Source organism: Gossypium arboreum, chromosome 8 (genome assembly GCF_025698485.1).
Source record: "Gossypium arboreum isolate Shixiya-1 chromosome 8, ASM2569848v2, whole genome shotgun sequence".
NCBI lineage: Eukaryota > Viridiplantae > Streptophyta > Magnoliopsida > Malvales > Malvaceae > Gossypium > Gossypium arboreum.
The window spans coordinates 132,570,518-132,642,606 of record NC_069077.1 but is presented as its reverse complement, the minus strand read 5'-3'; the positions used below and the strand labels follow the sequence as shown (position 1 = coordinate 132,642,606).

At 34.6% G+C, this 72,089-nt stretch overlaps 4 protein-coding genes across 6 annotated transcripts; 1 reads left to right on the top strand and 3 right to left on the bottom strand.

Moving 5' to 3' along the window:
* Positions 1-22,746: 22,746 nt before the first annotated feature.
* Positions 22,747-24,523, top strand: LOC128296277 (ankyrin repeat-containing protein BDA1-like). Its single transcript, XM_053031408.1, has 2 exons — positions 22,747-23,446; positions 23,559-24,523. The coding sequence occupies exons 1-2, from the start codon at positions 22,874-22,876 to the stop codon at positions 24,333-24,335; spliced, it is 1,350 nt and encodes a 449-aa protein (XP_052887368.1). The 5' UTR covers positions 22,747-22,873; the 3' UTR covers positions 24,336-24,523.
* Positions 24,524-42,546: 18,023 nt separating this feature from the next.
* LOC108452161 (cyclin-U4-1-like) lies at positions 42,547-44,353 on the bottom strand. Its single transcript, XM_017749921.2, has 2 exons — positions 43,620-44,353; positions 42,547-43,102 (listed from the first exon to the last, which is right to left on the bottom strand). Exons 1-2 carry the CDS (start codon positions 43,952-43,954, stop codon positions 42,820-42,822), a joined length of 618 nt encoding a protein of 205 aa, XP_017605410.1. The 5' UTR covers positions 43,955-44,353; the 3' UTR covers positions 42,547-42,819.
* Positions 44,354-45,275: 922 nt separating this feature from the next.
* Positions 45,276-49,041, bottom strand: LOC108453450 (pentatricopeptide repeat-containing protein At1g02150). 2 transcript variants are annotated; one of them, XR_001866558.2, is made up of 3 exons: positions 48,545-49,041; positions 46,216-47,606; positions 45,276-45,565 (listed from the first exon to the last, which is right to left on the bottom strand). XR_001866558.2 is itself a non-coding variant. In XM_017751555.2 (2 exons), exons 1-2 carry the CDS (start codon positions 48,908-48,910, stop codon positions 46,371-46,373), a joined length of 1,602 nt encoding a protein of 533 aa, XP_017607044.1. In that variant the 5' UTR covers positions 48,911-49,041; the 3' UTR covers positions 46,036-46,370. The 2 variants fall into 2 exon arrangements, 1 of the variants encoding a protein (XP_017607044.1); XM_017751555.2 differs by lacking the exon at positions 45,276-45,565 and having other exon boundaries at positions 46,036-47,606.
* Positions 49,042-51,462: 2,421 nt separating this feature from the next.
* On the bottom strand, positions 51,463-55,147 carry LOC108450876 (probable WRKY transcription factor 12). Of its 2 annotated transcripts, none has more exons than XM_017748643.2 (4): positions 54,491-55,147; positions 54,333-54,412; positions 53,738-53,905; positions 51,463-51,812 (listed from the first exon to the last, which is right to left on the bottom strand). In XM_017748643.2, exons 1-4 carry the CDS (start codon positions 54,716-54,718, stop codon positions 51,650-51,652), a joined length of 639 nt encoding a protein of 212 aa, XP_017604132.1. In that variant the 5' UTR covers positions 54,719-55,147; the 3' UTR covers positions 51,463-51,649. The 2 variants fall into 2 exon arrangements, with proteins under 2 accessions (XP_017604132.1, XP_052874185.1); XM_053018225.1 differs by having other exon boundaries at positions 51,650-51,819; positions 54,491-55,146.
* Positions 55,148-72,089: the final 16,942 nt, after the last annotated feature.

Genomic DNA, 72,089 nt, shown 5'->3' with positions numbered 1-72,089 from the left:
AAAATTAACTAAAATTGTCGGGTTCTATCTTAAGCTTGGGCCTTCCAGAGGCCCACTAACATAATTAAACCTATGCCAACATTCACAGAATTCCCGAAAATTGGGGCGTTACAACTCTACCCTCGTTAAAGAAATTTCGTCCTCGAAATTTACATGATCCAACTAGTTGAGGGTATTGTTGACGCATAGTCTCTTCTGATTCCCAAGTAGCTTCTTCCCTTCCATGATTACGCCAAAGCACTTTCACTAACGGGACAGATTTCCTTCTGAGAACCTTAACATCTCGAGCCAATATTTACACAGGCTCCTCCTCAAAGGTCAAATCAGTCCGAACTTCAATTTACAATCGGCGGGACATGAGCAGGTCGAACGATAACGCCTTAACATGGAGACGTGAAAACATCATGAATCTGTCTAACTCGAGGCAATTCCAATCGATAAGCCACCGGGCCTACTCGCTTCAAAACTGATAAGGCCCAATGAACCGCGGATTCAACTTGCCCTTCTTATCAACCTTAATATCTTCTTCCAAGGAGAAACCTTTAAGAAGACCATATCACCTACTGAGTACTCAATCTCCTTACGCTTCAAATCTGCATACGACTTTTGCCTATCAGATGCTTCTTTTAACCGGTCCCTAATTATTCTGACCTTATCCTCAGTATCAGCTACCAACTCTGGTCCAAGAATTTGTCGCTCTCCTAGTTCAGTCCAACAACTAGGTGTACGACACCTTCGTCCATATAGTGCTTCATACGGTGCCATTCGAATACTCGCCTGGTAACTGTTATTGTACACAAATTCTGCCAACGGCAAGTAATCCTTCCAACTACCTCGAAAGTCAATCACATATCCCCTCAACATGTCCTCCAAAATCTGAATAACCCTCTCTGACTAACCATCAATTTGGGGATAGAAAGCCGTACTAAAGTTTAATCGCGTCCCTAACGCCTCATGCAACTTTTGCCAAAACCGAGATGTGAATCTGGGATCCCGGTCAGAGACAATCGAAACTGGGACCCTATGAAGTCATACAATCTCCGCCACATATAGCTTGGCTAACTTTTGAAGCCAAAAGTCAGTACGTACAGGTATGAAATGGGCCGATTTGGTAAACCTATCCACAATCACCCACACCGAGTCTTTCTTTGATGGTGTCAAAGGCAACCACTCACAAAGTCCATGGTTACCCTCTCCCACTTCCAAAGTGGTATCTTCACCTACCGTATAGATTCGAAGGTAATTGATGCTCACTTTCACTTGTTGGCATGTCGACATTTTCCTACAAACTCAGTTACTTCTCGCTAAGTCCGTGCCACCAAGACAATTCTTGCAAGTCGTGATACAACTTATTCCCTCTAGGATGCATGGCACATAGTCCCCCATGAGCTTCCTTCAATATTGTCTACCTTAAATCAGAGTCCCTTGGAACATAAATTCTTCCTCGGAAACAAAGAACTCCATCACCATTTAAACCGAACTCAGAAGTTTCCCCTTCCTTAACTTGTTGAAAACGAGCAACCAAAGACTCATCTTCTAACTGCTTTTCCTTAATCAGGTCCACCCAGGTTGGCCTTACTTGCAATTTAGCCAACAAACTGCCATTATCATACAGACACAAACGAGCAAACATTGCTCTTAGATCAGATACGGTTCTACGACTTAAAGCATCGGCTACTACATTAGCCTTGCCTGGGTGATACTCGATCGAACAGTCATAATCCTTAAGCAACTCAATCCATCTCCTTTGCCTAAGGTTCAGCTCCTTCTGAGTCAACAAATACTTAAGACTCTTGTGGTCTGTGTATATAATACACCTCTCCCGCACAAGTAATGTCTCCAAATCTTAAGTGCAAATATCACCCGCCAACTCCAAATCATGAGTAGGATAGTTCCTTCGTGAGGTTTAAGTCATCGTGATGCATATGCAACCACCTTACCTCCTACATTAACACGCAGCCCAAACCCACGTGTGATGCGTCATCGCACACAAAAAATCCTTCCTGACTCGGTTGAATCAACACAGGTACTTCAGTCAGAACTTTCTTTAACTTCTCAAAAGTTTCCTGCTGCTTCTCAGTCCATACAAACGGTACTCCTTTACTTATGAGTTTTGTCAGAGGTGCTGCCATCATAGAAAAACCTTCCATAAACCTTCTGTAGTATCCTGCCAGTCTTAGGAAACTTCGTATTTCCGACACTGACCTAGGCGGCTTCCACTCCAAAATCGCTTCAATTTTTCGAGGGTCCACCTTAATCCCCTCAGCAGAGACCGCATGCCCTAAGAAAGTTACCTCCCTCAACCAAAGTTCAGACTTGCTGAACTTCACAAAGAGTTCCTTCTCCCTTAACACTTGCAGCACTATACGGAGATGGTCATCATGTTTCACTTCAGTTTCAGAATATACCAGGATATCGTTAATAAAGACGACTACGAACTGATCAAAAAATGGTTGGAACACACGATTTATCAGATCCATAAATGCTGCAGGAGCGTTCGTCAATCCAAATGGCATAACCAGAAACTCGTAATGACCATACCGAGTCCTGAATGCCGTCTTATGGATATCTGCCTCCTTGACTCTTAATTGATGATATCCAGATCGAAGGTCGATCTTGGAAAATACAGAAGCTCCTCTAAGCTGGTCGAACAGATCGTCAATCCTTAGCAGAGGATACTTATTCTTAATCGTCAGTTTGTTCAACTGGAGATAATCAATGCACATCCGCATCGTACCATCCTTCTTTTTCACGAATAGCACCAGTGCTCCCCATGGAGACACGCTTGGCCTAACGAAGCCCCTATCCAACAACTCTTGAATTTGTGCCTTTAGCTCCACCAACTTCTTCGGTGTCATTCTATACGGTGTGATAGACACTGGTACCGTTCCAAGCAATAAGTCGATTCCAAACTCCACTTCTCGGTTCAGAGGCAATCCTGGAAGCTCCTCCGAAAAAACATCTTAGAACTCCTTTACAGTCCTAACCTTATCCACTGACAATCCCTCCCCTTCCGACTGACTTACAAATGCCAAATAGGTCTTATAACCTTTCCGAATCCACTTTTCGACTCTTAATTCTGACACCACATTGGACAAATAATCCCTTCGCTCGCCTATCATCATAACCTCCTCACCCTCCGTGATCCTTAACACCATTCGTTTTGCAGCACAATCCAAAGTCGCCCTATGCTTAACAAGCCAGTCCATTCCCAGAATGAGGTCAAACTCTCCGAACGGTAACTCCATCAGATCTCCAGGAAAAACCTTGCCTTGAGTTTCTAAAGGTACGTCCCTATATAGTTTGTCTACCCTAACCGAATGACCTAAAGGACTTAACACAGATACCCCACTCACCATATTCTCAGAGTGCACACCCAACAACTCAGATATGGCACATGCAACATAGGAATGAGTAGATCCAATATCCACCAAAGTAGTATATGGCATGCCAGAAACCAAGAACGTACCAGTTATAACGTCAGGTGCGTCGCCCTCCTCTCGACGACAAGCTGCATACACCAAAGCTGGTTGTCGAGCTTCAGCATTTCTGACACCCCTGCTAGGTGCCCCCCGACCTCGACCGTTTCCATTTCCACCCCTACCTTGTCCACGTCCTCTCAGTGGTTGGGGTCTACCTCTTACGGGTTGAGCAATCCTCTGTTCAGCAACTTGAACCTGATCAGCTTTCTAAGGGCAGTCCCGTACTTTATGCTCCATAGATCCATATCGGAAACAAGCACCAGAGCGTTTCCTACACTTGCCCAAATGTACCTTACCACAGTCTCCACAGATTGATGGTCTGACCACATTCATCGGCACTGCTCTAACTGGTTCCTCCACTCTTGCTCTCTTAATAATCTTATTTGCACCACCTGAGGGTCTTGAATCCCTCCAGAAATGGTTCCGATCCTTCTCCCAATTTTACTTTTCAGCATGCTTAACCTCCTCAGCGATCCTTGCCTTCTACACCAAGACCGCGAAGTCTCGCTCCCTCTGCCGAGCGATCAACACCCTGAGGTCATCTCTAAGACCATCCTCGAAGCTCACACTTTGCTCATACTCCGTAGCAACTATGCCCACGGTATACCGGCTCAACCTCAGAAACTCGGCCTCGTACTCGGCAACTGTTTTACCTTCTTGCACCAGATTCAGGAATTCCTTCCTGCGGGCGTCCACATAACTCGCTCCAACATACTTCCCTTTAAATTCCGTCTTAAACAGTTCCCAAGTTACCCTATCAGTTGGGGTTCCTTCTCTCACAGTGAGCCACCACTGGTAAGCCTCGTCCCGTAGCAACGATACGGTTCCCTTCAGCTTCTGCTCCACAGAGCAATCCAAGTCATCTGTAATTCGTTCTGTGGCCTCCAACCAATATTTTGCCACATTCGAGGCAATACCAGACACACTCCTAAAGATCTCCGCTCCGTTGGCCCGGATTCGTTTAGAAATCGATCCTCGAATTCCATTGCCCGAACTTGCCCTGGCAACCCTTTCCAGAACACGAAGCATTGCCTGCGACAGAGCGTCATCCCCAGCACCAAGATCATGAGACTCCACTTCTGTTGCTGATGGTACCGGTGCATCTGCCGCCGGTATATGTCCCGAAGACGAAGATACCGCTCGAGCCCTTCCTCGGTCATATCCACGGCCTCTTCCACGAGTAGCTCTTGTACTCATATCGTATTATCTGTTTACGAATTTTATGCATTAACTTAGTATTCCAGTGATTATTACATATGTTTTATGAATCGACGATAATTCAAAGTTTGTTTTCGCAGAATCAAGTCTAGCTACGCTTTCAATCTCTTATCGTGTTTTTTATGGTTTCAGATCATCCTATCTAGAGTGTCCTAGTAGGGTTTCAAAGACAGATAATTCAGAAAATATTCGAAATATTCGTAATACTTACGATTTGAGCCGAGATTCTAATGCCACCTTCTAAAGATCTAAATTTTGAAAATCGAGTTTTTCGCATTCTTTATAAAATTTTCGTTTTCAAAAATCTTTGTTTTGGTAAACCCATTTCACAGCCGAGTTGTTGCAACCTAGGCTCTATTACCATTAAATGTAACACCCCAAACCTGGCCCCAATATTATGACCGGATCCGACATGCCACATCGAAGCGTTCAAAACATTTTATATTGTTGATCCAGAAAAACTTACTTAGTGTTTTAAAAGATAATTTCATTATAGGTTAAAGTGAATGGAAGCTATGCACTAGGTAGGAAACTGGAAAAGAGGTGGTGAGTTCATCGGACTGCTTAAGTACCAAGCTCCCTTCGGATCCAATCCTAGACATGCATACTGCTATTGCCACACCTTAACGTCATGGATATTTCTAGGAAACCAATTTGATTAAGTCATTTTTAGGAAAAGTGATTAATTTTGGAAAATACTTTCATTATGAAGCTTTGCTTGTTGTCGTGTTATTTTGAAATCAATTGTTGTTTTTGAAAACGCTACTAAAGCTATCCAATTTCAACAGTTAAAATAAGTAATACCTATCTTAGTAATACATATTAAAACCATCAAAAATAATTAAGCGGCCTTATTACAACTTAAAAACCCAAAACTTCAAACGTAAATAAAAGGATGTCCAGTGCACCAGAAGAAAATCAAACTTTCAAAACGGGTGGCAACTCCGAATTCCCTCACGACTCCAAGCCCACTATGGTTGGGGATTACTGCGTGGATGAAAATAAAAGGGTGAGTTTGGGGAAACTCGGTGTAAATTAACCCAACCATAGCCTATATCACTCAAACCACGAAATAGAATAAGTTGGCCTTAGCCTGAGCAATTCGAGTAAAGCCCATAGGCCCATAATAGAACGTAATGATATTATATGTTTATGCAGAAACCCAACCTGATTCATCCATAACACCCCTGCATCACCCTTACACCATGTGGGAGACCGCTCAACCCACCCAACCGCTACACACCACGAAATCACAAAGTGAGGTGCGCGATATTGTGACGAAGTCACAAGATACAGATATTGTGGCAGAACCACCAGAACAGATATATGTGGCAGAGCCACCAGATCAGATAATTGTGGCATAGCCACCAGAACAGATATATGTGGCAGAGCCACCAGATCAGATAATTGTGGCATAGCCACCAAGACGCTTCCTCCATAATATAACCCATGTCCCCATGCAACAGATATATAATCATGGCATACATCATACAGAATCAGATCGTCATGCTTTTCAGTCAAAAGTAACCCTAGGGGTATAATGGTAATTTTGCACCTAGGGGTATAACAGTAATTTTCCGTACATAGGGGTATTCAAGTAATTTAACTATTTTTAAGGTTTTCATGCATATCATAGCCATTTACATACGATCAGAAACACTTACCGCATTTTCTTACCGACTTGGGCCCGTTGGCCCATTATCCCGTTTTTGGCCCATTAAGCCCAAAAACATAGAAATGCACGGAATCGCTCACTCTGCAGTCTTATCACTTTAATTTACCATATACATCAAACTATTAATCTCACGAGCATTCGTACACTCACAAGTTCTCAAAATACCGGCTTTTCGGCTTTTGCCGATCTAGTCTATAAGAAGGTGTTAGTTACACACCTGTTTGCGACGATATGCTGACGAGATCCACACACGAACCGCCTACAATTGGATCACTAACACATTAATCTAAGTATTCAAATACGAACTACGTATTAACCCCTTACAATATTCTGTCAACCACACTTACAGATCAGAGTAAGCTTATAAGAAATCAATAAGCAACTCATTAACAAATTTTTGTCAGTATTTACCACATAATCATAATCATAACTGGAGCTACGAAACTCCAAATCAAGTGCCGTTAATTTTCCCTGAAAATAGACTCATATATCTTCTATCCGTAAAATTTTCAGAATTTTTGGTTTAGCCAATCAATACCAGATTTTTCTCAAAGTTTCGCATGTTTCACTGTTTGACTAATTTGACCATTCTTCATTACGAATCAAATTTCTCATTGTACAGAATTTAAAATATGTTCTTGTTTATTTCATTTGAAACTAGACTCAATAAGATTTAATTACATAATTTATTCAGCTTCTAATTCATCTCCCACAATTTATGGTGATTTTCCAAAGTCACGTTCTCGTCTTTGTCCCAAGCAGATTTTTACCAAATCACTCTTTCACACATACCTTACATGCATGTTATTTAAACATGTATATCACCAATCAATCATCATATATCTATGATTTTATTTAAGTATAATCTCCATTTCATCATTTTAAAGCACAACATGTTAGCCGATTTTTCCCTTTAACATCTAAGGCACATGCATGCTCATTTGTTTGGCTCAACTTCACCTATCTTCCATTTTTCATCAAAAGAACATGAAACAACAACCATTTCCTTCATTTTAATTCATGACTAAATGGTCACAACACAACTAAAAACCAAAATATGCTTCAAGAGTTAAGGTAGAATCAAGAAGAACTCATGAACCTCAAAATAGAAGCAAGGTACCAAGAACTTACCTTCAATTTTCTTCCCCAAGTGACCGAACATTCAAGAGCTTTCTTCTCTCCTTTCTCTTCTCTAACTTTAGGCTATGATGAACAAAGATGGACAAAACTTTGTTCTTTTCACCCCTTTTTTTTAATAAAATTTCATATTTCATCCATTTAATTCTTTAATATAAAAGATATGAAATTCCCATCATGGAACATTTACCTAACCCATTATCATGGAACATTTACCTAACCCATTATCATGAAACATGTACCTGACTCATTATCATGGAACATTTACCTAACCCATTATCAATTTGTATCAATTTGCACCATAAATTATGGATATCAAGTGCACATTTTGTCTACAACAACATGATGGCTGGCCACTTCATGTAAAATGGGAGGTTTGTCATGCAAATCTTCCTATTTTGCACTCCTATTTATTTGGCCACTTCAATTTAGCCTATAGCATTTTCAAACATTTTCACATAGGTCCTATTTCATAATTTCATCCCCTTTTTCTTATGGAACAAAAATTAACTAAAATTGCCGGGTTCTATCTTAAGCTTGAGCCTTCTAGAGGCCCAATAACATAATTAAACCTACGCCAACATTCACAGAATTCCCGAAAATTGAGGCGTTACAACATGGGTGGTACTAAGTGTTCACCATGTGTTCAAGAGAGCGAAATTTATGTGTACAATCGAGCTAGGTCACATGAGTGGTGCTAAGTGAAGGCCACTATGTGTACAAGAGAGCTTCGATTTTAAAGGTAGGCTATGTGCGATACCATCGCGTATCTGTTATTATTCCGAATCGTTCAAATGGGAAATTGATTAAATGAAATTGTGTATGACTTTGTAATGATAAGTGTAAGTATATACGTGTGTAACTTATGAGCAATATGTTCGATATGTGATTGGAAATTGGAAAGATTGTTATGGGAAAGTGATGAATACAATTGAAGTGTGAAAGATCAAAATTGACAATAAAACTATTTTGGATAGTTGCAGTGACGTGAATCTAAAAATTTACCAAAAATATTAGAAAGTGAATAAGAGACTGAATGAGATATCAAATTAGATCTTAATGAGTCTATTTTAATATAACAAAAACAGAGAAAGCAAAGGAATTCTATATTATGAGATATTTAAGTTTTTGAGAGACTGGTTCAGAATGACTACGTGATCCCCTGTTTTGATTTGGAAAAATCATTAAAAAGTTTACAAAAATAATTAGGGGATATAATTTATATGCTTGAAATCCTTAATGAGTCTAGTTTCAAATAAAATAAACATGAACATATTTTGAATTCTGTTCGAAGAGAAAATTGATTCGTAGTGAAGAGTGGTCAAAACAGTTGAGTAGTGAAACAGGGGTAACTTCAATGAATAAACTGTACTAATTGGCTATACCAAAAATTCTGAAAATTTTATGGTAAGAATATATGTGAATTTAGTTTCAAGGAAAATTAACGGTTTGTAATTTGGAGTTCTGTAGCTCCAGAAATAAATGATTTAGTTGCTGGTACTTTGCTAGACAGCTTATTTTGAACCTGTTTATGATTGTAATAGTGAAAGTATGTGTGTTTGTGATGGTAATATTCCGGGAACATATTGTCACTTTGTTTAAAGTATGATAATGTATTGTTTATTAATATTTACATACTTACTTACTAAGCTATAATGCTTACTCCCTTCCTTTCCTTTTTCCTAAAGTGTCGCAAATGTTAGCTCGAGTTGGAGGTCGCCGGAGGTTAAATCACCCTATCAAATATCGATATATAAAGGTTTTAAAGTATTTTAAGTCTTTGGCATGTGTGGAGACTTGTTTAATTGTTATTAAGTTGTTAGGAATTGGCTTAAAATACTGACCTATGTTATTTGAAGGTCTCTATTGTATAAAGTCATTTAATGTAGATAGTCTTGATTATGTTATTAATTAAATGATGCAATTTATGAATGTGCATGCTTGCCTATGTGTGTGGTTGAATTAAAGCATGATATGGGCCTTGTAAGCTCTTTTTAAGGGACAGCTTGAATGTGTTTGAAAAAGTTTTAAATTAGAGTGAAATTATGAATCGGTTTTTATACGATGATTAGTGATTAAGTCCGGTAATGCCTCGTACCCTACTCCGGCGTCGAACACGGGTAAGGGGTGAGAGAACCTTCCCTCTAAGTCATCAAGGGAGGGCACCTCGAATGTCGATCATTCCATAGAAAGATATATTGTATATGTTTTTCCGCCCAATATAAAGTGTCCTAACCCGAACCCTTTTTATCCATTCTGTAGACTTCTTTGATATTGACAGGAGGGTTCGGGATAGGTTGTACGCAACCGAACTGTCTTAATACCCGACCTCCATCGTGCCACTTCACCATATGAAAATGAATCAATGGAACATTTGACACGAACAACTGTTGTTGCTCAATAACCCATGATGGTATGAGTGTTGCAATCTCTTCCTCGACATATGGCATCCATAGAAACTGCATAACATAGACAACACGTTATTAGTTAATTTTTTTGTGCAATTATTATATTTTAAAAAAATTTCGAAAGCGTATTTTATGTCATCCCCGGAATGAGTCTCTATCATCATACGGTACACAAGTACGGTGAACGATCACCTCATTCTCGATACAGTTGCCCATCTAAAAAAATGAATAAATTATCAGATTATTTTTTCATGCAAAAATGAGTGTACTATACTATACAATTAAAAAATAGATGGAAAAATTGAACTATATATTTACTTGTTCACGAATGGCCACACATACGGTTGGTGGCTCACTGACGCTAGAAATGTCATTTGGTATAATGCCCAAGACTGCAGTAGAAGGTAGCAACCGCCCATTGTTTTCGTAGACGGCTTTGTCGCTCGACAAAACTCACAGTATAAGCATGCCAATACTGCAGAGCCCCAACTAAATCTTTTGGCAAGCTCGAGATCCTCTAATAAGGGGAGATACATGATGTGGACTTTATTTTGATTGACATCCGGTAATAGTATCCTACCTATAAGTTGCAGAATGAACGCTCTTGCAGCATAGATAATGTCCATCTGCGTTGGACTGCTCGGAAGATGCTGGAATTTTTCTCTTAACCAAGTAAATTTAATATAGGTTAATCGTCCTTCCTTATCGTTGGGGGGCACTCTTCCAAGTAATTGCTCGCAAGTGCCTCATGGATCGAGCACTTTTTCAAGCTCGGTCACTACTTTGCCGTTTTATAGACAGCTCCAGTTGGACTGCTACGTCTTGCAATGGAATAGTTACTTCCTTACACGGGAGGTGGAACGTATGTGTCTCTGGAAGCTATTTTTTAACTAAGGATGATATTAAATAAGCTCGCAGCTTAGATATCTAAATGTATGTGGCAACCCCAAAACCCGCGACATTCAAATATGACAAAACTCTTCGATCGAGAAAATAACCAGGATCATGCAACCGGGGTCTCACAATTTCGGTACAGATCCTGCATTTATAGTAAATATAAAATGTTATGTATCTCGTTTTCTTTTAAATGAATATTTAAAATTAAATGAGATATTTTTCTTCTCATTTACCTTATTCACATAGGCTGCAATATGGTTGTTGTCATTTAAAATAATATTAAGATTAGGATCCATGGAGTGATCGGCAGTGATAGGCGGTGGTTGACAGTTGTCAGAGGTGTTTGGAGGTGATCGGTGGTCGTCGATTGACGGGGAGCAGTAGTTATCGGCGGTGGTCGGCGGTTTTGGGTTAAACTACCCCATTTATAGTGAGAGACCATAGTGGCTGAGCAGGAGCAAAATTGGAAAAAAAAACCTTATTTTAAATTCGCCAGGCTAGTGCTAACCAATGGAAGGCTAAATCGAGCTTGGTCATTGCTGACGCAAGCCTGACACAGGCCCTATCCTTTCAATTTTCTTTTCTCATTTCATTTAAATTATCTTTCTTCCTATTTTAATTTATTTTTTTTTCTCATTTCATTTAAATTATCTTTCTTCCTATTTTAATTTATTTTTTTCTCATTTCATTTAAATTATTTTTTCCATTTAAATTTAATTTTTTTCTCATTTCATTTAAATTATCTTTCTTCCCATTTAAATTTAATTTTTTCATTTTATTTAAATTATCTTTTTTCCATTTCGATTTAAATATTTCAATTTAAATTTTTCTCATTTCATTTAAATTATCTTTCTTTCCATTTAAATTTAATTTTTTCTCATTTCATTTAAATTTTTTTCTCTTTTCATTTAAAGTATCTTTCTTTACATTTAAATTTACTTTTTCTACATATAAATTTTTCTCTCATTGTAATTTATTTCGTTTAATGTGTTTTAAATTAAATATGTATGTATATTGTATTATATTTAATCAATTGTATAATTTGAATAAAGTATATCATTTGTATAATTTTTCATATTTTTACAAGAACATGCGCTCAATAATATATCATTCATCATCTTTGAGTTCGGCATTACGAGATGATTGATCGGAAACATAGACACAAAGTGGGCAAGTTGATTGGTTGTGTCCGGATGTTCGACACACAGTGCACAGTTTGGGTTCGCCCGTCTCCTTGACATCCATGTTATTTCGAATTCTCGTCGATTATGGTCAATTTTTAAGATGTCTACGGAGATTACGGTTAGGCACCATCTCAAAAGCAGGCGGTGGAACTTCACAATTTGAGACATTGGGGATTACAAGAAATTCGTTCGCCCATATACGCAATGTGTGTTGCAACGTTTAAATCTCGTCTATGAATTGTTTAACATTTAAGTTTGCACTTGCACACGCTGTGTGAACATGCGCACACGAATATCAAAGAGTTTGAAATGTCCCGCACTCGCATCGCCTATTTCGTAGATCAACTGTGTACGACCTAGGTGGAAGACCCGAACGACAGCTAATGTACTCTTGAACTCTGAAAGTCTCCAAGTCGCGTGAATACAGTTCTGCGTTCATTGTTTGTACCCTTCGACTATTTACCACCACGGCCTTTCAGATAGCCTCAACGTACACTTGTCCAGCCTCGATCTGCTTATCTTGTTTCAATCCCATCCTAGGCATCAATGTGGCCAACCTATAAAATGTTACCGAGAAAATAGTAGAAATCGACAGATGACATGTGTCCCTCAATACAGAGTTGACCGCCTCTATTAGGTTGGTCGTCATCTGCCCATACCGAAACCGCTCATCATAACTTCGAGTCCGTTGCCAGTTCTCCATGCTACCAAACAATGTCTGGAGATCTGTTGGTAAAGATGACATTTGAGATTCAAGCCTCGCGAACCTCTGCCTGAATCTTCGTGGTTCTAATTCATGTGCTGCATATGTAATTTGGAATCAGTATTTTAAAAACTTATAGGCTGAAAAAATTTGAAAAGGAATATTTTAAATAAATACAAACAAAATTTTTTTACCCATGTTCACAAGTTCTTTTTTCCAATCTTTATTCTTATAATCTCTGTGGAAGTTTGTCGTGATGTGCCAAATGCAATAAACAAACCTCCACGGAACCCCCGATCGCCTTATCGCATGTAATGACCCGAAATTTATGGGTATCGAAAATTGAGTTTCTGGCTTACTATTTCAGAAAATTGGGTTCGTAAATATATATTAGAAATATTTACGAATGTTTAGAGGTGTACATGGGCCGGGTCGGGACCAACTAAAAATTTAGGCCCATTTGCTAGGCCCGACCCGGCCCAAAAAATAGGCCTAAAATTTTGCCCAAGCTTGGCCCGAATAAAAATGTTAAAGCCCGAACCCGACCCGGCCCGCCTATATTAATTTTTATATTATTTTTATATAATTTTAAAATATATATAAACCATCAAAAATACTAAAACATCAAAATAAATATTTCTCAACTAATTGAAAATAAATTTTAAAAATATGTATACTTAAATAACACTAAAATAGATGCAATTTAACAAGAAAATGCCTCTAAAATAATAACAAAACTAGCAAATGTCTTTAAAATAATAAAAGAATTAACAATAAAATAAGTTTTATATAATATCCAAACAATAACAACAAAATAGTAGCAATGTAATAGTAAAATAGGGAGAAAATAGGAGAAAATAATATTTTAAAAAATTCATTTAAATAATATTTTAAAAAAAATTCATTTAGTGAATTCGGGCCGGGTGCCTTACCCGAGGCTCGGCCCGTTTTTTAAACGGGCCTTATTTTTTTTCCCAAGCCCATTTTTCGGGCCTATATTTTTGCCCAAACCCTCCCACATTTCGGGCGGGCCTTCGGGCCGGGCCAGGTGGTACTTGGCTCGATCCATACACACCTCGACGAATGTTAGTTGAGTGATTAATTAGATTTTGGCTAGGTGAATTAGCTTGAATTAAGGTTAATTTAGTGGAAGGACTAGATTGAATATAGTGTAAAAGTTTAATTATAGACTAAAGAAAATTGAAGGGACTAAATTAGCAAATAACCCATAAAAGGGATAGTGCCAAATGTATGGAAAATATTATTCCATGTGTGTGTATAATATACATATATTTATACTTAATACTTAAGTGTATAATATAATAATATATTAATATAATAATTTAATAATATAATAAAACATAAAAGAAATAAAGAAACAAAATTGAAAAAGAGAACAGAGAAGTGGACGAAATTGGGGAAAGAAAGAAATAAAGAAAAAGAAAAGGGAAAATTAGGGTTTTAAAGCTTGAAGTTTAATTTGGTAAGTTAATTAAGTCTCTTTCTTTGTAATTTTGATGTTTTTGGAGTCCTAGAGACAAATATTACTTGATGTAAGTGGAAATTTTGAAAGTTAGATGATTTTTAGACATGGGTTATGTTGAACAAATTGTTGAATTAGGGATTTAATTGAATAAATTTCAAGCTAGAATTGATTAAGGGATTAAATTGTAAAAGAAGCTATATGTTTTATGTTTGAGGGACTAAATTGAAAGAAACTTCATATTAGGGTTTTACCATGAATATTTAATGGTTAAGGTGAATATGATAAGAAATTAAATAGAAATTCAATTATTTATTGTGAATTATTGTTGCATTAATAGTATGAATTGTTTAATTTCTGTAGCTAACGTAGTACTAGAGACATCTACAAAGAAAGGAAAAGATAAGGTTGAGGAGGAGTAATCCGAAAAATTTACGGTTTGTATTTCTATAAACCAAACTTAATAATTATTTTTGCATTTATTTTATATATATATGGTAAGTGGTATAGAGGTTAGTATTGTTATTATTGTATTGAATTGATTTGAGTTGTGAATAATTAAACTGAAATGTATATTGATTGTTATCTGAAAATTTAAGTGAAATGAATACCCTATTAACAATGTCGGGCTAGGTTGGATATAATTGACATGCTATAGGATTGGAAGTGTACAGGGATACTTCGACCTTGAGTTGATGAGGCACTTCGTGTGTCGTACTGTTTCTGTTACTTCGGTTTAATCCGATGAGGTACTATGTACCGTACTGCTACTGTTTACTTCAACAAAGCTGATGAGGCACAATGTGTTGTACTAGTGTGTTGGTTGGATCCGTGTATCCGCCAAAGTCCAAATTATATTAATAGGGGTAAATTACTGTGCTGGGCAACTAAACGACTATGCTACTGTACTGGAATCGACTGTTATTGATTGATATATAATTGAACTGAATGTTTCATTGAGAAAGAACTTTGAATATAATTAGTGCTATTAGATTTGAAATTAGTAGTTTAAATGTATTTTGTGTTAATAATTGTTTAAGTGTTGGTTTATAGAAATACCATTGAGTGAATACTCAACGTACAGTTTATTTTCGTGCGTAGGTTAAGTACGAAAGTGACTAACAACTTAGCATCAAAGATAAGCCCGAACTCAAATACTTGGTGATGTATCTTATTTTGAGAAATGGCATGTACCTAGGTTGTCTTTTGAAGTTACTATTAGTGAGAATGTTATTAGTGTAAAGATGATAATGGTTATTCCATATATGCACAATTGATGTTTATAACATAGTGTTTTATATAGTTTATTTTGGATTGATTTTGGATGGTGTTAAGTATAATGTTTGAAAATTCTATGTTAAATAGTTATTGAAATACATGAGTTAGATCGTTATACTGGTGGTTTTAATGTGTATTAGATGTATTTAATCATGTTTTGGATTGATTGGAAGATTGGATTTTAGGTTACTTATTATTCAAAGCTTGCAGGGTTGGTAATCTTAAGCTATAAGGTTCATTTTGAGTCTACACGGCCTGGCACACAGGCTTGTGATCAGACCGTGTGAGACACACGGCTTATACACGGGCATGTGAATAGGCCGTGTGTCCCCTACATCTTAAATAATAAAAACAGAATGCTCAGGTATGGTCATACGGGCAGAGACATGGGCGTGTGTCTCAGCCGTGTAAAGCACATGGTTACAATACACGGGCATGTACTTGGCCATGCGAAAACTGCACTAGATTCGAACTGAAATTAGTTCCAGATGGGCTAAGCACACAGGCGTGTGTCTTGGCAATGTGAAACTAGTTTGTTCATAAGTAATAAGTCAGAGAAGTACACGGGTAAAGGACACGGGCATGTCCAAGCCGTGTGAGTCACATGGTGTGACAACACGGGCATGTATTAAAAACACACGAGCATGTCCCTAAACCACATGGGTGTGTGGTACTGTTCATTAAAGAAAATTTTGTAAGCTTCTGTTTGGGTCCCGATTTGTTTCCAATATCTTCAGTGGGCTTGAATGTCCACTAAAAGGTCAATAAGATAAATTACTGAACTACATAATGATTAATTTTACATGATTAGTGTTATAAACCGTAGTGACTGGTAATGCTCCGTAATTCTATTCCGATACCGGAAAGGGTTAGGGGGTGTTACATTTAGGGGTATCAGAGCTATTCAGGTTTAGTCGATTCTAGGATTAAATTGAGTATGGAAATGAGTCTAGAGGTACATGCCATTATTGAGTTAAATTTGAGTCGGGATTGGATGCTGATATATATATATATATATATATACACTGAATTATTGTTATTTTTGTTTTATAGTTAAAGATGTCTGACGAAAATATTGAAGAAACTGATCAAGAAATGTATAGTGAAGATGATGAATCGTATGATATGAATGAATCAGAATCTGCAACACCTAGTGTAAATCCAGTAGGTAATCAACCATCAAACGTTGGAAGAAGTGATACAAGAGAAAGAGATAATATAGAAATACTCCGAGTGATAGCTGATGGTCTTCAAAGAGCAGTAGGAATTATACCTACTATAACTCCTACCCCTATTACTCAACGAGCTTCGATTAAAGAGTTGCGGAAGTATGGTGCTACCGAATTTTTGGGATCAAAGGGAGTTGACCCGTCTGTAGTTGAAAACTGGATAGAAACTACAAAGAGAATCCTGAAGCAACTTGAATGTACTGTTTCTTTATTACAAGAAGAAGCGTACGTATGGTGGGAATTAGTAACTCAACATGTATCGGAGGAATAGATAAGTTGGGAATTCTTTCTAAGATAATTTCAAAAGAAATATTTGGGAGAATTGTGTATGGAAGACAGAAAATAGGAGTTCTTAATGTTGAAACAAGGCGAGATGTCTGTAGTTGATTATGAACGAGAATTTTTGAGATTGAGTAGATATGCAACTAAATTTATACCAACTAAAGCTGATAGATGTAAACGATTTTTACGAGGACTGCGTGATGAATTACGACTACAATTGGTGTCTCTACGAATTACTGAATTTGCACATTTAATTGAAAGAGCTAAAATGGTTGAATAAGTGTTGGAGTTAGATAAAAAGCTTGAAATTTCTCGTTCACTTGGGAAGCGTCCCAGAACTACAAGCTCTAATCCACCACCTAAGAGATCAAAGGAATTTTGAAGCAGTGGAAGATTTGGTTCTAGAACAGATAGAAGTGATAGAAATCGTGGTAGACAGACGACAGTTTCCATTAGTAGCGTCAAAGGGCCATCTAGAAATACTAAAATTCCGGAATGTCAACATTATGGGAATAAACATTGGAGTGAATGCTGGAGATTAATTGGAGGTTGTTTTCGATATGGATCCACTGATCATTTTGTAAAAGACTATCCAAAGATTGATAAAGCAACACCAACAGTATCGCAGAGATCTAAATCTGCTTCCAGAGGTCGAGGGTCAGATAGAGGTGGTTCAGTTAGTAGAGGAGGTGCTAGAAGAACAAGTGAAGTTGCCACTCAACAATCGGAAGCTAGAGCCCCTGTAATATCCTAAATTAGGGCTTAATCGGAATAGTGGTTTCGTGACCACAAATCCAAGATAGAAATAATTATTTTACAATGATTTTGATGTTTATGATATGATTGCATGATTGTGTGAAAATTTCGTGATGAAATTCTATGCCTAAAGTGCTTAAATTGAAAGTAGGGACTAAATCGAATAAGTTGCAAAACTTGCATTCTAGAAGTTTTTAGTATGAAATTGTTTTGGAATATTAATGAGGAGGTCTTAAATAGAAATTTGACCAATTTTAAGTTCATGGACAAAATTAGGACATGGAAGGAATTTTGGAAAGTTTAGTAGTAAGGGTATTTTGGTCATTTAGTTATTAAAATGAATTAAAAACAAAATTAAAAGCCAATTTTGTCCATCTTCTTCATTAGGCCGAAATTTCAAGGGTTCTCCATAGCTAGGGTTTGTTTCAAGCTTCCAAGCTCCATAGTAAGTGATTCCAAGCCCGCTTTTAATGTTCTTTACGCTTTTGGAATCCGGAAGCTCGATTAAGCTTATGCTAGCAATAATTCAACCTAGGGTTTATATTTGGAAAAATACCCATATGTGAAATTTGTGTATTTTGATGTTTTATGATAGAATATGGGGTTTTAAATTATGTTAGACAACTTGTGCTACTCGGTTTTAGTGAAAACGAGTAAAAGGGCTTAATCGACAAAAATACCTAATAGTCACAAGTATATGTTAGGGAGGAATTTGATGTTGCCATAGAAGGAAAAGTGATCAGCATGTTATAAAACATAAGAATAAGGAATAAAGTTTAATTCCAGACTAGGGGCAAAAGTGTAATTATGCAAAAGTTTAGGGCAAAAGTGTAATTTTTCCAAAGTTCGTATTAAATGCTGTTTTGATGAATGTATGTATTAAATAAGATTAATTTGGCATTATAGATCAAGAGAAACGAGATTCAAGTCGCGATCGAGGAAAAGAAAAGATTGTGGACTAAATTGCAAAATCTTTATATTTTGGTACCAAGGTAAGTTCATGTGTAAATAATGTAGCATAAATGTTATTTTTAAGTTATTAATGTTAATTATATGATATGCTGATTTTTAATCATGAAATATTATGCTTTGTGGTTAATGTTGAGTAATATGTAAATTATGTTTACTACTTGATAAATATGAATTGCTACCGAGTATCGGTTCCAATATTCCATGGAAGACGGCAAATGTGAGATCGAGGGAAAAAGCCCGTTTGAACCTTAGGAATAGATTAGGATACAAGTGACATGTCACTAGGATGGTTGAGCATCCGAACTCGTTGAGTTGAGTCCAAGTTCACTTATGGATGCAAATATCTGAACTCGTTGAGTTGAGTCCGAGTTCGTGAGATGTAACTAGGCATTCGAACTCGTTGAGTTGAGTCCGAGTTCATTTATGGATGCGAATGCCTGAGCTCGTTGAGTTGAGTCCGAGTTCACTTAGGGGCGGGTTACATGATTTCTTGATTACATATGTGGCACTTATGTGCAAATTATCCATGTATCCGAGTTATATTCCGATGTGTTCAACGGGTGAAATTTCTAGTTTAATGGAAAAGCACTTAAGATATAAGTGACGTTTTGGGTAAGTGTTGTGAAATGGACACTTTGGACAGGTATGTTCTTAACCCTCGGGTTGAAAATAGATACAACAACGATAAGGTGGTAAGATGATGAATGATGTTTAAAGATGTGATATATGTTTTGGTGGTACCATGCTAAAGTTGTTTGGTATATTTGTATTGTTATGTTACTTGTTATTTACATATGAACTTACTAAGCATTTATGCTTACTCCTTCATTTTCATTCACTGTAGTTTTGAACAAGCCGGCTCAGGAATCGGGACAGGTCGAAAGTTCGATCACACTATCCAAAGGACTTTTATCTTGGTAAATGGCTTGTACAACTACTTAAGTATGGCATGTATAGCAATATACCTATTTTGTGTAAATAATTTTATGATATGGCCATGTTTGGTTGAGAAAATGTTTGATATTGATAAGTCATGGTGATGGCTAATTTAGATCATGTTTGATATCATCGAAGTTTAACAGTTATCTAGTTCATAAAAATTCATGGAAAGATGAAACTTGCCTTAAAACAGAATATTGCTGCAGCAATGACATGAATTTGAAAAATCACTAAAAATAGTATAAATAGAACTAAATGATGAGTAAGTTATGAAATTGAAGCTTAATGAGTCTATTTTCATATGGATTGAACAAAACAGGAATATAAATTATATTTTATGAGATATTTAAACTTTTTGAAACAGGGCCAGAGTGATTTCTGGATCCCTGTTCTGACTTTAAAATTCATAATAAATTTTAAAAAAATAATTAGAAGTTGTTGTTTATATGTACAGATTCCTTATTTAGTCTAGTTTTAATAACAACAAACCTTGTAGTCATTGAAATTCTGTATAGAGAGATATCTGATTCGTAATACACATATGTCAGAGCAGTCAAACCCTGAAACAGGGGAGACTTTAACTAATAAACTGTACTAATTGGCCCAATAAAAAAATTCTAGAAAAAAATTAGTAAATAGATATATGAGTCTAGATTCATGGAAAATTTACGGATCTTGATTTCGAGTTTCGTAACTCGAGATATGATTTTTCTTGTAACTGTGACGCGAGTAGCTAGAAAGCTGTGAATATAGAAACAAATGATTTGAAGTTCTTAAATTGATAAATTATGTTCGGTAACCCCTCAAGCTCGACTCCGGTGATGGTCTCGGGCGTGGGGGCGTTACAGCCCCGGCCCGAGCATATGTTGTAAGAACTCGTGAAGAAGGGGATGCACACGATGTGGTGACAGGTATATTTCTGTTATATTCATAACCTGTTTATGTTTTAATAGACCCGGGATCGTCACATTCTTATGTTAATACAAAACTAGTTAAGACGGGAAAATTAAAACTTGAACTGTCTAGAGTAACAGTAGAGGTGTCTAGTCCTCTGAGGCAAACAATGTTAGTGAATCGAATATGTCGAAGAAGTCCGTTACTGATTCAAGATAAAATTTTTCCTATTGATTTATTAATTATGCCATTTGGCGACTTTGACATTATACTAGGCATGGATTGGCTATCAGAACATGGGGTAATTTTAGATTGCTACAAAAAGTTCACTGTTCAAAATGAAAACGGTGATCAGATTGAAGTAAATGGTATTCAAACCAATGGAACAGTTCGTATAATCTTGGCCATCTACTGGCCAGCACCAAAAAAAAAAATTTTTTTTGTCTCTGGTGCCGACTATTTCATGGCCCAAACCAATTTTTTTTAAATACAGGTATTTTTGTATACCAGTATGATACAATTTAAAAAAAATACCCTAGTGCCGGCCATTGAGTTCCCAAACTCAAAAAAAAAATTATTTTTTTAAAAATCTGACACAATCATTAGGTAATGATGGGGCCAAAACACTAGGTAGTGCTGACCATTAGGTTCCAAAAACTTAAATCTACTGTTCATTTCAGGTCATTTTGGTGAATATTTTTGAACAAGGATTATTTTTGTAAATATTAATTTTTTTTAAGTTAGATGGGTAAAATAGTCTGCTTCTCCACAACGCTGATTAGGCTGGAGACTACAAAAGCATGCTTTTAAGAGGACCACTTTGCAAAAATGCATCAGCAAAATAAATATTAAAGTAGGAAGATCGTACATCTTTTGCTTTCCAACAAAATAAATTCCGGTGAAACCACAATGAACAAAAGGTAGCTACGACGCAAAACAACCAGTTCACATCTGTATGCTACAGCCACTGTTTGATAAAATTTTTATTTCTCAAATATTATGTTTAAAATTTATCTCATATTATTAATAAAATTTATTAAAAGAAATTACAATATATTTTAACATATTTTTATTGATAGGGTAAGAAAACCAAGGTAAATTTATACTTATTATAAAATCTCTCATTGAGTTGGTGTCACAAATTAATCATACACAAACTTAGTTAGGAAATCACTAATATATTATTTCTTTTAAATGATAACTAATATTATTATGATGGTGTTTTTGTCTTTTTATACTGGGATAATAATTTTTTTGGCCCACGTAATTGGTGGATAGGTCCACTTTGGTACCTGAATTTGGATTCTGTCAAGATTTGGTGATATGGACAATACTCTTAGAACATGACTGGATTGGCGGGTCAGACCAACTAGATAGAGAACCAACTAGTATACTGGTACCAACAAGAGGTTGAAACGATTGAATCGAAAAATGCTTGAGACTGGTAAAAAAAATTGGGAAAAAAATCAATAGTTGAGTAGATTGTTAATTATTTGTTTAGTTAGTATTAGTTTAGCAATTGAACTGATCAAACCGATTGAATCAAAAATTAGTGATCTAACCAGTTTAACCACTGGTCCGATTATTAGAACATTATATATGACGCTCTCATATTGTTCCACGTTATCACTTAAAATTTTATATAAATTTTTAAAATTTTATATAAATTTTTAAAATTTTATGTGATGATGTGGCACAATCTTAGAGTGTTACGTCATCGGACTTTTATATTTTTCAACTTCAGGGACCAAAATGAATTTAGTTATCAAGTTTCAATCTTAGATATTCTTTTACATAAAATGTTTGATATTATGTTCGTATTATCCGACAGACTTCGCTTCTATTTGTTTAACCATCGGTGTTGCACCTTCATCGGATTGGTTCAATGCTTCCTTGGTAGCTAGCTGCATGATCAACACATGTTTTCTGCCTTTCCTTACAGCGAGAGGAGAATCATGACGAAGATCAACGTTTTAGATTCAATCTTTCTTTTACTCAAAATACAGTAAGCCAGATCCAGTTTAAGAAAATGATTTGTTTTAAGTTTCTTTTATTCTGATTTCCAGGTATTAAAAGTAAAGTACTACTCGAAAAAGAAACAGATCCAGTTTAAGAAAATTATTTCTTTGTTGGCTTGCTTGCATTGCAAGCCAAAATATGTCCATGTTTCCAAATTCCATTTCCAGTCCAATAGGCAACAATTCACGTATTCCCATGAAGCTTCATGATTACGAATTCAATCATCTAAAATATACCGAATTGTTCCCTTGAACACGGAAAGCTGATACTGCATTTCTCAGCACTGCCAAGGGCAACAACAACAAGATCAAGTAGAAATGGAATCAAGATTGTTCGAAGCAGCTCGTTGTGGAGATATATCTGCATTTCACTCATTACTCGAGGAAGATCCATTTCTGCTCGACCGAGTTGCGTTAAACTCAGTCTATAATCCTCTACACGTATCCGCATTGGCAGGACAAGTGGAAATCACAAAGGAAATCGTGAGCAGAAAGCCGGCATTCACTAGGGAGCTAAACGAAAATGGTTTTAGTCCTATACATGTTGCTTCAGCAAATGGGCACATTGAGATAATAAGAGAGCTTATGAGGGTTGGATATGATATATGCCTTTTGAAGGGGAAAGACGGTAAAGTTCCACTCCATTGTGCGGCTATAAAAGGAAGAGTGGATGTTGTTAAGGAACTGGTGTGGGCTTGCCCCGAGTCTCTTAAACAAGTGACAGCTTGCGGCGAAACCGCCCTTCATTTGACTGTGAAAAGCAATCAGATTGAAGCTGCAAGGGTATTGATTGAAGAGATAAGGAGGTTACAAATGATGGAAATCTTGAACTGGAAAGACACCGAGGGCAACACCGTTTTACATCAGGCAACCTTCAATAGACAACATGAGGCAAGTCTAGTTACAATTACTTTCATCTTTTCTTATTCATTAATTCATTTCTCTTAGATATTTCAGTTGGGAGAATTTGGATCGGATTACTTTAAGCAGTACTGGTTTGCAGATTATAGGTCTATTAATCGGTGGAGAAGCACTTGCTTGTGGAGTTAACGTAAATACAGTAAACACCAGCGGATTCACGCCAAAGGATGTCCTGGATCTTTTGCTCCAAAATGGAAGTGATTTTTATCATCATGATATTCATATTTATCAGATGTTCCAGCAAGCTGGAGCTGTGAAAGGCCGAGAAATAACAACAGACCCTGCTTATGTCCGAACTCAAACAGAAAACCCAAACAGGCAAATAGCACAATCTGCTTGTTCATGGAACCTATGGAAGGAACTAATGAGAGAGGTAGCGGAATCATCAACTGACACTCAAAATGCACTAATGGTTGTGGCAGTCCTAATAGCAACGGTCACGTACCAAGCGGTTCTGAGCCCTCCAAGTGGTTTCTGGGAAGCTGACAAACGAAAATCTCAGACCGTTACGACGGTTCAAAAGAGAACCATGAATCCTGGAGAAGCTGTAATGGCGAGTGACCCTGAAATCTTTGCGGTGTTCATTGTGTTTAATGCCATTGGTTTCTTTGCATCGCTTGCCATGATATCTCTGCTTACAAGTGGATTCCCTCTCAGAGCAGGCTTAAGGTTGGCCATACTTTCAATGACGGCAACTTACGTAATTGCTGTAATCTATATGGGTCCAACGAAAATGAGGGAAGTGTATATAGTGGTGATTTTGATGGGTCTTCTATTTCTTGCGGAGTCGATACGGTTCACCGTGTGGTTGCTCAAGAAATGGGGAATTGTCGGTGATACGAGGAGCCGATTGCGTTAGACGAATCCACACTGTTTACAATGTGCAGCTTCTTTTTATTGCATGATGAAATGAATCAGTTCATGAGAGAGTTTAGAATTTTCATTGTTATCTTTTGAGCATGATTACTTGTTCTCTAGAAAATTGTGTCATCATTGTTCCTTGCATTACATGACAGCAAAACAAAAGAATCTTTTTTTCATTTATAAGGTTGTTAAATCCGGACATTGAAATTACTCTTAACACTAGATCATTTAGTTGTTGGCATGAATCTCTTATTCATATGATAAATTAATTAAATTATGCATTTGTTATACTAGCTCGTATAAAAAAGGTCAAAGTCACCTACCAGGTAATTGCCAAACAATTCAAAATAAGAGAGCTTTATGTTAGATTGGTACTAACATGCATACACTGAAAAGCTAGTAAACTGACCTTTGCATAACCCTACCGGTTTTATCGGGTCATGATAAAGGGATCAACCAATCTATTCTAAGGGTACCCCCATGACAACCACAAATACCAATTACGAGAGTTACACCTCCATGTTCCATCATTCTTGTTGTTATCCTACTAAGATATTCCTTTGCTTTCTCCATTACGTCACACCTTTTTGTTAACTTAAGTATTTTTGTTGATACACAATATCAATGACAGTGGAGAAAAAAGAGTGGGGGTGGTCTCGAAGAAAGCCGATTCACGCATGCTAAGGCTAAGAGCTAAAAAAGTAGGAGAATGATGAGGAGGAAAATGGAGGGGAGCCCTCTCTATGTTGTGCTTTGGGGTATTTATAGGTGGATGATAGTTCTCAGGTGGTCCTCTTGAAGAGAGTGCATGTAACAGTCTATTTTTAGTGAAATTGAAACAGTAGTTTTGGGACTACAAATTTGAGGTCGAAAGAAAATTTATTTTAATATTATTTTATGGTCTATGATATAATAGGGATGTCGTATGAAAATATTATTAAAAAATTTTATTGATTACATGTCTAATTTATTAAAAATAACTAAATTAAAAAGGTGTAAAACTTGTTAATTATAATAGTTAAGTAATTAAATACCTTAACCAATAAATAAGGGATGACTTGTCATAAATATGCCTAAAGTAAATGATTGAGGCGGCATAACATAGGAAATTAATAAAATAAAACCAATTAATGGCAAAATTGTAAATTTTGTCAAATTAAAATGAAATAAAATTGGAATTAAAAATTTTCTAGACATTTCCTTATAAAATTCAGCCAAGAACAGTAATGGGAGAGAGGGTTTAAGCTGGTTCTTCAATTTTTGTTTCATGTGAGTTAAATCCTTATCCGTTTCTTGAAATTTTTATGTTTTTGAGATTGTTACAATTAGGTCCAAGTAACCTTTACCTTAGTTTTTGATTTTATTGAAAGTTTTGGAATTACCATTGATGTGTTTATATGATTTTAGTTATTAGAAGATGAATTTGAGATGTTGTTGGGTATTTAAAAGTATTATGTTAAAGAATTTTGATGAAATTATGATTTAGGGATTAAATTGAAAAGATGTTGAATTCATAGAAAATTTTGAATTTAATGGAATTCATGGGCTGCTATTGATATAAATAAATTTTCTACGCTTGGAATAAGGATTAAATTGCATGAATTTCATTTTCCGAGCCTAGAGACGAAATCGTAATTAATTAAAAGTATAGGGGAAAAATGGTAATTTTTCCAAAGATGTATATTGGATTGAATTGAGTATGAATTGTATTAAATTGATGTTAAATTCATTCATATAGATCTGGATAGACCAAGTACGGAGTTAGATCGAGGAAAATAAAAAGTGTCAGATTAGTAAATTTTGCGTACACAAACGTTTGTCGAGGTAAATTTGTATAATTAAATTGTATGTTTAAATGTTAAATTGAATTTTATGTATGTGATTGTGTTATTGCTCTGTATACAAAAGTAATCACATATCCGACGATGATCGACAAGCATTGAGTCCCGTTTGAATAAATGAAAATCGATGGATACAAGGCCCCTGTATTGGTTGTGGTCCTACATGTGTTGCGGATACACCACATCTCGAAAGAGAGTCCCGTTATTAGCTCTCATGAGCTTCCCGTTATTAGCTCTCATGAGCTTCCCGTTAATAGCTCTTCGGAACATCCCGATTGGTTGTAATCTTGCATGTGTTGTGGACACACCGCAGCTCTTATGAGCGTCCCAATGTATGGCTTTTCGGAGCTTCCCGATTAAAGGCTCTTTCATGAGCTTCCTAATTAATTGACTCTCCAGAGCTTCCCGATATTGGCTCGCTTGAACTTCCCAATTATTGCTCGGATGAGCTTCCCGTTACATGGCTCACATGAGCTTTCCGTTATATGGCTAGCAAGAGTATAAGCATACATGTATATGAATTGACGGATTATAGTTTTGTACACCTTGTGTGTACTACCCATGTATCCATTGACATTTTAAATGATTCAATGGGAAAAATATTGACATGAGAAAATATATGAATTTGAAATGAATCATTATCCGTATATACAAGAAATAAATGAAAATTTGATATTTGATGAGCTCATACATGTTTCTTGATATTCAAGTGAAATAAATGACTAACATGTTTGATGAAGTATGTGTTTAGGCTATTAGCCAAATTGCTTTGGATGTATTTTGTATGCTTACATTAGATGTAAAAGAATGACAAGTTAATTTCCCATTATACGAACTTACTAATCTTAAAAGCTTACTATGTTTTATTTTTCATGTTTTATAGTAATTCGGAGGGTTGAATTAGTTTGAAGCTGGTCGGAGCATCATCATACTATCCGTCGGCTCATTTCGATATAAACATTAAATTACTTTTGGTTATAATGGCATGTATAGGCTAAATTTCACCAATGATGGCATATATAGATGTATGTGTTTGGTTGAAAACTGGCGATTGGTATGGTTTGTAAATGGTATGTTTTGATATGTAAAAATGACCTTAATATGTTTGATGTGTATTTGAAATGGATGAATGTACAAAATCATATAGACATGTTAGTGATTGGTTTGTGATGGTATAAATGGTAAAATATGCCAATATGTATGTATGGTTATTTTAGTAAATTGGATAGTTAAACATATGTATTGATACGTCACGCATATGACCTAGTTTTGGCTTGATTTGAATGTTTTGTATTGGCTTGTGAATGTGTTAAAGTGTTAATGTAGGTGGAAGACAAATTGGGTGAGAAATGTGGCCTTGGAAGTGGCCTAATTTCGTCCATACTAGCATGTGTCTCAGCCATGTGCGAAACACGGTTTATCCCACGGGTGTGTATCCCTTGCACCTTGGAAAATTTTGAAATTTTCTGAAAAATTTTCTAAGTTTTCAGTTTGGTCCCAATTTAATTCTAATGTGTATTTTTGGCCTCGAGGGCTCATATAAGGGATGATATGAGTGATTATGATTGTTGTCTGATATGAATGTAAAATGATATGAAATGTCTGTATTTGAGTCTATAAATTTAGGTAATGCTCTCTAACCCTGTTCCGACGACGGATATGGGTTATGGGTGTTACAGTGCACACGTTAGAAACATATGCCTTAACATAGGATCCAACCAGGTGGTTAAGGAAAAATGGACCACCCGTGAAGGGATACAAGGCACATGGGTAATTGATCATTAAGTGACCATTCAGACACTACAAAGTGAGGGCGCCGCTTGCGAGTCTCTCTGATTGGTTCTCATGTTGCCACGAGTCCCAGTCGAGGTAGGGGTATAGCAATTATAAAGTATCTTAGAGCACAAGTTCTAACATCCCTTAACTTACCTCTATCTTGTAAGAAGCATGGCAACCTCACCCCAAATCAAAATTCCAAACATTTAACCTCAAACTAATTCACCCATATAGAAAGCACAAACAACATTCGCCAATTGGCTTAATATTCAATTTAGTCTTCGAACTTTATCCATTCTCACTTTGGTACCTAAATGTTTTTGGCCCACTTTAGTTCTTAAACTATCATTTTTCCATACGGTTTAATTTAACCTTTTTAATGACATTAAAAAAAACTATTACGGTGCCTATAACCAATAAAGAAATGATATATGGCAATATGTTTGTAACACCCTTAACCCATATCCGTCGCCAGAATAGGATTACAGAGCATTATTGATAAACATATTAATTTACATGATTCTTTTGTTTAATTTGATTTATTTCTGAATCAATCCCTGCTTAATTGGTGTTTTTATGATTTAATCTTGTCAGGGATGCAATTTGTCAAAAACGAACAAAAAGAGGCCAAATTGAAAGACAAATCGTTGAATTGGGGCCAAATGAAAAGGATGGAGAAAGCCAAGTATTTATCATATATTTTGACTTTGTAAAAAGCTAAAAATAGGAAGATATTATTTTGTTTTATTATTTATTTTTATTTATTTTTATTTTATTTTATTAACTTAGGTTAGGCTATTTTTAGTAAACCCCATGTATATAAATAGGAGCTTTTAGTTCTTGGAAAAATGATCCTTTATTTGTATTCCTACTTCTATTCGGAATAGAAATACTCTCTTTTCCCCCTTTCAAATTGGCGTTAAGCATTCTGCCACTTTTCATTTTGTTTTGTTTCTTTTCTAAAATTGGGCTAATTGCCTTCCAAGTGCTTTCCCTTTCCAATTTCTATCACCTTTCATATAAATCCCATCATTTTCCACAACGTTCAAGCATGAATAAATTCATGCTTCACTAAATTTCATCTTAGCCTTAGGCCAGTGTTCTTTCCAGTCGAGGATCGTGAGATTCTTACTCGTGCTTAAAATTCATCCTATCGGTATTCATTTTTTTCCTAAATATCGAGATAGACCAATCATCCCTTAAAGTTAAATTCGATTTCAAGTCAAAGTGCACGTTGGGTTGGAGTCGTGTTTGCTTACAGTTGGAGATTCAAGTCGGCCGTGCTGTATTCAGATTTTCGAGAACAAATCGAGGAAGAAGTGATCGGTCGTTAATTTGAGTTGGGTTCTTCAGAACGCAAGGCTGTCGGAATCTTGAATCAGGAACACGTGTATCTCAGTTAGATAATCGGTACGGGTTGGTTTGCTGGTCGTACCGGAACCAGCTACTAGAGGAAAAATTGCTGGTTAGGATGTTCTTAACTGCTATAACCAGCTTATCGATTAGAGGAGAAGATTAATTTTTCGAGGATCGATTCTTGATACGAAATTTACCGAGTCTAAGGCTAAGGCTTATTTTATCTGTTGCAAAATTCTGAATTTATTTTCTAATTTATTTAATTATTTATGCTGTTTCAGTTATCTAGTTTCTAAACATTTCAAAAATCCCCCGACTTACTTTTATTTCTAATCTTTACAGGTACCATTGGAGTCGTGGGCATGACTATTGCCACGACACTTGACATGGCAAACAATCTGATCATAAGCTATACATGGAAGTAGATTATAACATCCAATCCTTATGGACTTGACCCTACTACCACTCTTACTACTAATTAGAGTTATTTTGTAGGAATTATATTTAGTGGTTTCGACGCCCATCAAATTTTAGCGCTGTTGTCGAGGATTAGAGATATTTTCTAACTTTTGTTTGTCTACCTTATGACCAGATCAAAATTGGGAAATTTAGAGTTTGAGCCAGAAATTGAAAAATTGGCCCGACAACTACGAAGAGAAGCCATAAGACGTGGTAAATGGCCAAATCCCAGATTTGAAACTATATCTTACACAGAAGAAATTTTTGACAAACCAGACGAGATGGCCGAACAGACAATACGTCAGCTCGCAGCAGCACCGAATGAACAACACCCTTATGTATAACCTATCCACTAGGAGGAACGCCGTTCGAGCTAAAGTCGAGTTTGATCCACCTACTGCCCACTTTTCGTAGAGTACAAAATGAAAATCCGCACACTCACCTTAAGGAGTTCCATATGGTGTGCACAAGCATAAAGCCTCAGGGAGTAACAGAAGACCAAATCAAACTTCCTGATTTACCGTTCTCATTAGCTAACTCTGCTAGAGAGTGGCTATTTTATTTGCCTCTGGGATCTGTCAACACATGGTCTGACATGTCTCGTTTATTATTTGACAGGTTCTTCCTTGCAACCTGAGCAGCCGAACTAAAGAGGGACATCGTAGGAATCCGTCAGAAGGACACTGAATCACTCTACGATTATTGGGAGTGATACAAAAAGTTGTGTGCGAGCTGCCCACAGCATGGACTAACTGAACAGTCACTTTTGCAGTATTTCTATGAAGGACTACTCTCGATGGAAATGAAATTGATAGATGTTGCAAGTGAAGGTGCACTAGTCAACAAGACACCTCAAAGAGCGAGAGAGTTGATTTCAACCATGGCTGCCAACTCTCAACAATTCCAACCGGTTACAGAACTCATAAGACGAGTTCATGGGTTAAGTTCTTTATCTCTAGAAGATAAGATTGATAAGCTGACTAATGTTGTCTAAAATTTGTTTTCAGATAAAACAGGCCCAGCACGATTATGCGAAATTTGTGCCAAGCCAAACCACCTGACGGACTCATGTCTGATTTTACAGTAGGATTCGGCAAAACAAGTGAATGTTGTCGGGAGCTTTCCAGGACCGCTCCAAAAACAGTATGACCCCTACTTGAACTCATATAATGTGGGGTGGAAAGATCACCTGAATCTCAGTTATAGGACAAATCCGCGGTTCAATCAACCGTTTCAACAGAAGCCACCGCAGAATCAACAGATACCACTCCCAAAGTCAACTTTGGAAGTCACAGTGGAAAGGCTAGCCAATAGTACTAAGAAGTTCCAACAAAAAACTGACATGCATTTGTAGGAGCTGGACAAGCAAGTGAGCAAACTCGCGTTTACAATTAGCCATTTGGAGTCTCAAGGTAAACTGCCATCCCAGACTGAGCCAAATCCTTGACATAATGCAAGCGCTATGACGCTAAGGAGTGGGAAGGTTTTTGAGCCCGTACCTGACACAAGTCGCGGCCATGACACTAGTCACACCCACGAAACTAGTTAAGATAGGGAGAAACTTGACACAGAGGCTCCAGTAGAGTCGGCACCACAAAAGTCATTTGCAGTACCACCTCCGTTTCCCGAAAGACTTGTTCAATGCAGGAAGGAGCGAGATGAGAAGGAGATCCTCGACACCTTCTGAAAGGTGGAAATCAACATACCTCTTCTAGATGCAATTAAGCAGATCCCACGATATGCAAAATTCTTAAAAGATTTGTGCACGAGTAAAAGGAAAATTTTGGGTAATGAAAATGTAAGTGTTGGAGAAAATGTTTTCGCTGTTCTGCAACAGAAAATACCGCCCAAATGTAAGGACCAAGGTATGTTTTTCATATCCTGTAAAATAGGTAGCATTGGTATTAAAAAAGCAATGTATGCCTTAGGCTTATCAATTAATGTTATGCCTTTGTTAATTTATAAACTACTTAACGCAGGTCCTTTAAAAGAAACAGGTGTGATTATCCAGCTTGTAGATAGATCTGTGGTACATCCAGAGGGAGTATTAGAGGACGTTCTTGTCAAGGTAAACGAGCTAATATTTTTCGCAGACTTCTACATTATCGACATAGAAGATGACAATTCGGCCAATTCATATGATATACTTCTCGGGAGACCATTTTTGAGTACCGCTCAAACAAAGATTGATGTACGAAGTGGGATACTCACTATGGAATTCGATGGAGAGGTGGTGAAATTTAATGTCTATGAGGCCATGAACCATCCTAGCCTGATTTCTAACATTTCTAACATTGATATAATTGATCTCTTAACTAAATTATGTTTAGAATATCATGACGAGGATGAATTACAAACCATTCTATACAGAAGTTTGGACTTTGATGCCATTAAGGAACTGGAGGAATGGATAAACTTTTGAAGATTCGATTCACGAAACAATGGCTCATATGGAGGTGCCACAACAATGGAGAAACCCAGATAAATTTCTTGAATTAACTCATTCACAGACTAAGCTCGTACCATCTATTTTGCAGGTTCCAGAGTTGGAACTCACTACTCCCAGGCCACTTGAAGTATGCTTTTCTCGGTGAAGGAAATACACTACCGGTGATAATTTCAAGTAAACTCTCGAGGGTAGAAGAGGAAAACTTAGTGTGAGTTCTTAGGGGCTATAAAGAGGTAATTGGATGGACGATAGTCGATATTAAGGGATTGCATGCACAAAATTCAGGTTGTCGATAATGTTGTTCCCAAAAGGGAGGCTCAAAGGCATCTCAACCCGCCTATGATGAAAGTGGTGAGAAAAGAGGTCCAAAAGCTACTTGATGCATGATCTATCCTATATCTAACAGTAATTGAGTTAGCCCAGTCCACGTAGTACCAAAAATACCAGTGTAACCGTAATTGAGAATTCGATGGGTGAGATGGTTCTCACTCGGGTCCAAAACGGGTGGAGAGTCTGCATCGATTACAGGAAGTTGAATTTCTTAACTCGGAAAGATCACTTTCCACTTCCTTTTATTGACTAAATGTTAGAATGTTTAGTTGGAAAGTCTCATTATTGTTGTTTGGATGGTTACTCAAGTTTTTTCCAGATCCTAGTGGCACCGGAAGATCAAGAAAAGATGACGTTTACGTGCTCATTTGGCATGTTCACTTACAGACGGATGCCGTTCAGAATTTGCAACGCACCAGCTACATTTCAGAGGTGCATGGTAAGTATATTTTTCGGCTACATCGAAAAAATAATCGAGGTGTTCATGGACGACTTTACTGTATATGGTGAGTCCTTCGAGGTATGTCTGACGAACCATGCAAAAATTTTGGAAAGATGCTTAGAAGTTAATCTTGTTCTAAATTATGAGAAATGTCATTTTATGGTAGACAAAGGATTAGTTCTAGGTCATATTATTTCTGCTGAGGGAAATTCTATCGATAAAGCAAAAATTAACATCATTACCTCACTACCATACCCCACAACAGTGAGGGAGATTCGGTCTTTCCTTGGTCATGCAGGTTTCTACAGGCGGTTCATTAAGGACTTTTTGAAAATTGTGCAACCTCTCTGCAACCTATTACAAAAGGACAAGGAATTCGAGTTTGACCAATCATGTAAAGAAACGTTTGACACGCTCAAACATAAGCTTATTTCGGCGCCTATTGTTCAACCATCGAATTGGAGTTATCCTTTCAAGATAATGTGCGATGCTAGTGACCATAGCGTGGGAGCAGTCCTTGGACAAAGGATCGAGAAAGAACCACATGTTATCTCCTATGCCTCTAAACTTTGGACGCTGCCCAAAGCAACTATTCAACCATTGAAAAAGAGGCTCGATTTGTAATAAATTGTAGAATAAATTTTAATGTTTGAAAAAACAACATGCTTGAGGGCAAGCATGAGCTAAGTAGGGGGAGTTGATAAACATATTAATTTACATGATTCTTGTGTTTAATTTGGTTTATTTATGAATTAATCCCTGCTTAATTGGTGTTTTTATGATTTAATCTTGTCAGGGATGCAATTGATCAAAAATGAGCAAAAAAGGGGCCAAATTAAAAGACAAATCGTTGAATTGGGGCCAAATGAAAAGGATGGAGAAAGCAAAGGATTTATCATATATTTTGACTTTATAAAAAGCTAAAAGTAGGAAGATACTATTTTGTTTTATTATTTATTTTTATTTTATTTTATTAATTTAGGTTAGGCTATTTTTAGTAAACATCATATATATAAATAGGAGCTTTTAGTTCTTAGAAAAATGATCATTTATTTGTATTCCTACTTCTATTCGAAATAGAAATACTCTCTTTTCCCCCTTTCAAATTGGTGTTAATCATTCTGCCACTTTTCATTTTGTTTTGTTTCTTTTCTAAAATTGGGCTAATTGCCTTCCAAGTGCTTTCCCTTTCCAATTTCCATCACCTTTCATATAAATCCCATCATTTTCCACAACGTTCAAGCATGAATAAATTCATACTTCACTAAATTTCATCTTAGCCTTAGGTCGGTGTTCTTTCTGGTCAAGGATCGTGAGATTTTTACTCGTGCTTAAAATTCGTCCTATCGGTATTCATTTTTTTCCTAAATATCGGGATAGACCAATCATCCCTTAAAGTTAAATTCGATTTCAAGTCAAAGTGCATGTTGGGTTGGAGTCGTGTTTGCTTACAGTTAGAGATTCGTGTCGACCGTGCTGTATTTGGATTTTCGAGAACAAATCGAGGAAGAAGTGATCGGTCGTTAATTTGAGTTGGGTTCTTCAGAATGCAAGGCCGCCGGAATCTTGAATCGGGAACACATGTATCTCAGTTAGATAATCGGTAAGGGTTGGTTTGCAGGTCGTACCGAAACCAGCTACTAGAGGAAGAATCAGTGGTTAAGACGTTCTTAACTGCTATAATCAACTTATCGATTGTAGGAGAAGATTAATTTTTCGAGGATCGATTCTTGATACGAAATTTACCGAGTCTAAGGCTAAGGCTTATTTTATATGTTGCAAAATTCTAAATTTATTTTCTAATTTATTTAATTATTTATGCTGTTTCAGTTATCTAGTTTCTAAACATTTCAAAAATCCCCAACTTACTTTTATTTCTCGCCTTTACAGGTACGATTGGAGTTGTGGGCACGACTATTGCCACGACACTTGACACAACAAACAATCTGATCATAAGCAATACACGGAAGTAGATTATAGCATCCAATCCTTGTGGACTTGACCCTACTACCACTTTTACTTCTAATTAGAGTTATTTTGTAGGAATTATATTTGGTGGTTTCGACGCCCATCAATTATCGTAAAAACGTAATTTAAAATCATCAGTTTCCAAATATTTTATAATCATAGCAAAATCCATCCAAACACATGCATATTGTCCCTTGTTCGAGCCTTCGAGGCCTTCGAAACACTTTAAAAATGATTTGGGACTAAATCAGGAACATATGAAACCTTAAGGAAAAAGTTGGAACAAGTTGGAAAAATTCACATTGCGGGGGTCACATGCCAGTGTCTCAGGCCGTGTAACATTCAAAATAGGGACACACAGCCGTGTCCCAGCCCGTGTACTTGCCCATGTAACTCTCTGACTTGGGTCACACAGCCAAGCCACACGCTCATGTGCTAGGTCGTGTAACTCTCGAAATGACATCACACGCCCATGTGGCAGCCCGTGTGTTAGGTCGTGTAACTTTTGAAAAACAACCATTAAAACCTACAAGGACACACAATCGTGTCACATAACACACGACTAAGCACACGCCCGTGTCTTAGGCCGTTTGGATAAGAAATAGGCCATATTCAAGCCATTTCTTTCACCCAATTCCTACACATACCTACAAGCCAATTGCACCTAGAATTAAGGCACCAAAACATGCATAATAAGACCATTTCAATAGACCAAATAACCATACAACCAATGTGCCAAAAGGTACCTTAATCACAATTTATCAAACCTATCTAAACATGTGCATATTTATCCATAATTCAACCATACACAACTACTGATTACCAAACCAAACTTACCATATCTGACCACATTTATGCCAACACAAATAACTCATAACTACATCAAAGCATAACCCACTTGGCCACATTATGAACATACCAAATTTGGTCACTCAAAACATACATCCACTTAGCCATATCAATACAAACCATCAAAGCATCAAAATGCCAAAAGTATACCAACCATATACCATATATACATGCCAAAAACAACAACTAAATCATTAACCCAATTCCACCTATACATGCTATTATAACCATGACCAAAACATCAAAATCTACCGATATAATTGTTGGATAGTGTGATAGGTCTCCTATGAGCTTCCAAACCGACCGAGCTTCTGATAATATAAAAAACATAAAAAAAAGAACAATATCATAAGCATATAATGCTTAGTAAGTTCGTAAATCACGAAAAAAGCTTACCATGTCAATGCATAATCTTAAAAATAGACATGAATCAATCCAACATAGCTTAGCACAAGCCTAAGCATCATCAACAATACAAGTTAGTGATTAAACACATAACTTAGCAAAATCATTTCATGATAAGATAGATTTCATGAACATAGCACATTTGAACTCATTCTTTCCATAACATAGTTAATCATACTTTGTTTATCATTAATACATACCTTTCCATAAATTCATGGTCTATTCAATCGAAACTCTTACCATTCCTTCCATTTACATGCCCATTGAACCACTTCGAATAATGTCAGATACGTGAGAAGCTTACACAAAGTGCTAACACATGGTCGAAACCATTTCCTTTCCTTTTCCTTTACATAGATGTTCACTCGAGCCATAAATGGGTCTACTCACACAAGCTGACGGTCAGAATGTAGCTATACGATGCCGCTCACACAAGTTGACAGTCGGAATGTAGCTACATGATGCCACTTACACAAGCTAACTAGTATCCGCAATAAATGTTGAAACTCAGACATCGGTAGGACATTCAGTACTAGCACCTGAAACATGGTAACCGTAATGACATGTCATTTGTATCCTATATAGAGAAAATTAGGCTGGCATATTTTGGTTAGAAAAATGGTGAATTTTCATGTCATGGGTTTAAGGACTAAATGGTATAAAGTTAAAATGTTAGGAATAATTTTGTTATTTCATATTAAAGTGAATAATAAATTAAAGTTAATGATTTTAGATTGTTTGAAATATTTAATTGAATTAAATTACTATTTAGATCAAGAAAAGAATCAATCAGACGTGTATCAAGGAAAACGGAAGTTTATCGGAATAGTTTTCGACTTTGTTAATACAGCCGTTGTAATCGGGGTAAGTTCATATGAGATATATGCTTATTAATTATTGATAGATTAATTTTTAGTTAATGTTATGTTAAAAATAATTGATTCGGCAATAATATGATGACTTGAATACTTGACGGTTTATAACCTTGTTTGAACCTAAAGAATGCTTAGGATAGAAATGACATGTCATTAGGGATTATATATTTCGATTGCTGGTCTTGGATGTCCTACCGATGACTGAGGTATTGCATTTTTCGCGGATTCTCTATAGCTCGTGTGAGTAGGCCCATTTCACAGCTCGTGTGAGCATTTTTGAAAAGGTTATGGTTCTATGGAAAGGTGTTCCTAAGTATTTAGTGTGATTCTATATCAACGGGTAAGTAAATGAATGTAAAAGCTTATATATGAAATTATGGATAACGATGATCATACGAAATGGTAAGGTGAGCTTTAATAATGCATGGAAAAAGAGCATTAATCACATATATGATGCAATATGAGTAATTATAAATAATTCATGTTGTATACCATGTTCATAAAAGATGTATTGTTAATATATATACTAACGATGTTCATAAACGATGTATTGTTAATATATATACTAACGATGTGAATTGTGGCGTTAGGAAAGGTAAGTGCTATGTGATTTAATGAGTATGATTGAATGATTTAATATTAAGGAATGGTAAGTTTAAGTTTCTTTATACGAACTTACTAAGCATTATATGTTTACGTGGTTGTTGTTCCTTTATTTTGTATATCATCGGAAAGGTCATTCTGTTGGAATCTTGTTGGAACCCTATCACACTATTCATTGATCATTTTTGTAGTTTTTAAACATTTTGGCTATGGTTATAAATGGCATGTATAAGGCTCATATGTAATAGGTGTCATAAATATGTTCCTTGGTCCATTTGGTTTGTTCATATCTTTTGGTGATTATGTTTTGGGGTGGACTTGTAAAGCTTTGTAAATAAGTGTCTTTTGGTCACTTTGAGTGACATGTAAATGTATGTTTTAGACATGTTTATATTTGTGGTTGAAATGGTTGAAATGTTTATGATTGTAGTAAAGTAAGCTTATGTTATGAAGTGAAAGTAAATTATTTTAAGTTGAGGTGCCTTTGAATAGCATATTGGTTAGAATATATAGGTTGATTGATTTGGCATGTTTGTGTGTGTCCAATGAGTGTTTGGAACCATTGAATGTATATGTAATAGGTGTATTTGTATATGTTTGGATACTTACTACAAATGTTACGTTTTAAGCTTGGTATAAGCTTAATTGTGTATGTACCTTTAATCTTGGTGTGAATATGTTCATATAAAGTTGTTTTAGTCATTTGATATAAACATTATTTAAGTGTTTGAATCATGGTATGAATGAATGTGAATGATTAGGAAGAAATGATAAGTTTGGCATGAGTTCTATATATAAACTTATGAATTTGAATGCAAATTAGTTGATGTGTCAAATGAATTGAGATTGATAATTGCATCGTGGTGTCAATGAGGACACATTGGTTAGGCACTTAGGTTAATTGTTTTGGAATATTTTAGGCTTGTTTAAATGTGTTTTTAAAGTATGGAAATGGTTGATTTTGATATGGCTTGGAATCTAAGTGTTGGATGAAAGTTTTCCTTATTTTAAAAGTTATTTAAGGTGCACACAGCCTAGGCTATTCCACACGGCCATGTGCCTTATAAATTTTTAGGTGCACAATTTTTCACACAGTCACAGTTAGTTACACGGTCTGGCCACACGGCCATGTGACCCCGATTTCTAAAATTTTTCAAATTTTTGTATATTTTTCTATTTTGATTTAAATTAGTCTTGAATTATTCCCAAACTATTTTTAGGGCCCCTAAGCTCGATTTAAGGCCCGTAAGTGTATGTTTACCCTGATTTTTATAAGCCATTGAATGTTATCATTTATTATATTTTGTTTCTATTTGATGATAAATGTCCTAATTTGTACTATAACACTCCATAATCCCAATCCGGCGACAGAGACGGGTTAGGGGTGTTACAGTATGGCCCACACAGTCAAGCACACAATCAAGCGCACGCTCGTATGGCTCATATGACTTGGCACATGGCTAGACACAAAGTTGTGTGGCATTGACTACCAATTTGGATTTCACATAATTTCACAGGTTTTTTGAGTTCAAGTCACACACCTGACTGTAACGCGATGCTGACGCTACAACAACATTTACAATTCCTACATACAACATCCAAACTAAACCAATTATCAATCAATCACAAGAATCAACCCTTACTCATACCAAAAACATATGGCCAAAAGCAACGGACATTCGACCCTTGCAACTAAGTTATCACAATTAGCCCCTAAACTCTAGTGTTTAACACTTACCCTAGAAAAGAAATATTCGAAACCAATTCGTTAGAGGGATATGCATCACACAACCTTTACCTAAATAGAATTACACAAAAGAAAACAATCAAACCTCCATAACCAAACTCAACAATATACCAAAACCTTCTTAGAAAAATCAAAATAAAATAGCACCCTTTAAAAAAACATGAACAATACTTATAAAAGAAAAGAAAATACGATGATTTTACCAACTCTCTTGCCACGCATAACTAGCAACGAATCCAGAAGAGGTGATGACACCTGTCGAAATAGTAACAGAATGAAAGACTAAAGAGACGGCGAAAGATAAATCAAAGGGACTAACATGAAGAATACAAAGAAAATTTTAGAGAGATAGAGAAGCAAAAATAAATGGTAGAAAAAAATTTCCCAATAACAAAAAGAAAAATGGAAGTGAAGGCAATAGTGGAGAAAGCGAGAAAAGAAAACAAAGGAGGATTTTTAGGAAATAATTTTATCAAATATTAAAAAAATAATCACAATACCACAACTAATCAGATTTGACTACCATCCTTATTTAATTGGTCAAAGTTTGAATTTGAGCCACACTCTGACAGCATGGGCGACACAACAAACGAGAAGTAAAAATAATTTCACTTTTGCACATAACAAGATTTGGACTTAAAACCAAAGAGTAGCTAATGCCTCACCATTAAATCAACAAGCCTGTTCTTACCAATAATTTACAAAAATTAAAGATAACCCTTACGAAACAAATCAAATATGGAATAAAAATTAATAAAGAAAATCCTAAAGGAAGGGAATCAAACACAAGACCTCAAACACATAATCAAACACCTAACCACTAAACCAGATCAATTTACTTAATACAATCCTACAACATTTATTTAAAAACAGGGTGCGTCCACGCTCTCTGTTCACTAACCCAATTTCTACTAACCAGATTTTTAGGATGTGACAAAGTATAGTAACTTAGTTTCTTCTAATTAAAAGGCTTGCTTTCAATATCGATACTTTTGTAATTAAGCCAATTAGCTTAACTATGCTCCAAAATTCTACACAATGTCATGGACTGCCTAGTTAGGATCCTAACTTACATCTCTCTAATTTCTTAGATGTATGTCAAACCTGCAAGTCTCCTAGAGTGATTGATGATCTTATTAGACTTGCATTATTTCCTTTTTCACTTAGGGACAAATCCAGATTATGGTTAAACTCTTTACTACCAGGATCCATAGATACTTGTAAAGAAGACTACCAAGCTTAAAAATGTAATAAATAACTTTATGTAGTTTGAATTTGAGTCTTTATATGAGTCTTGAGAACGTTTCAACAACTTATCACAAAAATGTTCATATTATGGTATGCTCAAATAGATAGAAGTTCAAGCATTTTATAATGGGTTGTTACATCTACTTAAGTCTATTGTAGATGTTGTAGTTGGTGGTGCATTAATGTCTAAAAAATGTGCAGAAGCTAAAACGTTGCCAAAGGAGGTGGCTTTAAATAGTTATCAGTGGCCGATAGATAGGTTATACTCCTAAACCTAAGGGAGAGCATTAGGCCTTTTCGGTTGGTGTTTTTAATAAACCGACTTAATTGATCATATTCTACAAAAATTGACTCAACTGAATTAGAGCTCAAAAACCTATATGACCAAATCAACTTTAGGTTGGCCAGTTAACCAACTTTAATTATTGGGCTTAGATAATATATATTTATTTATATATTATAAATTTTAAATATATTTTAAATAATTAAATATATATTAAATTAAGTATTTTTTTTGACCAAGTCAATTTGAAAATTTAAAAATTGATAATTGAAATAACCAACAAAATCAAACTCATAACTGAAAAATCGTTCAAACCAAAATCAACTAAACTGATTGGATCGATTTAATTGGTTTCCTTGATTTTAACCAACAATTGCTCTTCTCTACCTAAACTTAAGATAGTCAACCCAAAACCTAAATCCTTAGATACCATAACAACGTGATTTGATACATTTTTAGGTCAAAAAGTTAAGTCTTTTAAGTGTTAAAAAGAGAAGATCATAATGAAGAATACTTAAATGAATAACTTCAAGGAGTTAAAGTTTGTGGCTAATCAACAAAGGAATCTTGTATTTTCAAACTTCCTGTTTTGGCTCCACCCATTTTGAATCCAAGTTGAGGAGGTGGTGCTAACCAAATTAAAACTCTCCCAAAAACAAAACCTACAATCATATCACCAATGACAAGATAATTTGAATGAGATTTCCAAAAAGCTTAAGAATAATGTCAAGTGCCATTTTCTATTGGTTGCCGTTAACCATGCCAGCATTATTAATAATCAAATCAGTCAACTAATAATTTGCGTTAACGAAAGAGAGTCGTTGTTGCAATTATATTTTATTTTTTGTCAATTACCTTTTTCACTGGCCTAATTTTATTAAGCATTACTAAAAAAATTTAATTCATGATTTATTTTTGGAAGGATTAATTAGCAAAAGGGTATTTTGCAAAAAAAAATAATATGGAAGTGGATTTTAATCTTTTATATAAATATTTGTGATTTACTTGAAACGAAGAAGATTGAGATAACCCGATTATATCACAAAACCATTGGAAAACAAAACCTTGTGCTCTTCACTACTGGAAAGATGAGACCACCTTAGCTAAAGATTTGGAGTATTGGTGGGCCGACTGTCCCTAGACTAGCCTAGCATTAAACCCTAAGCTATGCTAAATTCGTTTCCCCATGCCACCGAAGAGAGAAGTATCCTAAGCCACTCAACCTTGCTTGTAAATGTGATTGCACATGTTATATATATATATATATATTAATTTTAACTTGAACTTGAAATTATTATTGGATTAATTTGAATATCACCCTAATAAAGTTAAAAAAATTAAATTTTAAAATAATTCCAACAATTAATTCGAAATCTAAATTCAAAATGGTAATTCTCCCAAAAGAATTTTTAAAGCAGCATATTTTTCTTTCATTCTTTGTTCAACCCAAAGTCTTAATACTTGAGAATCTTAACGTGAACAACGGCATGTGGTATCAATCAAAATTACTCCCTTACAATAACTAGAATTGGGAGGAAAATGAGGAGCATCAATGAAAATGAACCTTACAACGTGTTAAAGGAATTTACAATTTTCCTCATCATTGAAAAAAAAAGGCCACAATCATGAATCAAAACAAAGCAGGAGTAATAAATTCAGAAGAAAGAAAAAAAGACTTACATATATGTATATAGCCAGGCTGTAAAAAAGAAAGCAACTCCCAGTATCTGTACATGCATAAACAATTTGAGATCCAACCCCCCCCCCCCCAAAAAAAAAAAAAAGGAAATCCACAAGAAAACGCCAAAATTGAAACGACATTGAGAGCTAAACACTAAATTGAAGGCCTTAAACAGCTAGTTGTTCCTTTTGATGAGATGTGGATTCCTCGTCACTAAAGCACAAATGGACTTTCAATGTGGACTCTATAGAGGATTCTGGTGCAGTACTTGGTGGTGGAGGTTGCAACATCATCATCATCTGTCTTTGCAGGTAGGAATAGTAGGTGTGAAAGGTTTTGAGGTTTACATTTAAATGGAATCCCAACCCAAATAAAAAATCCACTTCAAGGAAGTTCATTTCTGTTGTACTGATTCCTCCTACTTTTGCATAGAAAGCGTTGTTGTAATACCTGCAAAGATAAATGTTCCAAAAGTCAGGTCAAACTCAATGTTTGGTACTTTGGTAGAATATTAAAAGTGTATTATCCACTTTGTCTTACTTTTTCTTTTTTTCCAGAATATTTGAAGTGTATGGTCAAAAGGAACCAAAAAAATGAACAGGTTGGCCTATCACACTGAACTTCAATTATAGGCTTCTTTGCAGAAACAACTTTGTGTGTGTATATATATTGTTTTCTGACTGTCAGAAGGACAGCCAGGATTCACATGCCTACAATTTGTTGGAACGGCAAAGAAATCATTCTTCTGGCAAATTCAATGGCTCTACAATTCCACCATGTCTAATCATTTGACTTCAACTAAGGGGGAAAAGGTCAAAAAGAAAAGAACCAAAAAAAAAAAAAGAGCTTAAATTCAGTCATAATTCAAAGAACATGGAAGAGATCAAAGTATCTAAAGACCCAAAACCCATAAATGAAATCCAATAATTCTTTGAGTGATTTATACAAACAAGTTAAGAACACTTACATATCATCCATGAACTTTGCAGCAACCATCACACTCGTAATAAGCAAGCGATGAACGTTGAAAGAATTGATGGGCAAGGAGGGTTGCCTTTGAGCAAACCGATCAAGATAAACATAAGCAACAATAAAGCAAGAGGGGCTGCAATTGGCGTACTTGTAAATTCTGTGTAGGTAGCTTTGAATGGAGATGGTTGGGCTTGTTAGGCCATGAAAAACTGAAATCTTCTGAGCCTGGAACCCACAGTTTAGATCGTTGGATTCAGCCACATTTTGGATGAGAGAAGACAAGAAAGTTATGAGATTTGACATCACATTTGGGTTGTCTAGCTCTGCCATGGCTGAGAAGGTTTTTAGGACCAGAAAAGAGTTGAATGTGTTGCGTGGCTTCTCTGGTTGAGGTAAAATATTTATAAAACAGGTAAGGTGGTCGTTAAAGGGTAGGTATTTTCAATGAAAGGAGTACCCATTTGGTGAAGAAACGTGGGATTTTACCAATAAGAGGCTGGTACACGAGTTCAAAGGTATTTATTTATTGAAAATGACTCTATATGACTTGATTTTGAGGTGAAGGTGAAATTAATAGGTTAAAATGTGTTGTTTTCATATAGAAAATACATCATCAAATCGATATTAAAATTTGGAAACTTGTGCTAAAAGGAAGAGAAAGGTGGTTGATTTGGGGATTAAAGTCATTTTGCTTGAAAGGTTTCCCGTGATTAAATTGTAGCTAATGTTGTAGTGGTGATGGCATGCAATGGCCATCATGTGATTTCATGTGGGAAAATGTTGATTGTAATTTGTGGGTCCTGTCTCTGAAAGATACTTGCACTTTGCAGCATGTGTTCCAAATCTAAGCAGATTGGATCTGTTATGTTTTTTTGGGATGGGTACCATGTATTCGGCCTATGCTTTTCTCCTTCTTTTCTAGGATGCTCTTTCCCTATAACAAATTATATATTATATTATATGCCAAACATCCTCAAACATGACTTCAACTTTAAATTAATTCCAAACTTCATTAATTTTTACATGTAGTGTTAAATAAATAACTACTTTTGTAAATTTATTATTTCATTTAGATGTTAAATATTAGTTTTAAAGTTGAATATATTTAAAATATCTTGATCAAACTCTAAATAAAAGTATATACTCTTATCGTAATGGTAACTTAAGTTTGTCATGTTAAATAATAGTAATAATAAAACCAACATGTCATTATGTCAGAATTAAGTTGTTGGTGGTAAATATATATATTTATAATTTAATTATATATTTCATGTCAAATTCAAACTATCAATGTAATACATTTTAAATATGTTTCACATCAAATTCAAATATTCATTTTATGACTAAGCTAATAATTAGGTTAACGAGAAGATTTGATCATTTTATGACTAGGCTAATAATTAGATTATCAAAAGATTTGATTGATATGATAATTGATACTTTAAAAACTCAATTAAAACATTTTGAATTTTGATACTAATTTGTAATATATATTCAGGGTTTTGAATTTTGATGCCAATTTATAATATATATATATATATATATATATATATTCAGGATTATGAGTGTGTAGTGGAAAGAATAAATTATAAAGATAACAACATGTGCCTAATTTTTTAAAAAATTTTAAATATATCTAAAGAGAGACATGTTATCTTCTTAAACTTAGTACCAAATAATAGCCCATAGGATATGCTTGGCAACTTCTGTACTAGATCAGGGATGTTGCATGACTTTTGTGCAGAAAATTAACAACAAAACAATAACTTAGAAGATGAAGACTACCCTGGCCACGGGTCTGCTTTATTTGTCTGCTTTTGTTTGGATTCACGGACTTGTCAAAATTTTGACCTTCTGAAACATCATCTAGTGTGTGGTGATGATATGATTCTTCCATGTATGAATGCTCATTGAGGGTATAGCCTGATATAAATATTCCAGCTGGAAAACAGAAAAATGATGCACCACTTTGTTTTACACATCAAAACACTGTAGTTTGTGATAATCAAATTAGCAACGAAACTTGCAAAACTGGGATTCGTTTTTTTTCTCTTTTTTTCTTTTTTCTATTTGACCCACCTTTGCTCTCACTTCTCATCAATGATCAAAGCATCAGATATTAAAAATATTTTTCCTTAGAACCACTTGAGCACTTTCACTTAGATCTCAGCATAATGATGATTTCAATCAACTTTGGAGATTTAAACCGAAATAAAAGTAACTTGAAAATGTCTTACAAAATCATTAACAAAAAAATCCTCAAAACTCTTCCTTTTTTCAGAAAAAAAATTATAGTTGATAAATGATGTATGACTTGGGACCAAAACAGTTTTAAGATTTTGAAGCCCTACATATAGGTTCAATCAGCTTTCCCAGATATGTTCAATGAAAATTCCTAAGGTGCTAGAAGATTTTATCAATGGCAACAGTTTATGGATTCCAAGTCATGAGAATGATAAACTATCCATATCCCTTCCACAAATGGAAGAAAACTCTTGCCACTTGAGCAGCTTAAATTGGAAAATTCATACATTTGAAACAAGGGCAAAGGAAAGGGCTCCAGCAAGAATTCATGTAGGTGAGTTTTTTACCTGCCAAGTGTATCTTCCCCTGCACAAAATGGTTGGGAGAAATGGCTATAAGTTCACTTTCCTTGCCAACATCAGAGCATATGCTAACTCGTGACTTCCATGATAAGATAGATACAAAACTTTCCCTGCACTTATAGATTTTAAATAATAGGTTATCACGCACTGCCCTGCAGTTGGTTGAGAAGCACCTCCGAATCATCATCCTGATTCTCATCGCCTGAACTATACGTTGGCAATACACTTTCAACAGCACCATCAGATAAGCCAATTTGTGATGCATAAGCTTCATTTTTGAGATATCCTGATTGCCGTAACAATCCCACCACAACCTCCCTAGTTTCCGTGTCCTCTTTTTCATCACAGAGATTAAAGAAGGCAGAAACATTTGTTGGCTTTGGCCTCCAACTTCTTGAACCTTCAGTTGCAAAAGCTTCCTTTAGGCAAGATAGAGCCTCATCGATTCTCTCCTCTTGAATATTCCCTTCAGCAAGAATCTCCCATGAGCTTGAATTTGGCTTTCCTCCCACATCAGCTATGTGATTGAAAAAGCTCTGAGCTTTATCCAAGTTTCCTTCTTTAACATACAACCCCATTAGAAGATTTGCTATTCTAGGGTCATAAGATGTTTTAACTGATAGCCACTCTTCATAAATCTTTTCTGCCCCTTCAATATCACTGGCCCTAACCAGAGATGATATCATAGCATGATAACCCAAATTTGGAATACTGGGGAAAATAGATTTGTAAACCTTCCATATCCGATACACCTCCTCTTTATTACCAACAGTACCATAAAGTGTAATAAGGTAATGATATGGTATACGATCCCGACCGGTGATCCTACTCTCTACATTTCTCAAGCATTCTTCAGCTTTTTCAGACAGTCCCATCTTGATATACATGGTAGCCATTGTGCTAAATGTAGTCCAGTTTGGATTGATACTCCGATCTTCTTTCATCTGCTCATATACTTGTTCCATTCTTTCCACATATCCTTGGGATCCACAAGATGACAACCAGATGTTATAGGAATATATATCTAGACGTACGTTTTTTTCCATCATTTCAGAAATCATTGACTCAACTTTATCATACTCCTTAAGGTTCATATATAGAGTCATCATCACATTAAACGGAAGGGGATGCAAGGCATAACCTTTATTCCTCATATTGTCAATTAAAGATTCTGCCTTTTCTTGCATTCTTGCCCGCACATAGGCATTCAGAAGGGCCCCATAGATTCTCTTGTCCTTCAAAGTATCAGGGAGTTGAAGGAAGAAATCTTCGGCACTTGAAACTCCACGCACCTTAGAAATAAGGTCTAACTGAATTGCAGCATCACTAGCAGAAAATCTAAACCTCTCTCCTCTATTGTTCATCCACTCATACACCTGTACAATTTTGGAAAAGTTTTTAAAAATATGCCTGATGGAAGTACATCAACAACTCTACTGAATAAAAGCGATAACTAATTTTAACTTCCCTAAAACAAATTGACAATTCTACCAGGCCATCCACTACAGTGATCAACAACAACAACGTCTACTTAGCCTTTTACTGTGAACTAGGCTCTGATAAATGTACAACAATTCGCTATTTTGCCTTAATTTTACAACAGACTTGCAATCATTCTAAATTCAGCATCCAAAAATATCACCAAAATGTGCAAATACAAGATAAAAACGATAAATCCTACACCATTGATAAGTTGAATAATAATTATCTTCATTTCACTATGCTTTATAAGAAGAAACAGAAAATCACTCACAACATTGTGTATCTTTTTGGTTGTTTAGGGCACCTCCTATGTCAATTAAGATAGATTCCTCAACTTATTTTGAAGGAATATTAAGAGCTATGCCTAAAAAACCTGTTGCATCAACTGTAAAATATTCTTTGGTCCTACTTAAACCCCAAACTGTGTCTCAAACTCAAAGAGCATTCATCAATATTACCTTACCCCTGTAACTATAGCTTGCAGCAAATCCATCATCTAGACAAGACCTTCAGTTCAGGTGATTCATTGAAATGAAGAGACTGAGAAGGTTCATAAAAAAGGCTTTAACTCCACTCTCTAATGTAATAGGTTCATGTAGCAACCAACAAAGAATTCAACTTTCACCAATAATAACACATACAAATGCAATTCAAAACACCAAAGCACCTAAAGTTAGGGAAGAATTAGATTGCCCAGTAATTATTAAGTAAATTATAGAGTCAAGCAATCGCTGTCTACAACAGATTGCCAAAAAAAAAAAAACCCAGAAATCGAAACACACTAGAAGAGAACACAAAATTCCCTCCTTTTATTTTTTTTTGTTGGGTTTACCTCAAGTGCTTGCTTGAAACGCTTGTACTTCCTTAACTCCTTGACAACCCTACAAAGCTCCCACTTGGTGAGCTTCCTACCTCCTTTTTCCCACTCATTCAACACAGAGGCAGAACCCAATTCAGGGTTTTCCATGAGCGATATTTTCTTATATAGAGCGTTCCATTTGACCATGGGCCTTCTTTCAAAGTCCACGGTCCCATAGCTATGGACTTGAGATATGGAACACGTGATCGGCAGCTTCTGAAAACTTGGGGTTCTGGAAAGGATAAACTTGGGAATCCGGCATGGGAGCTGCCGAGAGTAAGAATCGGCTGAGGAGATCGAAACACGGTGATTCAGCAACGATGAAGGCTGGAGAAGCATTTTCTCTTTTTTTTGTTTGTTTGGCTAAGGGAAGGGTTTAAGGGATTACGCCCAAAAGTGAGAGTGAAGTGGCAGATATTTGATTACTTACCGAGCTTGAAGATAGAGTTCGGGTGAAATTACCTTTATATCCCTCTTTATCAGGCTTCTTTTTCGCGTTTCTAAAGTTTAAATTTGATGATCAATGTTTTGGGGTGCTAAAAAGAAGTTGTATTATTGAGGCTTCTTATTCGGGCCCAATACTTGTTGTATTATTGAAGTATCCGATTTCGAAGGTTTGTCCCATTTTTTTAGAGGACTTAGATAAAAAATTATTAAATATATAAAATAAGTTTAATAAAAATTTAGATCAAATTTAAAATATGAACCGATATCGAGCTTAAATATTCAAAACTTAATTTTGACCTGATTCATTTTCATCATAAAAGTTAAATTATTCAAAATATCAAACAAAAGTTAAACTATTTTTTTTAAACAATTTCATTATATATTGTGATAAGAGTTCAATGATAGAAATAACCAAGACTCATCTCAGCTACAGTACAAATAGAAGCCGATCCTCTTTCATTTATTTCTTTGTATTCTCTTTCATATTCCATTTCTTCATTCCCTTCTATGTGACTCTCTAAAGTTCATTCAAGTGATGTGCGCAATACAAAGTTTTCGGTATAAAACCCTTGTTGTTCATCCTATTATCTCGGCTCGTCCGAAATAAAATAAATAAATAAGTCTCTTCAAAAATCTAGAATTGTATTGTCTTTTATTTCTTTTTATTTATTAGCCTATCCATAAGAATGCGAATGAAACCTCAATTCCTCTAATTGAGCTAGAAGAGAATGTACAAATATTCCTTGAATATTCCAAGTTGTAATTAGTTTCTTATCATTCAATGAGGGTCCCTTATCCAATTTTCAGGCATTAAGATACGTTTCAGTCATGGTTGATTTTCATAAGAGATTCCCAACATGTCATAAGATTCTCGTTCTTGAAAATCCAAATCATAATCTAATCCTATCTGCTATTTTTTAACACAATATTTAAAACTACTTATAGTCCCTTTCCAATTCATAAATAGAAGGATAATGTGCTTCAGCGCACTTGAACCCAGGTCCTCTTATATTGGCAACAATACTCATGCTAATCGAGCTAAAACTTAATCGACAAAAACTAAATATTTTTAAAAGAGATGAAGTAAGAATTTTTTAAATCTCTACTGTCACATTTCAAATTATATTTTCTTTTCTTTTCAAATAAGTTAGTCATTTATTTTATCTCAAAAACTAAATCAAGTTTATAAAAATATTTTATATCATTTTTAACTATTTAAAAAATATTGCCCTTATAAGCCGCCCTTCAAAAGTTTGGCTCAATTTTAACACTTAATCTACCATACATAAAAAAATTATTATATATAAATCTAAAGTATTAAAATTAATATTTTCAATAATTTAATTTTTTAATGTGTTTAATAATTTACAATAAAAATTACAATTGAAAATTAATATGTGCAATAGTTTAATTTTTAACATGGTTAATAATTAGCAATAAAATTACTAGATAGATAGAAATTTTTCTACAAAAAATTTGGAAAATGATAAGTAGATAGAATCTACTTATCACTTAATACATAATAAATTCAATTATTTTTTTATTCCATTTCATTTTAGATTATATTATCCCTTATCAAAAATTTAATTATACTAAATATTTAATTTTAAGTAATATATCAAATAGATTTTCTTACTTAAATTTAGGATTTAATTTTTCAATACTTATTTTTCAACACTAAGAAGAATTTGTTGCTTTCCCATATTATGATTCTAATGGAATATGATTACATGAAATATGGTTTATGAGAATGTCATTGTCAAAAAGTTACTTTACAACGTTTTATTGATTAAAATTCTAAAAAATTACATTAACACATTTGGCATGCTCACCACTTTGTTGGCAATGTAATAGTATTTGTACAAATTTATTCTTATTAAATAAAAATATAGTATTTATATATTTTATTTTCAATAATTTTATTATTAATAAATATTTGAATAATAATATTTATCATTAACAAATATTCAAATTAATCCACGAGATATGATTTGTTCACATTTTGGTTGAATCTAAATTCATTTAAAAATGACTTGTATGTTAATGTAAGATTGTGAAGATGTAAATTTTACAAAATTTTCTCGATATATGACTTGAAATTCATTTACATGGGAAAGTAACTTTCCATCAATTATTCAAGGAATTGCTTTCCATTGTTTATGGAAAATACGTCTCAAAGAAATTTTAAAATAAACTAATTTTTACATATTAAATATTGGAATCAAATTCCCACCAATTAAATTTAGTTGAAAAGGACGTACCAAACATATTCTTACTTTGAACTCTCAATTTTATATCCATTTCATTAGATAATAATTATCAAGACGAATTATTAATTCAAACAATTATTATTAGGAAATGTACAACTCTTAATTTCTTTTAAGATTAAAATATCTTTTATGTCTGAAAATAATTTTTTCAGAATTCGTAAAAAGAAAGAAACAAAGAAAAGAGACCTATCATTGATGAAGTGTTTATAAAATATTTACAATATTGATCTCAAGAAAGGAGGGTGAAACTTGAAAACAAGGACTGAAGCTATAAATTTAGTGATCTAAACCACTAGGATAAACCAACTAAACAAAACCATAATAATAACTTAAAATCGTACTTGTGTATGAAAAAGATGAATTAGAAAGAGGAAAAGGGTTGATGGTCAGAAGAATTAGAATCATGAGAGGGAGAGTGGTTGTGCCTGCCTTCGTAAGTAGTAATCACCATTCGACAATCCTCCGATAATCTTTCAACCCTCTTCTTCACTCTGCAATTATTCTGCGTACACCGATAGTAACTCCTGCCATCTCCAATATATAACACATAATCAATATTACATCTTATTTGCACCACATTTCTCATATCATTACTTGCTTCTAAATTAAACACAATACTTGGAAATCTGCTTTATAAGTAGCTAGCTAAGCTTACTCATCCCCACCTGTAGCCCTAGTATGTTTGTGTGTGTTCAGCGGGACCGTATACTCCGAGAGAATATTTCGAAATGTTGTCCTTGAGGACACCAATCTGATCCTTCAGCAATTGAAGATATTGTCTTCCGGGGAAGGTTTTGTCCCCCTTGTGAAAAGTCGTGTACGGTTTACGGAAAGGGACGCCACAACCGTACATCCACGTATAGTCGAGGCATCTCTTTGTGAATCATACACAGTTCTTTGTGAAGTGGGACAAACCCTCCTTACAATATTTTCAATTGTTGAAGGACCGAATCGACATCTCCATAGATGATACGTCAAAAATTTCTCCTAGAGAAACTGATCCCCCAACAAGACTATTCATCACCATTCCTAAAACTTGGTCTAGATAGAATAATATAGAGAAAACAATAAATTGTAACAAAAAATATGAAAGTTTGAGAGGTGAGATATTTTATCTTAAAGTTTTATTATACCTGTAAGGTACATTAAAATTGTAAAATCTCTGAAATACGGCAGTCAAAATACTATAACAAGAAATTAGGAAATTGCATATTGGTAATTACTTAATTATTGGTATTTTTATTTTAGTTATTTAATTATGGAAAATTAAAAATAGTTATTAAATTATTTGACTTTGTCTTTTTTGATCGCTTGTAGTAAATGGCTAACTGAAAAATGACATATCAACTTTTAAAATTGACATAATAGCAACTTTAACCCTCAATATTCACATATAATGTAATCTTGGTTTTTTTTTATAGTTTTACTTTCTTTTATGATCTTTTCACCTAAAAGTTAGAAATAAATTTATCAGTTAAATTTGATTGAAAATATACCAAAAATAGAAATACTAAAAATCCAAGATAAAATTTTTCATATTTTCTCATTCTTTTAAAAGTAACCATTAATGTCACCAAAAAAGTAAAATTGCAAAAAGATCAAAATACACAATTGGTAAATACCAAGGGATAAATTTTTAGAATCAAGATTGAATTAACTTAATATATAAATATTGAGTGCTAAAGTTATTATTATTCCAATTAAAAGTTGACAAGCTATCTCTCTATTAGCAATTTAATAGCAAACAACCGAAAATGAAATTTACTAATAATGGAATCACTATCAATATAATTTAACTAAAATTATTTTATATAGATATTATAAAGGTAGTTTATAAATGTTTATGAACCCAACCTTTAGTTTTTAACTAAAGGTATTCACCCCATACCTATTAGCAAAAATTATCTACTAATGATATGTGCATGTGCAGAAATAATTAACTCGTGTGTGAGAGATGTAAAAAGAAACGTTTACATGCCCATCTTTTTCAGAGTACCATACGTTCCATGAGTCCATTCCACTTAGAACTTAACTTTAACCCAATAAGTGCTTTGACCACTATTCAGGCAAAAACCAGCGACATTAATGCAAGTCAAATGAATTCATGATTCAAATACTGCAAACCTTAGACGAATTAATATATATACCAACTTCAAACTGGGAAACCACCAAACATGCACAAACAGAAACAAAGAAATCCAACTAAAGTTAATATTCGTAGTTTGAAAATAATGCCAGCACTATCCTTCCCCTCTCCTTCCACACAAATGATATTCCAATATTATGCCTGTATACTGTGAACATTCTATTCTAATAGTTTCTTATAAATATCTTCAAGATTAATAACATTGGGAATATTATTAATCTAACCTTGGCTTAAAATTGGCTACTTATATCCCCTCCATGCATATACAGTGACAAGGAAAGCGAGCATATATAGCAAAAGTACCTTGGATGAAGGCTGTTTTTGACAACCTTCTGCCCATATTTTCTCCACTTGTAACCGTCGTCTAGCACATCCACATCGCTCCTCGTTTGGAAACAAAACCTTGGTTCTCTTAGCTTTCTCCTTACCTTATTATTCACTTTACCCTTCTCTGAGGTTGACCTCCTCCACCTGCCAAATCCCAAACTTTTTTAACCCTTTTTGTAATGGAATAAATATATATATGCCATGGATTTGGGTATAAATGCATATCAAGGCTATCCTTCTTCATGCCCACTAAGAAGAAAGAGAAAGTTGGACCAACATATATGGATATGCTGTAGCTGGTTTAGGTAGGCAAGAAGATATGGCTTATTACTAATATGTTTTAGGTTTTCCCCCCTTTTGTTACCAAAAAAAAAAAAGCATTCCATTAACAAGTGAAGCAATAACCCTTTTAGCCTAGATTATGGAAAGACCTCAAGAAGATGCATACTTATATAGCGTGTTGAATATTGTTTTGGGTGGGGAGTCTCTGTCAGTACGTATGCACTTGAGAGAGAACCTGACTCTATAAATTAAAAAGAAAAAAAATGGAGAGCTAAGATATGAAAAATACCATGAATTATTATTCCCATCGTTGATGTTACTGGAGTAATTCTCGCCCTCTACAGCTTTGGGATCCAAGGTCCTCCCTACCTAAAATTTTACCAACACCAACATTAGATACAAAGATCAGCAATCTGTAAAAGTTATCTTGTCTAACTTATAATATACCTGGTTGTTATGACCAAACGCCACGGTGGTGGAATTGGTGGTGCTACTGTTACCAATCGTGGCGTGATTGAGAGCCTGAGATGTTTGATGATGAGAAGACTGCGCCGGAGCCATGAAACTCATCATCTGGTTTTCTTCATATTGTACAAACCCCATTTCGTGGATCGCCTGTGTGGTTGAGAACGAAACTTTTATCTCATAATTTGAGACTCCCCTTTCTCCTTCCATTATTTCTGCCAAAACCCCCAAAGAAAGGCAAACAACAACCTTCTTCTCCTTCGATTCCTTAAAAATTGCTTGCAAGTTTTTCGTGGTAATGTAGCAACTAGGTTAGGTCCCTATTATTGCAGCATATAGGCCGTTCTGCGACTTGTGTTCCACACATCCACGCGAGAGTCGACGCAGTCTCGGGTCAACTAGTAAACGCTAGATGGAAAATCAATACACCTCCTGGAAACTATTCCAGTCTCATCTTGTTGAACGTGCGCAAGACCTTAACACCCATTGTTTTTATCCAATGCCACAGTAACGGCAAATTATTAAGGGGCCGGAGGTATAAGGTTGTGTACAAGAAAGGAGAGAGAGGACCAGGACATTTATTATGAGCAAATAGTCGGTATTTCTTTGTTTTTCTTTTTATAATCAAGTTAGTTTTACTTTTATATGTTAATTATGAGCAAATACTCTTTTTGATGCATGTGTAAGAGAGCTGTTTGAAGGGGACATATATCATTTCTCTTATTGACTATCATGTTTTTGATATGTATCCTGTCTCAAGTCATGATGTTTTATAGCTAAGGTATACACAGGATCAAGATATATATGACTATCATGTTTGGTTACTTGATAAGGATAATTTTATTATGCTAAGACTATAATTATAATCGTTATAGATGAAGAACATTAACAAAATGTTCTTAATTGATTGGTAGCATCATGTTTCACGGGATCATGTTTCATTCCTCCATGTTGGTTGTTAAATGTGTCTCAAGGTTTTGTATTTAACATGATCAGTAATTTCATCCATCAATAGCAATTAACTATTATATTAATATGTGTGTTTCACATTTTTCATTATAATATGAATTTTTCCATAATATATCAACATTTTCAATTCTTTTTTTGTACCCAAGGAGAGAACAAAGGGCTGGAAAATTTTTGTCAAATCAGAAAGGAATATAAAAATATATATTTTATTGTCTCCCCTCACCAGCATTTTTTTTGTTTTCGACTGACACAATGCATGCACTAAAATTGTGCTCATGAAAAGAGAGAAAATGTATGAAGAATTGCACTTCTTTTAGCAGAGTGGAAAGAAAAACATAAATTCAACCATTAAAACCAACAATTTCATCTCAATATTTTTGGGATCTCTTATGTAGTGTTTTGGTATGGAGATGTCCAAATGCAGGCTCCAAACATAGTTTTTTTTGTGTTATGTTTAAATTTTTTTTAAAGATATAGGTTAGGGTTTTACTGATGCGCTTTATAAATATCAAAATATGTAAATATATAAATATATAAATAAGGGTACTGTTGGGCCTTGATTATGATTCTTCAAGCATATAAGCTAAGGTCATGTCATGTGGGATAGTGTTCATAAGCAGGGTTAGAGAAAACAAAGCATTAAAACACTTAAACTCAGTTAAAAGTTGGCAATTTAATAATTTAGGAAAATGAAAGAGGGGGAGAGGAGAGTGATGGAGGCAATGAGTGGTGGGTTATATCAAAGCTTCCATCCAAGTCCAAATGCAGCCGAAAGATGGAAAACGATTGAGCCTTTCATATCTTGTCAAACCTCATTTACAGTACCCACTCGAACCACCCCCTTGCCTGCAATAAACTGATATATAGGTATATACACATTCTCCTTCCTATTTCTCCCCCTTTCCACTCACTCGCCACATGTTACTTCATCCACAGTCGACCCCCCCCGTCTCTTTATTCCTGTCCATGAAAGCATCCTCCCAACTCCCTCCACCACACCAACAACAACAAGTATATATGGGTGTAGTTATCTATTTTTCCTTTCTCTCTCAACCACTTCCGGTCTGTCCATACATACATCACACAACTACTTTAAGGAAGCAATTTTTTAGTGTAACCTTAACCAGAATATAACACTAATCTCGAGTCCAAAACCTTTATGCTTTGTATCACACACAAAATAATAATAATTAATTTCAAGGAAATAACATGATTACGATGGATAATAAATTGTTGGGCTTCTTAATTTGACTTCATCTCAAGGTAATAACTAAAGTTTATGTGCTGCTTGTCAAGCGATTACTTGATTTATAAGACATTGAAAAGTAAGTGTAGGAGTCAGACAGCGGATTTGGAAAATCGAAATAATAAAATGTTGAGATAAGCAGTATTTTTATTTATGTTCTAATTTTGTAAAGATTTGGGGAAAAAATTTTACGACAAAGAATATCCTCCCTCTCCCATCCATTGGCCTGTTGAGACTGCAAAATTTAGTTGATGATAATGTTTGCCTAGGTTAGAACAAGGGGCAAATATAGAAATTTCATATGAATTGTAAATTTTTGGGATAGAAACACAAATTTTATATTTTACAATTTTATCAATATAATTTTATCAAATTAAGGAGATGTAAGTTTCATGATGTTAGAATTTTAGTCTGATAAATCACGCGTTTTTAGATGATTCAAATCCACCTAAATTAACTTTACTTTCAAATGGAAATTTACAAAGAAAGTTCTTTAATGTATAGAAATAAAACGAAAGCATACTTTCAAATGAAGAAGCAAAAAGTGAATAGAAAACCCACAGAAAAAACCTAAGCACACCAAGTATATACTTAAGTAAATGCTCTCAAAGTATATTTAATAACTCTGAAGGGAATGATTACAAATGAAGGGGGAGACTCTACTTATAATTGAGTTCTTCCAGATTTAACGGTGCAGTTTAAATTACATTAATGTTCAATATTAAAGTCTATCTACAAGATGAGAGTCTTAAAGGATTTAAACTTTAGACAATCTTATCCCTTAGGATTGACAATATTCATTATGGTAACTCTAGTTTTCCTAGAGTGTTCCATTGGGCCACTAAGGCTTCAAGTAGACGAGTTTCTCCACATGTTCCACAAATCGGGCTAGTTCAAATGGGTCAAATGTGCCTCATTTAATCAATTGACATCCATGAGATGTTTTATGTGCATTCGTCACGAGTTTTGATTCGCGGCCTGTGACATAAGGCCCTACCTCCTCGTGCAGCCCTTGGCTGGAATACATGTATTGTTGGAGCTTCATTTTCTTTTAAAATTGGCTTAATGCACACTTTGGTTCCTAAAGTATATTTTCTCACTTTGGTCCTTAAAATTTTTTTGGCCCACTTCAATTCCTAACGTCATCAAACAGGCCCAGTTTAGTCCCTAATGTAATAAGACATTCCCAATTAAGTCCTTTGAACTTTAAAAAATATCGATTGGGATATCCAACCAATCATAAAATGCCATGTGGCATACATTTATGTCACGATGATGAAAAAATAAAAACATTTAAGAAATTATTAAAATCATAAAAAAATTAAAATGTATGAATATATAATTGGTTAAAGTTTTAAAATATGTTAGAATTTTTCAAAATTGTAAAAATAATAAAATTTTTAAAAACTAAAATTTTCAAAATTGTAAAAAATAATAAAAATTTTAAAAACTACAAAAAAATTATAAAAATTATTAGAAATTGTAAAAATTGTAAAAATCATAAAAATATTAGAAATCATAAAAATTGTAAAAAATTATTTAAAAATTTAAAACTAGTAAAGGTTTTTGTATCTTGGAATAAAGTATACATTCGCTAATCACATTTAAAATATTTTAAAAAATTAATATAAAATTGCATATAGTAATAAAATCAATTTTATAAAAATTGAATAAATTTTATATCAAATTTTAATATTTTAAAATATATCAATTTTAGTACTTTACCAATGTTACTAGCCACATTTTTATTTGATTCGCTTATATTTAATGTCTAGAATAAGTTTCATTCATCCATCATCATGCACATGTTCTTTTTAGTTTGTACCAAATTTTTTGAAAATATCAAACTTTCGACAATAGTTCTTAAGATATTTGGAATAATTAAAATATATACTATTTATTAAGTGTTTTACTAAGTGGTTTCACCCTCAACCGAGTCATTAACTTGGTTCAAAAATTACGAAAATAGCCTTCTATAATTAAAATAAGTTATACTATCCGAGAATATTTTAGTTTTTTCATTTTAACAAAAATAAATTAAAATATACATATGATGAGATTTGAACATGCACCAGGATTACTAAAACTTAAATTTACCATTCAATCAAAGCTTCATTATGATACATTTTATACAATTTTATATTTATTAGTTTTATATATTAATAATGTTGTTAATTGAGTTGGTGTCGTAAGTCAACTCGACACTAACTCACAATTGTTGACAATAGCATGATAAATAATTATAGTTCATTTAATATTTTTTATCGATATATTTATATGTTTAAATTTTGTTATACTCACAGTTTAATCTTTTTTTAGTATTGTACATATTTGACATGTTATTATGATTAATTAGTTTCAAACATTATGTTTCATTATTTATTGTATGATATTTTTAAAAATACATTTGTGTTCTAAATTTGTGGTTTCCACAAGCATATACATGTAATAGGATTTCTAATATTATTTAAATTATTGTTTTTAAATAATATTATTTTTTATTATTTAAATAATTAAAAAAACTTATCCAAATTTATCACCTAACAAAACTACCAATTATAAATTCGATTAACTGAATTATAAAACAATTATGGTAGGTGGTATTCTTCCAAAAGACAAGACCTCATATTCAAGTTCTAGTAAATATGATTTATAAAATTTTAAAAATATTAAAATATCGAATATTTTTTAAATTAATTTTATAGTGTTTTGTAATTTAATAATTTTAAAAACTTTATTTTCTAATTTAGATTTTTTGTAATTTTTACAATTTTTATATTTTTCATTTTAAAGACTTTTTAAAGGTTTTTCGACATTGTGGTGTCTATTATATGACATGTGGTAACATATGATTGGCTAAATGTTTTTAATGTTTAAAAGTCTAAATTAAGAACGTTTGATAATATTAGGGACTGAAGTGGGCCCGAATAACCTTTAAGCACCAAAGTGAGAAAAACAATACGCTTTAAAATCTAAAGTGTGCATTAAGCCTTTCAAAAATTTGATCCCATATAAATTAAAATACAAATTAAATAAAAGCAATTAATGTTTGTTCAGTTACGTGGTAAAAAGCTCAATGTAAACTTTATGAAGGAAAAAAAAGAAAACACTGAAAGAATTTACGTAATTTAGAAGATTTGACCTAACTAGATACAAGATTTAATTAGTGTGTAAAGTAGCTGGACGATGGGGAGCTTTAGAACAAACTAATGGTTTTATTTTTGATCCAAGAAAAAACACTTATTCTTGCTTCTCAAGCAAACAATTGTGCTTTGAAAATCCATTCACTATCGAAAAGATGGTTCTTCATTCATGTGCCATGCACGCACCGCAGCATTCTTGGACTGCTATGAATTTCTTATGACTTTCATATTCAAATATTACGCCTTGCGAATTTCTTTATTTTTCCTGTTGATCTATACATGATTTTGGAGTAGTATAGTTTAATAAGTAGTATCTGTAGGCTGGAAAATGAGAATTGTAGTTGCCTGCAAGTGACCTTTATTCATATAAGAGAACAATATATTTTAGCAACCATTGTGGTTTTGTTGGAAAAAGGAATAAATATGACATTCCTTACAATTACAATCATGTGTTATCTTCTTAAAATAGAGATACTTCAAATCCACCAGTGGCCAGTGGCAAACAACAACTGTTGATGCGAAATATGTCCCTTTGGCCTCTGCCTAATAATGATTGCAAAATTTGTCATATATTCTTCACCCATATATATAACCACCTACTTATTCTAATGTAGATTCCGCAAAGTTGGAATTATTTTAAAATATGCATTTTTACAAAGATGGATAACTTCGTAATTCTTCAAAATTTATTCATTTATTCGATCATATAATTCGAACAAAAAAAATAAATTTTCGTTATCAGTGATTAAGAATAAGTTCAATAAACAAGACAAATGCTTCAACTTTAGTCAAAACAGAACATTACATCATATTACCAATCAATTTTATCACAATTCAAGTACAACGTATTTGGGGTAATTGTAAGTATCTATTGTGATAAGAAAATCAACCCCAAAACATCCAAAGTGGTGTGCAAAATGAGCAAAAGAACCGAGCATGCACTAAACTAAAGAGAATGACAACAAATACATCCTAAAAATACTTACAAAAGAAAAAAAATAAAACTAGCGTAAGACAAGACAAAACTTCCTAACATATTTATTTTTAGAATTTTTAGAAGATTTATTATACAACGGAAATAACACAAAACACATTTTTATTTTTAGAATTTTTGGAGGACTAATTAAACAAGGGAAAGAACACAAAACATATAAAATTGATAGACAATACGATCCAAATCGACTTGTGAAATCATTTATTATTTTGAAATACTCTCAAAACATAAACAAATCAATGAGCCGATGAAAAGCCACCATTCGAGTATCTTTACTCAACCCACTTTTCAAGAGACATTGTTGGTGTCTAGTGGAGGTTTAGCAATGGTAGGCACTAGTGTTTATCCATCACAACCCGAAAAGATAGAAATGATGCCCACAAAAACATATTTACAAACTAAAGAGAGAAAAAACACATTGGGTGAATGAAGAAAGGATTGATGGGAGGAAGGAAAAGGTAGATAATAACCAATTTGAAACAAGCGTCACCATTAGACGTAACAAACGAAACTCACAATTTCAGAATTCATTTTGAAATAATTGAATTAATTGGATCATCATATTAAAATAGAAATCTTGAGTGTTTTTCTCTGTCCCTCTAAGATGGTGGTGTTTGTATATTTATATGATATGGGTACTATTTATTGATATGACATATTAGGTAGGTTTCATGCATATAGACACTTAAACTACTTTAGACCTAACACATGTTTATACGATTCCATGCACGTGTAACTTTGCAGGAGAGCAAGCTTGATCTACGAGCTCAGCCTACGAGCTCGGTCTGTAAGCTCAACAGAATCCAGCCCAGACCCGAATGGTAATTATCCTAACAATTTGTCACTCATCTGGTTCAAATGAGAGTAATAAAGTGACTCTGGCCGGAACCTGATTCGGTTAGAATGGAAGTGACATAAATAAAACTTACTGTGTACGTTTTATATTTCACTGTACATCATATAGCTCGCCACGTATAGAGAAAAAATACAATCGTTTGCAGTTAATTGCTCTCTCATTCATGGGCATTTGAATCGTCGAAGAGTGAGAGGAAATTTATTTTAAAAAGAGGTTAAGAGAGCCTTAAAAAATTATAATGTGCAAATTCAAAAAAAATTTATAGAGGAATCGTAGCTAAGAAGAATAGTTTAGAGGTAATCTTTCTAAAACTCTCACCATATTGCTAGCTTTTCTTTCTATTTTCATCGGTAAAAAATGGCTAGAATCAGAGGTAGTGGTCTTGCTATTTCTAATAATCCTTCACAATACCGAGAGACAAGAAATGTTGTAAAGGCCAAAGCTTATGTTTATACCATAAAGGAAGAAGAAATGCATCAAGTTTTGGTTGTGCGAGGAATTAAAATTCCAAATTTCACTTATGATTTTTCTATTCCTAAAGGATCACACTATTTGAACGACACCAGTAATAGTAGTTTTTTTACTTCCCCTACATGTATTGAAAGCGGGATTTCATTTACCCCTCAATCCTTTCTTTTGTTGTCTTCTCAATTATTATAGGATAACTCTTAGCCAACTATTTGGCTTTTCTTGGTGGTTGGTTGTAGCGTATTTTATTGAATGTGGTCGACGTAATGGATTCCCTTTGATCACCGTATTTCAAAGGTTATACCAATTGAAGGTTTATAATCGAGGGGTTTGAATGGTTTCTTTTACTTTATGCCTCGTGAAGACATGAAGACTATTATCATTAATAAATGTATCAATCTTCATTTCAATCACTGTAAATATATTCGTGTGAGATACAAACTCAATAGATGTTTTGGTTTCCCCACTGAATGGTCATTGCCTAACAAAGACATATGTTCTAGAAGGCGAGATATAATAAGTGAAGTAGGTTGGGGATAGTATTATAGGCTTCGCCAAGGCTACGTGCTAGACTTAGAAGAAATACTTACTGTATAATAAAAGTTTTCCAGTATTATCTTTTAAATTTGAGCCCTAACAGTTGAAGACAAGCTATCGTAAATGATGGGGCAGATATTAACACCATTGGGCTTATTCCCGTATAGTCCGCGTGACCTCATAGGGAAAGTGATGAATTGGCTTTTATACTGCTGAGAAATAAAGATGAGCACTAAAGCCTTGCGCTTGATCCTCACAACCTTCAACAAATGTAAAATATGGTGCAACCCCATTTATGTTAATTACTAATGCTAATGTTTAAATTGTTGGTGGTTCAGGCACAACTCAAGGTGTTAAAGATAGTTTTGAGGAATCCACCAATTTATCAATAGAAATTGACGAATACATGGATGTACGCTCATATATGCAAAGTTTGCGAGGTGGTCTTCCTGGTGCCACTACTAGAGATAGTAATGCGAGCAATAGAAAGAAACAAAGTTTTGTTTCTGGAGCTGCTAACATTGTTTTGAGTAGCGAAGATAAAGGTAGCCCAAGGGCAAAGCTTCGTCGAAAAAGAAGAGGGGATCACACTGAAACATCTGTTAATGTTGCTCATGTTATCATAGCTTCTTTTATAACTCCTTCTACTGTGATTTCTCCCATTAACTCCCTACAACCAGCAAGGTCAGTTAATGATGACGCCTTTGAGGTCACTATCACTTATTGCCCCTTGGTGGCTCTGTGAAATTCCATACTCCTGATGGTCAAAAGGGACTTGTTTCCTTGGCACGAGCAACTTAGCTTGAAGAAGTTTCCCTTTAGCCTTGATGAAATGATGAAGTAATGGAATAATCTCTTACTTGAAGAAATAAAAAGGTTTTTTTGTCCAAGCAAATCAAGTGAGCCATCTAATGAAACAAGGAAGCCTTCACTGAATGAGTTAGTAGTCTCCTTACAAGTGATGTTGAATGAAGTATGTCTGGCTAGCCTGGGCTCGTTGAAGGCATGACAAGGTAAAATTTAGGAGGGAACAGGAAAATGTGTACTAATCTATTGTGGGAGCACTAGCATAGGCACGTAAACACTATGCCAACTTAGTTGAAGACAATAGGAGACTACTGGAGACAAATAGAAGGTTAAAAGAATGTCTTACCATTGCTAAGAAAGACATAAAAGATTACATGGGGAGATCACAGGTGAGAAAGCTGATAAGATGGTGCTGAAAGCTAGTTTAAAGAAAATGAATAAGGTTGCAATGGTTAATTCAGCGAAGTGCCATAAGGAAGTATGGAGAAATATAAGAGAAATTCTATGCAGAGTCTCCAAAAATATCTACTTGATCTAAAGGCTAATTCTTTTTGTACACTCAAGTAGCTGGTGTCCCTTTTGATGCTCGCAGGTTAAATTTTGATGCTCTTATCAAGTTAACTGGTGTTCAACTAGATTTTGATGTTCACTTACCCTCAAGAACAACCTAGGAGGAATTTGCAGAAAAATGGAAGAACTCTAATAATTTTTACCTCTCTGTGGACCCTACTGAGACCAGTTATGCTCTTAAAGACATTGTTGATACTAGTGTTATTCCTGTAGATAAAGGTGAAGGCAATGGACTTAAAGGACATGGTGAAGAAGAAGACTAATTGTTAGCTGACCCTATAGGCACAAATAATAATTGATGATTTGTCTGTTTTTTATTGTATTTGTTGTATTTGAATTGAAAATGAAAATCTTAGTTTGATTATCGTTGATGTAGTAATGTATTTATTTGTTGACTTATTTTAAACTATTGTGTAGCCATATTGCTAACATAAACACACTAAGTAATGGAAGTTACCAAAATGATTAACTTTATGAAAATCATTCATAACTTTCAACCTGTTATGCTTGGGTTATAATTTGAGATCATTAAATCCTTAATGATGATCGCTAAACTAACTAAAAATTCGACTAAGGCAAGCGTACCTATAGAATAGTAGTATAGTTATGGTGAGATCGAAAATATCGTATCCACAATGACTAAAAGTACTGGTAATTACTATCTGTTTATTATCTAGCCTAAGAATTAAAGGGATGTTTTTAAACTTAAGATTAACTGTTTAATTAACTAAGAACACGACAGAGATAAAAGTTGGAAAATACTATTGGAAAACCGATAAAGAAGATAATACCCAAGGAAGAATCCACCTAGACTTCACTTATTACTTCTGAATTAGACGAATTGTTCACTTGACTTAATTCATAGAAATCCCTGATTTATGTTAATATCTCTCTCAAGACTAAAAATAACTGACTCTAGGTTGATTAACTGAAATCTCTTTCTAATTAAAACCCCTATTGTCGCATTAACTCGATCTATGGATTCCCTTATTAGATTTGACTCTAATCCGGCAGATTTATGTCATCCTATGTCTAGGATTGCATGCAACTCTGCTTAATTATGTGAGATTTACTCTTAAACAGAGACTTTTGCTCCACTGAACAAGCACATCAAAACCTGATTTAATATCCTAAAATATTAAAGCAGTGATTAAAACTCATAATTAAGAATAAGAATAAGTATTTATCATATGATTCAAATAGTAATAAGATCTGTCTTAGGTTTCATCTCCCTTAGGTATTTAGGGAGTTTAGTTCATAACAATTAGGAAAAACATCTCAAAATTGGGAAAACAACAAAACGTAAAGAAACCCAAAAAACTTCTAAGGAAATTTAATGGAAATCTTCAGGATTGAAGTAGATCCTTCTTCCGAGCTGATTCCATTGGCTGTCTTTGAGTATTCTCTGCCTTCTACTCTCTGTCCCCCCCTTTGATCCTCTTCTCCTTTGTTTAAGTAGACTTTGGAATGCCCAAAATAGCCTAAAATTATCCTTTTCCGAGTAGAATTAAAATAGGTTCCGACAGGGACACGGCCGTGTGACACGCCCGTGTGATAGTACTCAGGTCGTGTGTAATTCTGACATGGTTTTAAGTCGACACGGCCATGACACAAGGGCGTATGGCCAGCACGTGTGTCTAACACGGTAACACGGCCGTGTGGATTACCCGTGTGGAAGTCCCTAGGCCGTGTGGAACACTAAAGTTAGCCTATTTTGTCAATTTTTGGCCCGTTTCTTGCTCTTTTCACTATCCTATGCTCTCTTGAGTATAAAACATGAAATTAAATGATTATGAGCTTTGAACTCAATAAAACCAAAGATAAATCATCCATAAATATGCCAAGCATGGGATAAAAATATGTATATATTATGGTTTATCGAATATCCCCACACTTAAGCATTTGTTTGTCCTCAAGAAAAATCCTCAACTCACAATTAAAATAAATTCTTCTCAACTTATAATTCTCATCAATAATATTTCGAAGTAGTCCAAAAGTAATCACACATTGAGAATTCAACTAAAAGAACATTAAAGTTTCAAACAATCCAAGTTGAGCATTTTAATCATAAGATCATAGGTATCCCCCTTTATCTAAGTAATTACCTTTAATTCCAAATCGACAAGGGTTTACATCCTCACTAAAGATTCACTCAAATCACTCAAAGTGTTTAAGTTTCAATAATTAAGCACTCAGTAGTCAAACATGAAAATTTATTACCATAGGCTTGCATGAAAATCAAATCTCCACCACTATAAATGAGATAAGACACGAATCAAAAGGTCTTTAACAGGGTTGTAATGGGGCTTGGGTTAAAGGTGTGGATAAAGGTTGAAAAAGAGGGTTAAAATTGAGATTAATTTAATAGATTACCAATATTAGAAAAATAAAGCTAATTACTAAATTACAAACAAGTGTCAGAATTAAAACTATCCAAAACTAATGAGGTGAGCTTTTTCTTAATATAATAAATTTGACTTATCCAAACTCTCTATAACAATATGTAATTATATGAATAAATATATGGCCATTTTTTTTAAGAATAAGAATAAGAACAAAAATGAAAAGTACATAATAAGAAATAATTTAGCAACTGAAATGAACGAACATAGTTAGGTAACTAATCAAATCAAATCTCGATAAAAAGGGAGCCAATAAAAAGGGAGAAATTCTTAATGAATCAAAAAGGGTTAAGTTATAGGTTATCATTAAGGGAAAAATCAAGAAACAATGGTTAAGGCTCAAAGGGGTTCACCAAGGGTCAATTATGTGGGTAGACTTTTTGTGGGATAAGTAGGTTAAAACCTAAGTGCCTTTATCATCTCAGTATATCAAATCAAAGGTGTGGTCTTGACATGCATAATCGAAGCAAGTTTTAGAATAGCAAATCAATGTTGACACACTCATAGCCAATAAAAAAAAATGAGCAATAAAGATATATGCTCTAAAAGGCTCAAAATCTTACGAAACTTATGGGTATTTGATGTCAATCCTATAAACTTAGAACTTCAAGATAATTCCTTAATTCAGGGAAACAACCTAACAATTTTAATTCTCAAAAGTCAACTTATCATGTTTGATTATCTACTATCTTAAAGTTAGACAATCAATGCACAGTTATCTATGTTTTAATCCAAAACATATCAATAAAAATCATAAATTAATCCAAATTCATTCTAATAGTGATATGAGAAAATTACTTAGGGATTAGACAAAATTTAGGGATTTTCTGATAATGATATGATTAACCTCCCCACACTTAAGATGTACATTGTCCTCAATGTACAAAGATAGATAATAACATAAACAGAATATTATAAGAGAAAGGAAAAAGTGAAACTACCCTGAATTTGGATTTGTAGATAGTGGAATTGAAGTGTATGTATAACTAGGCCGAGGTGAAGGTAGGGGAAGATACTCCAGTGGTGGTAGAGGTTGGGTTCCACAGTCACAGCGCCTAGCGAAGAGGTAATCATGGTGGTCGGTGTCGTGGTGGCTATGGTCGTGGTTGAGCAGGACATGGAAGTTATAGTATACCTTTCCTCAAAAGATTGTTTATATATTCCTGAGTAGCACCAAGCAATTGAATCTTTTGGAACTGCAATATCATCAGTACTATTTTAGGGAGTTATATCGAAGGGGTTGTTATGGTTACTCATAAAGAAACAGCCATATAAACACGAAATTCAAAATATACTAATATAAGTCTTTTGGAACATGAAATTAAAATAAAAAATAAAAATAAAAGGAAAAGAAAAACAAAGTAAAATAAATGGACTCAAAAGTCCTCATCGACATTTGGATGGTGAGGTGGTGATGTTGGAGGCGACATGTGGAAATGCTGGCAAATCTGTTGCAGAGTTGCCTCTATACTGTTGAATCGCTTAGTGCAATAGTGCTCGAATCTAGTCAGGTGGCCAGAAACTGTGGCTGAAAAGGTGGGTTCTCATGAATGAAGGGATATCGTCAGGAATATCCTCGGGGTCATCCTCATCGATGGCTCATGCTAGTCGATATTAAGGAGGATCGAACCCACAACAATACTCTATCATCCTCGTGTGGAGCATACTTGAGATGCCCTGTGGGGACATCTGGCTGATGAGTGTGAGTGATGAGGATTGCACCGATGTGTTCAGGAGCCCAAAGTGTCGAGCTAGACGATTCACATAAGGGCCGATGCAAATGACTCTTTTTTTGTGCTGTTCGGTCTGATGACGAAAGGCGAGGGATATGAAGTATGCCAGATCGAAAACATGCCCTTGCCGTATGCTCCATAAGAAGTATACGTAATGAGTATTAATGACGCCAGTGCCCTCTCGTCGCTCTATTAAGGTGTGAGCTAAAATAGCATGGAGATACCGTAATGCTGGGGAGAGAGACGATGCCTTAAAGCGGCTGGGGTCGTAAATGCCTGTAGCAGGAATGAGGGCTGCCCAACATGAGGAAAGGGCGTAATGAATGTGACGGTAGAGATGGGGAAAATTGTCTGCCTCCATAAATTCGTCCGTATAAAGCCCCAAGGCAACTCCGAATTTTGGGACACTCAATTGACGCACTAGACCGCCAAGATGGAATTGGACTGTGATTGGGTCGTCGAACTCTGTCATAATAGTCTGCAACTAAAATGTTGAACAAAGTTCCAAAGTGAACTCCAAGTACGTCGGCTCAATAATGTCGAAGAAGCGGTCCCAAAGAGCGGTAGCGAGGAGGGCCCAAACTGAGTCAGCTAGATGGACCTGCTCTAGTGCGGCCCAATCGATGCACCGGCCCACACCAAGGGGTCAGGCACGTAGAATCTGAAACAACTCCTCCTAAGATTTTGGTGGGAATTGGAGAAAGGGATGGCGTATCTCAGTGGTCGTAATTGAGGATGTCGCTCCTAGGCCCTTCCGCTTTTTCGAAGCGGGGACGGCAGTTTTTTTGCCTCTTGTATTTGTCACAGTGTCTTGCAAAAGTAATTACATAGTTCAATTGGACGAATCAACATTATAATCAAACGAATAATGTAGTGACCAATTTTGGCCCGGGCCCGCTAAAAACCCCAAACATATATATAAATATAAAATAAATAAATAAATAAATAACCACAGTCCATTAAATATCCTTTTTACAGCCCCAAACCCAGTTACATAACCCAGACCCAATAACTAAACCTAGACCCGACCCAAAATAGGCCCAATAAGCCCAATGCCTAAATTGGAAACCCTAGTAGTCTTTTGTTCGTGCCGCAGCAACCCCTGCATCCTCCAGGCACCTACAACATCTCCAGCAACCACGCCAAGCTCCCGTACACACACCAGCGCGCACCCGTACCTGCAAAAAGACAAACAGAGCGGAAGAGAATAGAAACAAAGAAATATTGTATTTTTTTTATTAATTTTTATTGATTTTCCTTTCTCTTTTTAGGCTATAAAGCTGAAATCTCAATCCCTGTATTTTTTTGTACGAAAGCAATATACGCGCAAATACGCAACAAAAACACTGAAATACGCATACAAAATGGGAAGCAATACAAAAAGGCAACCAATATCGGAAGGTGATTTTTCCGATCAAAATCTCCGGGCTTTCTTTGTGATTATTCTCTCGTTTGGTGTTATTTTTATCTTATTTTATTTTGAAAAGCAAATAAAGTAAAGAGGAAAGGAGCTTACCGTGCGAGCAGGCCATGGATTTCTCCTCCTTTCTTCGTCGGAATCGAAGTTGAAGAGGGATTTCGGGCTAAAATTCCTCCAGGCTCAAAGAACCCCATCTGGCAAAGATGAATCGGCGTTGGAAGGAGAGGGTTTAAGGCCGACAATTGGGGAGAGAGGCTGGGGTTCTTGATTCGGCTGAATATAGCCCGAATTGAGGCTTTTAAAGAATCCAAAACGGTGCCGTGTGATTATGTCCGACCTGATCCGTCCCCTTTACCCCTGGGATCCGCGTGTTTCTGCAGGGAGGGATAATTGCAACATAAGTCCTTCCTCTTTTGCGTTGTGTTTCAATCAGCTACTTCGTACTGCTTTTGTTTTTTTTTAAATTATCCCAGTAGTTTACACTCTCTTGCAAATGGACCCGCGCCTTTGTGTTGCAAATGGGATATTTTCACGCCAGGTCCTTCCCTTGTGCATGCGCATACGATTGAGCCCTATTTCCTTTACTCTTTCTTTTGAAGTATTCATTTGGGTCCGCGATACTGCACAGCGTTTTGAGGCCTGGAATAATTTCGGTCTTAGTCCTCATATATATGTATACATTATGCGTCGGTCCTTATTTGTATTTACAAATTATCCTTTCATTTTAAATGTGATTTCAATTAGCCCCTTTTCTTTATGCAATTTTAATCAGGTTTTCTAGATTCACTTCATGTTTTATTTATTTTACTTGTGTTTATTTACTTGTATATATCGTCTTATTTGTATCATTTACTTATTGTGATTTGGGTAACTATACTTTCATATTTTGTATACTACTTCATGTAAATATATTTTACATACACTATTATACATGTATATTTACACTTTGCATTAAAATTGATTTTATTTCATATATATCTATTACCAACCTTATATTGTTTTTATGTATATAATTTCTTTTAAATTTATTCTTGTATTTTATTATGTAACCCTACGTAACATACTTTCTTAAGCAATTATTGTATATACGTTTATGGATATCCGTATCAAAACTATACGTTACTAAACACGTGTATTTTATATATATTTTCCTTTATTCATATACAAGCATGTTTTAAATCTATTGTGTAATTTATAATAAAATTAATTTAGCCCTATATACATTATCATTTCTATGTTCTTTTACATATGTTCGCTTTTGAATTTATATACATATATATATGCATATATACTAATACGCTTATTACGTTAATAGATTTTTATTTATTTAAAATACTCTTTGCTTTATGATTTATTAAATATTCCCTTTATATATATATATATGAAATTATTTTAGAAACTTCATTTTTTTTTGTAATTATAAAATTATTATTTTTGAGTAGATCTATATATTATATTGATTAGGTATTTTTGTAGTCTATTATTTTAAACATCTTGGTATAAGAATGTGTATAATTTTTAGACTATTTTAAAAATTATATATATATATATATATATATTATTATTATTAATCTCATGTTCCTTTTTGTAATAAATTTGCATGTACATATGTTTCATAAATCTATTTTGTGTATTATGTCTTGTCATATATCTTCATTATTATTTTTATATTATATATATATTATTTAAATCATCATGTAGTCATCAACTTTTAAATATATTTGTGTTTAAAATGTTTTACATGCAACTTGATTCAAATTTTCATTCTTTAATATCTATTTCAAAATTATATATATATCCCTATTTTTAGGCAAGTTTGTCAACCTATATATATCTCAGGCTTATTAATCTTATACCATTTTGATTTCTACATTCCATTTGCTTCGCATATATCTTGTTGTTGTTTTTTTATATATTATAGCATGAATATATTATCATTGCATTGTATTCATCTTATTGATTTGTTAATTGTTCTTCATAAGTGATTGAGTTTAGGCTACGATTTTTAGATTAATCATATTCAATTGCTTATTCTGCTAGTTGATTAATGTTCTCATCCATCAAGTATCGTATCTCATGTGTGCCGTTTATCCCATATCATCATTTTCCACTTGGTTTGCGAAATGTGTTTTTTATAAAATTTAAATCTTTATGATTAATTTCGTCTCATTTCAAAAAATACATTAATACGTTTTAAGCTAGTTTTATAAGTATTCATTCAAAAATTCTCTAAAACGAAGACGAAATCTGATATTTAGCAATTCGCGGAATCGTGCCCTAACGCGTTGGGTTGTAATTTCTCGTTGCTCAAAATAATCAAATATCCCTTCGAAATTTCACTCAGGTCTTCTAAAAATCCTCTAAAACGAAGGCAATACTCGGTGTTTGACAATTCGGGAATCATGCCCTATCGTGTTGGGTTGTGATTTCTCGTTT

Bases quoted from the DNA above. Each gene is read 5' to 3' on its own strand.
- LOC128296277 (XM_053031408.1), top strand. From the start codon at position 22,874: ATGGAATCAAGATTGTTCGAAGCAGCTCGTTGTGGAGATATATCTGCA. The intron at 23,447-23,558 runs GCAAGTCTAGTT...ACTGGTTTGCAG, and splicing joins CCTTCAATAGACAACATGAG to ATTATAGGTCTATTAATCGG.
- LOC108452161 (XM_017749921.2), bottom strand. From the start codon at position 43,954: ATGGCAGAGCTAGACAACCCAAATGTGATGTCAAATCTCATAACTTTC. The intron at 43,103-43,619 runs GTAAGTGTTCTT...TTATCTTTGCAG, and splicing joins GCAAAGTTCATGGATGATAT to GTATTACAACAACGCTTTCT.
- LOC108453450 (XM_017751555.2), bottom strand. From the start codon at position 48,910: ATGCTTCTCCAGCCTTCATCGTTGCTGAATCACCGTGTTTCGATCTCC. The intron at 47,607-48,544 runs GTAAACCCAACA...AAAATTGTACAG, and splicing joins GTTTCAAGCAAGCACTTGAG to GTGTATGAGTGGATGAACAA.
- LOC108450876 (XM_017748643.2), bottom strand. From the start codon at position 54,718: ATGGAAGGAGAAAGGGGAGTCTCAAATTATGAGATAAAAGTTTCGTTC. The intron at 53,906-54,332 runs GTATTTTTCATA...GGGATTTGGCAG, and splicing joins GATGGGAATAATAATTCATG to GTGGAGGAGGTCAACCTCAG. The intron at 51,813-53,737 runs GTACTTTTGCTA...TGGAGATGGCAG, and splicing joins AAAAACAGCCTTCATCCAAG to GAGTTACTATCGGTGTACGC.